Consider the following 72,089-nt stretch of genomic DNA (forward strand, 5'->3'; position numbering starts at 1 on the left):
CAAATTTCACGCGTTTTGGTTTATGATAAGGCCCCCAAAAAGGCAATTCATTTGCCGGGAGAAATTAATTTTGACAAATTTACAGCAAATTGAAGATGGCCGACTTCCTGTTGGGTTTAGGGCGTGGCTGTGATTGACTTTTTGGTGTGCAGGTGGCGCTATAGAGCCATTTTGCCACACACATGTGCAACTCCCATAAAATATCAAATTTTTCGCCAGTCCTGATGTGCACGCCAAATTTCACGCGTTTTGGAATATGATAAGGCCGCCAAAAAGGCAATTCATTTCTCGAGGAGCGATTAAGTTTGAAAAATTTACAGCAAATTGAAGATGGCCGACTTCCTGTTGGGTTTAGGGCGTGGCTGTAATTGACTTTATGGTGTGTCCTGATGTTCTGCATATGCCCACCAAATATTGTAGCTGTACATGAAACATTGTGGCAGTTGGCCTAATGACTACTTTTTCAAGTTTGCAGGTGGTGCTATAGAGCCATTTTGCCACGCACATGCGCAACTCCCATAAAATATCAAATTTTTCGCCAGTCCTGATGTGCATGCCAAATTTCACGCGTTTTGGAGTATGATAAGGCCGCCAAAAAGCCAATTTACTTTACGGGAGAAAAAAAATAAATAAATAAAAATAAACCCTAGGGTTTCAATAGGGTCCTTGGCACCGCTGGTGCCTTGGACAGTCGGTGCCCTTGCACCACCTGTCCTTCGCACCCTCGGTGCTCGGACCCTAATAAACCCTCGGGTTTCAATAGGGTCCTAGGCACCGCTGGTGCCTTGGACAGTCGGTGCCCTTGCACCGCCTGTCCTTCGCACCCTCGGTGCTCGGACCCTAATAATAATAATAATAATAATAATAATAAACCCTCGGGTTTCAATAGGGTCCTAGGCACCGCTGGTGCCTTGGACAGTCGGTGCCCTTGCACCGCCTGTCCTGCGCACCCTCGGTGCTCGGACCCTAATAATAAACCCTAGGGTTTCAATAGGGTCCTTGGCACCGCTGGTGCCTTGGACAGTCGGTGCCCTTGCACCGCCTGTCCTGGGCACCCTCGGTGCTCGGACATTAATAATTAAAGCTGCAAGCAGCGATGGATGGGTCCTCGCATCCACGCTGGTCGGCGAATCCACGCACGTCCACCAGGTGGTATTGTGACTGAGAGTGTATGTCAGCCTCTGAATGGCATCTGGACCAGAGTCTGATCACACATGTAACATTTCAGCCAGATTGAAGCATGTTCAGAGCAGTTATAGAGCATTTCCTGTCCATCCACCAGGTGGCGCTGCAACCGAGAGTGTATTTCAAACGGTGGATGTGATGAGGGTTGGACTCTGGGGTGACCATATTCTGTTTCTCTGAAAAGAGGACACACTTCCAGCTCGCGCACAAAAAATTTTCAGCCCACACTGAACATGGACAACAGAAAGCGAAGGAGAGAATTGTCCCAGGACATCCGAAAAAAAATTATAGACAAACATCTTAAAGGTAAAGGCTATAAGACCATCTCTAAACAGCTTGAAGTTCCTGTGACAACAGTGGCTCATATTATTCAGAAGTTCAAGACCCACGGGACAGTAGCCAACCTCCCTGGACGTGGCCGCAAGAGGAAAATTGATGACAAATTGAAGAGACGCATCGTTGGAATTGTATCCAAAGAGCCCAGAGCAACCTCCAAAGAAATTAAAGGTGAACTCCAAGGCCAAGGTACATCAGTGTCAGATTGCACCATTCGTCGTTGTTTGAGCCAAAGTGGACTTCATGGGAGACGACCAAGGAGGACACCACTGCTGAAAAAAACTCATAAAAAAGCGAGACTGGAATTTGCAAAAATGCATGTTGACAAGCCACAAAGCTTCTGGGAGAATGTCCTTTGGACAGATGAGACCAAACTGGAACTTTTTGGTAAGGCACATCAACTCTATGTTCATAGACTCAAAAACCAAGCATACGAAGAAAAGAACACTGTCCCTACGGTGAAACATGGAGGAGGCTCAGTAATGTTTTGGGGCTGCTTTGCTGCATCTGGCACAGGGTGTCTTGAAAGTGTGCAAGGTACGATGAAATCTGAAGACTATCAAGGCATTCTGGAGAGAAATGTGCTGCCTAGTGTCAGAAAGCTTGGTCTCAGTCGCAGGTCATGGGTCTTCTAACAGGACAACGATCCAAAACACACAGCCAAAAACACCCAAGAATGGCTGAGAGAAAAGCGTTGGACTATTCTAAAGTGGCCTTCTATGAGCCCAGATCTGAATCCCATTGAACATATGTGGAAGGAGCTGAAACATGCCATTTGGAGAAGACACCCATCAAACCTGAGACAACTGGAGCTGTTTGCTCATGAGGAGTGGGCCAAAATACCTGTTGACAGCTGCAGAACGCTCACTGACAAATACAGAAATCGTTTAATTGCAGCGATTGCCTCAAAAGGTTGTGCAACAAAATATTAAGTTATGGGTACCATCATTTTTGTCCAGCCCTATTTCATTAGTTTGTTTTTTTAAATAATTATGTTAATCAACAATTCAAAAGTGATGGCTGATTTTGATTATTTAATTTTCAATAAATTTTTATATATTGTTACTTTTGTGAGTTTCAAGTGATTTCAGTGAGAATTGTGGGTTTTTCCTTCTTTAACTGAGGGGTACCAACAATTTTGTCCACGTGTGTATATATATACACGTCATTGAGCCACACCGTCCAGCTGTGTTAATGCGCGTTTTAATTCAACTGTCGCCAACTGCCGCCCCAACCTCCCTCACTGCCGTAAAACTGCAGTGCACAATGTACAGAGTCCAACAGGACATTATAACCACATCAATGAACATTTCAAGCATAACAGGAGGTAAATGAAATGGAATAAGAACCCGTAGAATGGGATAAATATTTTAGGAAATTGCACGAAAGCAGCAAAAAGTGACATTGTGCATTCAGGTAGATAGGTGTTCATAGGAGTTCAGGACTCTGATGGGCCATTAGTAGAAACTGTTCCTAAGCCTGTATTTTGAGGATCTCAGTCTCTTCCCTGGGAACCTATTAAACTGCTGTTACACTTACAGCAGAAAACTCTCTCACCTGGGTGTTTGAGGTCGACGAGGTATAAACCAGCATGAAGTGGATAATGTCAACCTCTTCATGCTTCACCGTGCCCATTTTTTAATCAACGTTTGTTGCACTTCTGCTTTTCACCTGCAAATGATTTAACTGAAATTTCCCACCCACAAAACAGACAGATTTAGTCTGTAGTGACAAGCACCAAGAAATGTTTGGTCACACACAAAGTCCCTCAGGGGATAATACACTGGTATTACAGTCTTTTTATTTTTTAATGTTGCTTATTAGTATATTGCTTTAAGAATCATTCTCAACCTTGAAGCCAGCAATTGATAAAAATCTAACTACAAATTACATTTAACAGCTTTTTTTCAAATAATGCTTGTAAATGTTAAATGTATTTCATAACAAATTGTTCTCTAAGTGATTTATTGCAAATGTTGCTGGAAAATAAAATGTTTTGCCAAAATTCAAAATGTTTATACTTCAACATTTTTCACACTTTGCCTTAGTTTGGTCAGTGTACAGTTAACCTTCTTAGGGGTATTAACATGCCAATTTGAACTCCCATATGAAAAGCTTGATTGCAAGCTCATCTAAGACAAACTACTCTGTTCTACACAATGTCAAGTTGTAATATCAGAGTAACGCTTGAACCACAAACCAGTTCTGTAAAAGAATAATGGTACAGAAAGCTTCACACTGAGTCTGCATGCGATGACTATTCCCTACTTGTTTAACCCTTTAAGCTTCAGTCAATTCCAGCCGTTTTCAGTACAAAAAATCACTAATATTCTATTTTTAAATAAAAAAAATGACGAAAAATACAGGAAATATTGAACGCACATCACGAGGTGCATTTCCTTGAAAACGACCGATTCGTGGATTTTATACCGACTTCAGGACATGTTTTGGACAAAATAGTTTACTGGCTTGTGTTGTCTGGATGTAAAAGGTTGGATTATGGCCGTTTTTTGTGGAATCTTTTTTTCTGTGTGTAATAATGAACCCGGAAATGTGAGTCGCGCTGTGTGCTCAGCCGTGTATAGAGAACGGATGGATGAATATTCGTTTTTGTCGGACAAATGTGTTTTTCTCACCCGCTGTGGTAATCACATCTGAAAGTGGTTTATACCGGCGGATTCATGAGAATCTAAGCTTTCCATCAGCGTATAGTGTTTGTATAATCGTGTTTGCAGCCGTCGGACATTCTTGAAATTCCTATACAAATTAGTAGGTGTACCGCCGGCGGTACACCTACGACGCACTGAAGCGTAAAGGGTTAACTGATCCTGCATACTGTAGCTTTAATGAGGATTGGTTATGATTAACTGCAGAAATGTTACAAATACTAATTTACTTATTTACTGAGAAAAAGTACAATTTTGATATGATTCTATTTTATGACTCTTCATATGCTGCATTTCATAGGCACAAATAATTTTTATCTTTAGTTATGTGATGATTGTTATTGGTTTGCCTGTCTGTTTGCAACATTACTCAAAATTGGATTTGGATGAAGTTTTCAAGGGAAGGTCAAAAATGACACAAGGACCAAGCGATTAGATTTTGGCAGTGATGCAGCTTATAGTCTGGATGCATGGATTTGTTAAAAATTTCTGTGTCATTGCGAGATAGCACAGTGTCACTGTAAGTATAACAACAAGTGTACACTACGTCAACTGCCAGTTGATGATCACATGATTGCGATCCTACTACAAATCCACTGCTGTGGACCACGAATTGTTGAAAGATTTAATCCATCGGAAATCATACAATGACTGAGCAGCCTTGGTGGAGTACTGCGCTCTGAGTGCTTTTCTTCTTATTTTTCTCCTTCCTTCTGTCAAATTACCTATAAAGAAGCTGACTTGAAAAGGAAATGAAGGTTCATTTACCAATGACTGTTGCAACACTCAGGGCATGGCACACACAAAGAAAGGGCAATAATGTTTAGATTTTGGATTTATTAGCTATGCGATTGCTGTTACGGGGAGAGGTAGAAGAACCCAAGCGCAGACAAAACAGACAGGCAACTGATGTGACTGATGCAGAAAGTACGCACAGTCTCATTCCATTGTGGAGCATTATGCATTCAAATTGGAAAGCTGCTGACAATTCCAACATAGAACAACTTGCAGCAGAGAGCGAGTAGGCCTGCGAGCTAGAAAGAGAGCAAATAAACTGTGTCTTCAGGATATGACTGTAAACAGAAAACCAGCTTAGTGGATTTAAATTTGGTTTGGTTTTAATTCATGGCATTGGACTAAAATGTAAATGTGAGTGGACACACATCAGAGTGTAGTAATAACAGTAAACATGTGTAATGCATGAACTCATTTGTCTGGTGTACTCTCTCTCTCAGTCACAGTATTGTATTAGTGGTGTACCTGTCACCTTGTATCAACAAGGAATTTTCAATACAGCAAAATCTGTGATGTGTGGAGAGGAATCAGTACCATCTCTGGACACAACAATAAAAAGACAAGGGAACCAATAGTGGGTGATGTGGAAAGAGCTGACAAACTCAACCTGTTCTTCAACAAATTTGATACCGTGGACACACTTACTTCTACTGCTGCTCCCCCTTCTTCTCCTCAACATATGGAAATCCCTACTACAGCTCCTCCTTCTCCCTCCCTGTCTCCTACACATGTCTCCACAGCTACAGCCACTTCCCTTCTAGCACCTCTACCCTTCTCTGTCATAGAGACAGGGGTGATGTTGTAGCTTGAGAGACTTTGCTCTGGGAATGCCCAGATGGTGTATGTCCAAGGCTGCTTAAAGACTGTGCTGCACAACCTCTCCACAGGATCTTCAACCTGAGTCTACAGCTGGGGCAGGTGCCTGCTCCATGCAAAACATCCTGTATTGTACTGGTACTAAAAAACGAATGTCCGGCTGAACTAAATGACTGCAGACCTATCGCCCTTACCTCACAAATCATGCAAACTCTGGAGTGGCTGATTTTACACCTACTGAGGCTTGAGGTCAAAGACAAACTCGATTCCCTACAGTTTGCATATAAAGAACACAGTGGAGTGGATGATACCATCCTCTTCATGCTTCACTGTGCCCTGTCTCATCTGGAGGAACCTGGAGTTTATGTGAGAATCATATTCTTTGATTTTTCAAATGCATTCAACTCCATCCAACTGACCATCCTCAAAGACAAGCTCACAGAGATGGGAGTGGATCTTTCCTGTGTTTCTTGGATCATAGATTACCTGACAGGAAGGCCACAGTTTGTCAGGCTGGGGAACTGTATTTCTGGGACATTAATGAGCAGAACTGGGGCTCCACAAGGAACAGTCCTGGCTCCATTCCTGTTCACACTGTATTACATTTGACTTCAAATACAGCACTGACTCCTGCCATATTCAGAAATAACCTGATGATACTGCTATCGTGGCATGTATCAGAAATGGACATGAAGCCGAATACAGGAATCTGATAAATGCCTTCAGTGACTGGAGTCAGTAAAACTGCCTGCTACTCAGCACCTCAAAGACAAAGGAAGTGATCTTAGATTTCTGCAGATCCAAACCCCCTTTTCAGCCAGTGAACACTTGTGGCGTGGACATCGAGGTGGTGACATCGTATAAATATTTAGGTGTCCACCTTGATAATAAGTTGGACTGGTCAAAAAAAATAGACTTCATCTACAAAAAGGTCCAGAACCAACTGTTTTGCCTCAGAAGACTTCGATCATTAGACATCTGCAGTAAGATGCTGCAGATATTTTATCAGTCCGTGGTAGCAAGTGTCTTGTTTTATGCTGCAGTCTGCTGGGGAGGCAGTATAAAAAGCAAAGATGCAAGGCATCTGAACAAACTGATTAAAAAAGCTGGCTCTGTGGTTGGAATCAGATTGAGCACATTGGAGAGGTGGAGAGACGTGCACTGAGCAAGATGGAGGCCATTCTGACAAACATGGATCATCCACTATGAAGTGGATGATCCATGTTTGCCTCAATGAACAACAAAACATTGGTGGTGGACGGCTCCTATCCCTGCGCTGCAGGACAGAAAGAAGTGTGACTGTGTGTGACAGCTCAACTGTGTGATGTGTAGATAAGGATTCAATGTGACCAGCTGTAAGATCCTGACCAGGACAGATTTTTTTTTCTTACTGTCAAGGATAACTGTAAAGGATAACATCAAATTAAAAATATTTATTAACTGGTGTCCATGGGAGCAAATATCACCACATCACTGCATTATCTTACATGCTCTGTGCTGCGCTTTATAACCAGTTTGATTTATCAGTTGAAATAGGTTTAAAGGACTAATTCAGTTCATACAATGCAGTTTTCTGCTTACCCCTACATTGTAATTGAAATGTTTCTAGAGCATCAAAAACAAGATGATTGCAAAAGAAATAATTTCTTTATTATATTACGCTGTTTGTCTTTTTTGTTAGGATAATAGAGATACTCAGCACATACAGCCGAAACTATCCGAATTATAATATTGCATGTAAGTTGTAAATTGGAATTTTTGATCACAGTTATTTGGTTAAAAGGAATTTCCCAAAGACATATCTTTGCTTTCACAATAAATATAAAGTTAATAGACAATCATTAGCGTTTTTTAGACTATCACTTTTTGGCACATCTGGTTACATTCATTATTGCTGTGATTAATAGCATTATTCTAAGCTGTTGGTCACTTTATTTTCATGCAAATTTCAGTTTGTAGCTTAATAGATGTAAAATTGAAGTGCAGAGTGATGATTAGTTCACATTCTATAGTTCAATGCTGTACTGCCACTGCGTTCATCTTGCTGTGTGTAGGTGTAGTTCTGTATATGACCAGCAGGGAAAACATAGCGCTGTATATTTAACTCAACACTGCACATGCGCAGAGAGCCGCTCAAGGTGCACCCACAACGTCACTTCCGCCCTGGTTTTATAATGTTTGTGTTTTAACGCTTTGAGGGAAGCTTTACTCTGTAAACAGACGTTTAGTAGCATCGAAAGACACACGAGCCTTCGTGAACTAGTATCGATATGAACTAATTGCTTGTTTGTGACAAAGTAAGCCTTCATTTCGTTCAGTTTCGCGGTGGTTCATACGAGTTTACTAGTTTGCTATTGCTAGATAACGTTAGCTGTCCATAAATCAGCAGTTATTAAGACTGAGAGTGAGAACCGATACTTCTGGCAGTTAGTCAGCTGTGTTAGTCTCTGAGTGCTGCTTTACTATCTGTAGTGTGTCATAAACACAATGTTATCGTACTCCATCAAGCACTCTAGTATCTGGGGTGAATGTCACGTTAAATATAGAATTATAGACCTTATTGTTTGTTTGATGTATTTTATTAGTTTGGTAGTTAAGGTCATGTTGGAATATGATAGTACAACAGCATAAATAAATCAACGTAGTGCTGTAAGACTATAAGAAACTACTACTAATCTACTTTAATGATAAAAGAATCTATTTCTATTCAGTTAAACCTGAAGTTAGTTCTGAGAATCCGTTTGCCCCAATTGGTAGGACAATAAGCAGCATATATATGTATGTATGTATGTATGTATGTATGTATGTATGTATGTATGTGTGTGTGTGTGTGTGTGTATGAAGAGTTTATTTGCAAAAACAGATAACTCCGTTTTGATAAATTTTCAGAAAACTTTTTTTAATTGTTTACTTGAGATAATATCAATCAAACTGAAGTTGAGTGGATTTGACTCAGTAGAAAAATACATGACAAAATAGAAAAAAAATTGTTAGCCTTATTATTTTATCTCAAGTAAACAATAAAAAATGAGTTTTCTGAAAATTTATACAACGGAGTTACCTGTTTTTGCAAATGAACTCTTCATATATATATGTGTATATATATATATGTATAGAGAGAGAGAGAGAGAGAGAGAGAGAGAGAGAGATAGAAAATTGATTAGTAATTTTTCAAGCCAAAAAAATAATGATTTGCTGCCTTGTCATATAGGAGAAAACCTTTCTGAAACAGTGATCACCTTGTTTTTAATGTTTCATATACCAAATTTTAATAGGTAAAATGAAAAAAGTGTTTACATTAATCAGTCATTGTGGTGCTTTATATATTTACTCATTTGACATACTACCCACTCATTGTACTTTTCATTAGTGACACTACTGTGTTACTTATTGAGTAACCCTTGAAATTGTCACTTTTTTGGGCCTCTTAAGTTAGGGATGCAGCAGACAGTCATTTTTAATTCTCTATTTAAATGAGTAGCCATTTTGTCTATAAAATGTATAAAAACTGTTGAAATGCCTAGCATATTTCATGAAGTCCTAAGATGATGTCTTCACATTGCTTGTGTTGTATGATCAGCAGTTCATAATCCAAAAACATGGAACTTACAATTTAAAACTGTGAATCTCAGATCCTCTTATTTGAGAAGCTAGAGCAAAGAAATGTTTGGCTCTTTAGACTTGTAGATAATTATTCTACTGTCAGAGCAGTGGGCATTTACTTTCAGTTCATCAATTTCTTAAGCAATTTCCATAGAATCATCTCATAGATAACTTCATTTTATTTAAATTGTCAAACTATTAACAGATGTTTTTATGTTACTTCCTTGCAGAATGGAGAATTCAGAGACAAGTCCATCACTGAGGCCCTTGGCAGTGTCAGACAGAGGCACGGTGCAATCCTCGGGCTCCACTTGTCAGCTGTCAGAATCAACCAGGTCCTCAAAGCACAGGGAGCACCCGTCCAAGTCACCAAGGAGACGGCGGGAGGGGAAGAGGTCGCAGCGACGGGGGGATGGTCATGAACAGCTGCTGTGGGAGATGGAGCGGCGGAGGTTGCCAGGCCAACACGAGCACTTGGAGCCCTCTGGTTCGGCAAGCGACACAGCGGAAAGTTCTCCTAAGAGGTTTGCGCTACAGGTTGTCAGCTGGTCTGCAATGACAGTGGCTCTGCTGCTTGGGACATGAGGTGATATTGTCTTGACTCCTCTTTTTTGCTCCTCACAGAAGAGCCCACTTTCTACATGGGCCGTATCCAGCCACTCACTTCGGACCCAAAGCCTGTATTCTTCCCAACCCAACTTCAGTCATGTAAGCATGAGGGTGCTGAATGATTCGAACTTCGTGTGTGCAAAGTTTTTGTCAGGACATTGACACAGAATAGTTTGTGTAACTGTTTGAGGTAAGATAAAGTGAGGATGTTGTGGTTGGATGTTACATGAGATGGGAAGGCTTACAGAGTAGCCTACAGTGCTTATTGTTACTTGGTTTCACACTGTCTCCTTGGACTGAAGCTGAAAACATACATCGCCAAAATTATCAGCCCAATACCTGTCGTCCGCCACGCAAAGGAGAGAGGCAAATGGTAAAGAAAGAATGATAATTGTTCAGCTTGGTGTTTTTTGGAATTTGACCCTCAGCCATAGAACGTTACTTCAAAGTGTCATTTCAGTTAATGAATGACTTGGCTGTTTGCAGAACGTCAAATAATCTTCATTTCATTCAAAAGACATGGGATCAGTGAGGGATTTGACTTCATGTGAAGTGTGTGAAAGATCCAAAGGAAACAAAACGAAACTCCCGAGGACTGTACTACGAAGCGATAATAGTGGGTCAGCGAGGTATGTTGGGCCTAAAGTCAGAGGTTTCAGTGCAAGGATGGTGGCTTGCAGGTTCTGTTCAGAGCTTCCGATTTAAATCGGCTAAAAGAAGCGTCTCCCTTTAACCAAAGTGTTAACTGATGATTATTTATAGGCGATACAGATTCTCAACTGACGGAATGTATTGTAACTGCAAACATGTTGGTCTGTGCGTTACGAATGAATTAAACCGTAGAGTTACAGTATCGCGCACTGTATGTATCGTGTTGTCATTGGAACCCAGCATGCATTGAGTTGGTGATGGAGAAATCGCATAAATATGTTTTTTTATATATAGAACATAATTAGAGCATTGATTCGTTTATTAGTATTTATTACGGAGAATATTCAATCAGTAACATTAGTTTCACTTTGATTTGGTCACAAATTAAAGTGATATCCTTCATTATGAGGCAGTGTCGAACCTAAATGCAATTCACTACAATATCGTGTTTAAATATGTGAAGTTAAAAATGTAATAACTTATCGTGCAGCTGTCAGTTATCAATAATCATCTAAATTGACTGGTAAAATAAATACATTAACGCACATTTAACAGTTTTCGACCAGCATTCCTGCTTTACATAATTTCCAGTCGTATCGCATTTTACTGTCATAAATTTTTATGTTCGCCATTGTTCTCTATTAAAACAAGCTGCTGACTGATGCAGGTGAACACGATCGGTTCATTTTGTGCAGAAGAAGTTAAGTGATGCGTTAAATGCCTACTTTTGTGTGAACACGGACGGAGTTTAAAGCAAAAAGCCTGAATTGTAAAAGAAAGTTGATAACCTTCTTCGTAATACCTGTCAACTCTGAGAAGAGTTTTAGTTTTTGTCGAGCCGACTTACCTATATCAAACTGGCCTCGTAGTTCAGCCCTCAGGTACCATGTGATTAGCTAACAGATAGCTCTTTTCGGTCTGTTGTGTGTTTTATAGTTTTCTATGGACAGGCAGAGTTGTTTCAAGCTGATACATCTATGTACAGTGCCTTGTGAAAGTATTCGGCCCCCTTGAACTTCTCAAACTTTCGCCACATTTCAGGCTTCAAACATAAAGATATAAAATTGTAATTTTTTGTCAAGAATCAACAAGTGGGACACAATCGTGAAGTGGAACGAAATTTATTGGATATTTTAAACTTTTTTAACAAATAAAAAACTGAAAAGTGGGGCGTGCAATATTATTCGCCCCCCTTGCATTAATACTTCGTAGCGCCACCTTTTGCTGCAATTACAGCTGCAAGTCGCTTGGGGTATGTCTCTATCAGTTTTGCACATCGAGAGACTGAAATTCTTGCCCATTCTTCCTTGCAAAACAGCTCGAGCTCAATGAGGTTGGATGGAAAGCGTTTGTGAACAGCAGTCTTCAGCTCTGCCCACAGATTCTTGATTGGATTCAGGTCTGGACTTTGACTTGGCCATTCTAACACCTGGATACGTTTATTTGTGAACCATTCCATTGTAGATTTGGCTTTATGTTTTGGATAATTGTCCTGTTGGAAGATAAATCTCCGTCCCAGTCTCAGGTCTTTTGCAGACTCCAACAGGTTTTCTTCCAGAATGGTCCTGTATTTGGCTCCATTCATCTTACCATCAGTTTTAACCATCTTCCCTGTCCCTGCTGAAGAAAAGCAGGCCCAAACCATGAGGCTGCCACCACCATGTTTGACAGTGGGGATGGTGTGTTCAGGGTGATGAGCTGTGTTGCTTTTACGCCAAACATATTGTTTTGCATTGTGGCCAAAAAGTTCCATTTTGGTTTCATCTGACCAGAGCACCTTCTTCCACATGTTTGGTGTGTCTCCCAGGTGGCTTGTGGCAAACTTTAAACGAGACTTTTTATGGATATCTTTGAGAGATGGCTTTCTCCTTGCTACTCTTCCATAAAGGCTAGATTTGTGCAGTGTACGACTGATTGTTGTCCTATGGACAGACTCTCCCACCTCAGCTGTAGATCTCTGCAGTTCATCCAGAGTGATCATGGGCCTCTTGGCTGCATCTCTGATCAGTCTTCTCCTTGTTGGAGGTGAAAGTTTAGAGGGACAGCCGGGTCTTGGTAGATTTGCAGTGGTCTGATACTCCTTCCATTTCAATATGATTGCTTGCACAGTGCTCCTTGAGATGTTTAAAGCTTGGGAAATCTTTTTGTATCCAAATCCAGCTTTAAACTTCTCCACAACAGTATCTGGGTGTGCCTGGTGTGTTCCTTGGTCTTCATGATGCTCTCTGCACTTTAAACAGAACCCTGAGAATATCACAGAGCAGGTGCATTTATACGGAGACTTGAATACACACAGGTGGATTCTATTTATCATCATCAGTCATTTAGGACAACATTGGATCATTCAGAGATCCTCACTGAACTTCTGGAGTGAGTTTGCTGCACTGAAAGTAAAGGGGCCGAATAATATTGCACACCCCACTTTTCAGTTTTTTATTTGTTAAAAAAGTATAAAATATCCAATAAATTTCATTCCACTTCACGATTGTGTCCCAATTGTTGTTGATTCGTGACAAAAAATTAAAATTTTAAATCTTTATGTTTGAAGCCTGAAATGTGGCGAAAGGTTGAAAAGTTCAAGGGGGCCGAATACTTTCGCAAGGCACTGTATATTTAGTAGACCCTCCAGAAAAACGCGGGCAAAAATCCTTGATTCCGCGGGCTAAAATCCTTGATTACGCGAACAAATATGCTGGGTTTTTATGCCATTTTATGTGGGGAAATTGTGGAAAGTTGTAAAGTATGTGAATAGTTGTGAAATATGCAAAAAGATGCGAAATATGTAAGAATTTGGAAAAAAAGGTGATTCTTCTCCTACATCCTGTTACTAGGACACACACATCCCTTCCTGAGGTTAAAACAGTTTCCTATTCATTTTTTAAGAAATTGTAATTGGCGTTTAACCACACACACGCATGCACACCCCGGTGCGCTCCTTCACTCACATACACCCACTCACACAGCGCACTCACACAGCACACTCCCTGGAGAAGTCGTGGAGAAGTGCTGTAACACGGTTGACTTTCTTCGGTGCTCCAGAATGATGTTGCACAGGATGCAAAAACGTTTCCCCCCACTTTTGTGCAGTAAATCTGGGTACTGTTTTCCCCGGTCTCTGGCTGAAATATTCGTAGGTAAATGTGATCTTTGAGCATTCGCCATTCTTGTTTTTCGTCTCTGAGCGCCGCGCTCCCCATCAGCTCGTGATTCTAGTGTGTGTGTGAATGCGCGAACTGATGATGTCAGGCTGGGCATCACATAAAAACTCACTCACAACTCCATTTATATTGGTTATATTTTTCTCATTTTATGCAGGAATTGTGAAATCAAGCGGGACCCGCATATTTCTCTTTTTTTCGTGGAAATGTGAGATTCTTGCTGGAATTATGCGCTGTTTTGCGGGGAATATGCGGCCTTTTGGAAAAAAATTGACCCCCGCATAATCAGCGCCATTTGCTGATTAATGCGGGAATTCATGCGATCGCATAATCGCGTTTTTCTGGAGGGTCTAATTTAGGTCTTAGACTGTTTTTTTTAAAAATTGTATAATTGTGTCTATATCTGTGTCTCAGGCACATCCAGGACCCAGCCAGCCAGAGGCTCACTTGGAATAAACCTCCAGTCAATGTGCTCATCATTAGGAAAATCAGAGATGAAAGCCTGGTTGAACCTTTCAAAGAGCTCTGCAGATTTCTAGTAGAGGTACAGGACACAGCAATTGATGGATTGTATTGTTGAGCACGTATGTTTTATAGTATCACCGTATTATGATACTAACCTGTGATTAACAAGGCAAATTTTGACAATACAAACACAGATCCACTGTTTGAAACTGATGTATCACAGATACAACTGATGTTGTACATCACAAGACATTGCTTGTAAGTAGGGCTGCAACTAACAACGCGTTGACGAGTTGTCTGAGCGCGATACGTCGTCAAAAGCGGAAGTGAGCGCGCAATGCAACAGAAATCACCTTCCCACCGGAGCGCGGAACACGGACGGACGTCGGCGCTGCATCGTGCATGTTTTATGTATGCACGATGCAGCGCGGACGTCTGCGTTTAGATACAGCTGTATAGTAAACGCTGACATCCATGTTTACGATATAACGTGGACATCCACGCTGCATCGTGCATACATAATACATGCACGATGCAGTGCCGACGTCCGCCTGTGTTCCGCGCTCTGGTCGGAAGGTGGTTTCTGTTGCATTGCGCGCTCACTTCCGCTTTTGATGACGTATCGCGCTCAGACAACTCGTCGACGCGTCGTTAGTTGCAGCCCTAATTGTAAGAGGCCTGTGCAGTTGCATTTATGTTTATGTGCTTCTGACACTGTAAACACAAAAGGTCTAGTTCATCTGCTCTTTATGACATAAACAAAATGTCAGCCACCTTAGGTTTACAGGTTTATGGCTTTTTAGGTGTCCGCACCTTAAGGAACAGAAACAGACTGCGGTTTCGGAAAGAAGATTTTTGGATGTAAATTTTGCGTACTCTTATACCCAATGATTTAGAAATTTCTTTTGATATACAGGGAAAAATTGAGTGTGAGTTTTCTGTTTTATTGAGCTGCTACAGTATAGACTGTCCATTGGTTGTTAGGACTTGTTGACAAATCAGTGTAGTGCAGATATAAGTAACGGACATTTAGTTGTGATCTGATATCTAACGAATCTGCACACTACTTGCATGGCTCGCCTGAGATCTCGTGTGTGAAGTCATGCAGAAGTCTATGTGTACTTGTGCTTGTACTTGTACTTCAGCTTATTTTATGAACCACCACTTACAATGTTTTGCTTCATTTGCAATATAAATATGGTTTTTAAATACAGTGCTTAACACATTTATAATACAACATGTCATAAAAATGAGAAAACACAAATATTTTTGAAATCTGTCAAAAATTAGTTTCAAAATAAAACTGTATTGTTACTTATTAGGCAAATAACAAACTGGAAAAACTAAATAGTTATTCACATATATTAACCAAAAATGTTAATATTTTTATGACTTCCTTTGGCCCTGATAACAGTTTGCGTTCTTGCTGCCATTGTTTTTATGTACTTTTCCACAATCTCTTTTGTTATTGAGTTTCAGATAATTTCTAGCTGTTCCCAGAGGCTTGCTTTGCATGAAACTTTTTTGTGATCTATTTTTGAATTCAATAAATCCCAGATCTGTTCAATAGGATTCAAGTATGGACATGGCCAGTTCATCAGTTTCATTACTCTATACTCATTTTTTGTGCTTTACTACTTTTTTCTGCTTTTTTGTATATTTGTTAAGCACTCTACATATTTGCGTTTAAAATATAGATTGAGCATCCTGATTTTCTGTTTCTCTGTCTTAATGAAAGATGTACGCATGTTTTACTTACAGGTTTAAAGATATTCCTGATGTATAGAAGCTTTTCGAAGCATAAGAAAATTTTAGCATCAGAGAGGAATCTTTTCTTTGCATGCAGAGAACATTTTCCATCTTGAATAAACCACCACTCCAAGATGGATGATTTCAGTTCCGATTTTGTCTTTGGTGGATAGTAAACAAACCCATGATCCTGCTACAAAATATGTCAAGGTACTGAGCATATACTGAAAAATATGTGGTACTGAGGAGCAACAAATCTTAACAAAACAGTTCCAAGAAATCCGTCAGACGTGGGGGAAAGCTGTAGTCTGGTTTCAAGCTATTATGACACCTTTTTCCCACATGTTTCCTAAACAAGCTGTACTTTGGGAAGTCAGACTTTCAGAAATGGCCAACAGACCCACATATTTGTGGTCCGTACACACAATCCTGTCATATATACTTTTTAATTCACGTTTTTACAAGTTATTCAGATTTTTTTTGTTTGGCAGATGAGCAACTTTATTTTGAAAAACATACTTTTGAGGTATCTGTGTACATTTTTCCTATTGTCAGTAAAGCCTGTGTTTGTGTATCAGGAAAAACAGATGATGGTGTACGTGGAGCGCAGGGTTGCAGATGATGCTACGCTGTCAAAGGATGAGGCCTTCGGCTCCATCCGCAATCAGCTCTGCACCTTCAGAGAGGGTGAGACTCTAGCTTGCTCTACATTAAGAATATAAACCTTAATGCTGACACAAAGATGTATTTCAGGAAAAATGAAGAAGTTTCACCAGTAAAGTACAAATATTAAAGATACCAAATGTTTTAATTTTTATATGTATTGTTAATTTCTAAACGATATTTTAATGCTGTGTGTTTCTGCTGTTACATAGCTTAAACATGTCTATATAAAATAGTGGTGTGCAGTGCTCCTCCTGATGAAATGATGATGAAATGATGATTATGAAATTAAGCATAGGATTCAGTGGCTTGTTATGGTAGCATTTCATGACTTCCCTCTTTAGAGGGTGTGCTTTGGTTTTTACCATTTTATGGCCATTACAGTATTGGCAAAGAAGACTCTACAAGTTTAAAATATTGATAGAGAAAGAAAATGTTCATTTTACCCTGTTCAGAATTTAAAAAAAATTTATCCACATTGTTATTTATGTGTATTTATTTCCAACATTTTGGTTGATTAGGGGGCTGCTCAGCGGCGTAGTGGTTAGCACTTTCGCCTTGCAGCAAGAAGATCCCTGGTTCGAATCCCGGGGTGGGCCTGGGATCTTTCTGCAGGGAGTTTGCATGTTCTCCCTGAGCATGCGTGGGTTTTCTCCGGGCACTCCGGCTTCCTCCCACAGTCCAAAAATATGCTGAGGTTAATTGAGTACTCTAAATTGCCCGTAGGTGTGAATGCGAGTGTGATTGTTTGTCTGTATATGTAGCCCTGTGACAGACTGGCGACCTGTCCAGGGTGTCCCCTGCCTTCGCCCGAGTCAGCTGGGATAGGCTCCAGCACCCCCCGCAACCCTAATGAGGATAAAGCGGTGTATAGAGGATGGATGGTTGATTAGGATGGAAGCATTGCAGTTTTCACGTATTTGTAAATAAATAAGCTGAACTTTGAAATCATTTATTCTTTGTGTTATGGGTTCCATTCAAGTACATTAGAAAAGGTGACAGTAATGAGGATATTATTTTCTTGTCCCCAATTCTCAAAGTAAAGTCGAAATAGTGTAGTTCTGTATTTGAACTAAGTTGCCCAGGAAGATATGGTAAATGGTTGTATTTATATAGCGCTTTTATCCAAAGCGCTTTACATGATACGTCACATTCACCCATTCACACACTGATGGCGGAAGCTGCCATGCAAGGCGCTAACCACAACCCACCAGGAGCAATTAGGGGTTTGGTGTCTTGTCAGGGACACCTCGACCTGAGCTCGATGGGCCGAGGATCGAACCGGCAACCTTCCAGTTACAAGACAGCCACTCTACCCACTGAGCCATGCCGCCCTTGGAAGAAAGAAATGGTATCAGAAACAGTATTTTGAGTTAAAATGTACTTAAGAGCCGCATAAATTTACTCAAAACTTCAATTCACATTAAAATATCATAGTATTTTCTTATCGTGTATCATTGACCTTTAAGATAAGCACATGTATTCAGTGTAAAGCTGCTTTTGAAGAACAGATTAAACAACTGGGTGGCTGTCTGAGAAAAGACATGACATATCTGTGCCAATATTGTGTTTTGGAGTGAATGAATCACTGACCACATGTGGGTGACTGCTTCCTCAAAAATGTCAAAAGTTGGCCAAGCCATCCTTTGCTCCCACGAACAGCTTTTATGAAATTTTACTCATTTTGTTTCAGTAATACAGGAAAAAAAAAATTGCTCTGATGTAACAGCGTGAAAGTAGCAATATGGTAAATTAAGCTGTGATTTTGTGACTTCAGGCTATGATGATATTTCTGACTGCATCGACCTCATCATCTGTCTGGGCGGGGATGGAACTTTGCTGTACGCCTCCTCTCTGTTCCAGGTATTGTCATTTATTTATTTATTTTTGGATCATTTAAGTTATTGAACTTCATGACTACAGTATATAGTAGATTAGTAGTTGAGCTGCATTATATTACAGTAGTTATTTTTTATTAGATTAAATAAAATTCACTCCTCAAATCTTTCTTCTTGGATACTAACAGTGTCAGATTCGTACTAATGTATCTGAACAAATTAGAACAACATTCGAGTTAAAAAAATTATTTAAAAAGGTGAACTTTCATATATTTTGCATTCATTACATGTAAAGTGAAATATTTCAAACTTTTTTGTTTCAATTTTGGTGACTATGGCCTGTACGTCATATCGATACTGCAGCCTTGAGGATCGGCCGATACCGATCCGATACTGATCCGATACCAATATGATTCTTTTTGTCATTCTAAAAGTTGTTAATAATACATGGATGTAATTAGTATGATACTGACATCTAAAAACACCACGTTCATTGTACAACACCTGTTCTGGTCCCCTAAAGAAAGAAGGAAAACGTGACAAGTTATGTGTAACTGCTGTGGCTTTATTAAAACTAAAAGCTCACATTGCTTTTTTTTCATCAATATCTTTATTGAGTTTTCAAAATGTAGAGAACAAGATAAAAAAAAGTCAACAAAGTGACAAATGAGACAATGTGTAGACTCACAGGTCCTTGTTGAATGGGGACATTCGATGAAACAGAAATACACTGCTCAAAAAAATTAAAGGAACACTTTTTAATCTAAGTATTGCATCAAATCAGTCAAACATGTGGGATACTGATCTGGTCAAGTAAGTAACAGAGGAGGTTTTTAGTCAGTTTCAGCTGCTTTGGTGTTCATGAAATTAACAACAGGTGCACTAGAGGGGTAACAATGAGACAACCCCCAAAACAGGATTGGTTTTACACATGCAGGTCACTGACATTTTATTCCCTTCTTGTGCTTTCTGACAGTTTTTCAATAGTTTTGCATTTGGCTAGGGTCACTGTCACTACTGATAGCATGAGGCGATACCTGGACCCTACAGAGGTTAGAGAGGCAGCCTAACTCCTCCACAATGGCACATCAATACGTGCAATGGTGATTTTAGGGGGTGGCCTGGGGTGGCCGGGGCCACCCCTGAAATCTCATTGGCCACCCCTGCGGCCACCCCAGATCTGATAGGTAGTTGGTCACATGGGCGTAACGGACGCGGGGTACGCATGGGACATGTCCCCCGCACTTTCCACATCTGCCCCCTCTGTCCCCCGCACTTTTTTCAGCCGTTACAACAGCTAAACCCGTTATGAGCATCCAGTAACGTGTTTTCCCGAGCCGTCTTTGAATGCACCATGAGCGCATGCTAACGCAGGTGTTCCACAGGAGACGTGCTGCTGTGCTGAGCAGTGCTGAACGTGCGTCTGGAGTAATGTTTAGCAAACCAGCCAGAGCCAGCAAGAAGCAAAAAACTTTACACAGTTCTTTCCAAACAAACCGTGTAAGTTGTGTGACCTTGTTGGATGTAAACAATGTTAGACTTGTTAGCTAAATGATGACAAGGTAAAACGTGGCAATATATCAATATGTTAAGCTAGTTAACAATAATTTAAATGCTGTTGCCTCCGTTACATTACTGCTAATTAATTTATTCTTGGAATAAACCCAGTCCTCTTTCATTTCTGGGCAGAAGATGTGCTCACAATTGCTCTCCATGTATTTAAGTCTTTTGGTCCCAAAAGAGGAGAGTCAGGGAGGAGAAAAAAAGAATAGGCTATCTATGGTATAAAAGTGGTTAAATTTACAACTATTTTTACTGCTTCTCTTTCAAATTCTATCTCAGAATTTTGATTTTCAGATTTTTTAAATGATTATTTCCATAACAAAGAGCAGAGTCAGGCAGGAGATGGACCAGAGGCGGCGGCCAGCAGTAATATTGACCATGCAGGGTCTGCAGAGGTGAAAAAATATATAAGTGGCTGAGAAAAAAATATGTATCTATGGGTTAAAGTGATTTTGAGGTTAAATTCTACTGCCATTTTTACTCTTCCTAATGCTATTTCAGAATTTTTCTTACCACATTTTTAATGTTTATTGCCATAACCGAAAGAGCAGAGTCAGGGAGGAGATGGATCAGAGGCCAGCAGCAGGGACAAGGATGTAGGGTCTTTACAGGTAAGGAGAGATTATAACTTCCTGAAAATATGATATCTATTGCAGGGAGAAACCAGGCAGTACTGATCATTTCATGTTCAGTGTTTGGCACCTTTGGCTACTCGTCCAGTAGATGTTCAAGGGACATTGTTGTCAACTCAACTAGAGTTTGGCCACTAAAACTTTAGATTTTATAGTTTAAAGTTTTATACTTTATAGTTTAAAGAACTAGCCTAGTTGGTCCCCTGGTATTGTACTGTGGCTGTTAGGGATTATGTGGTTCTTTAGCCACTAAGGACGGTGCAATTAAATGTAAGAGAATGATAAATCGCTCTGAAAAATTTGTCCCCCTCACTTCTGAGATGGTGGTTACGCCCATGGTTGGTCAAGTTCGTCAACACGAATAACAGATATTCTGTCAATCAATGATAGAAACATCACACGTGTAGCTACTATGCAAGGTGCTCGGATATTTTTTTACAATGCTGGTTTTGCCACTCAACCCTTAGATGCCGGACTTCTGTTCAGCCTATGGATGCTCTAATGAGCGCTGTAAGGAAACAAGAGCTCGTGGGGTTACTTTTCACATGTAAGATGTATGTAAGGAATAATATATTGTTAGCAGGTTGTCATAGCTAGAGTGAAATAAACGCCGAGAAGATGGATAGAACCCCATCAGCTCCGTGTCTGGCTTCTACCCATGATCTAACCAGCTCTCTACATCATCCTGTGTATTACACAGCTGCTTACCGGTGAAATAACTAATCTGAGACAATTTTTTGTTTAAAATTCGATGTTATGAATCTAGCGTTCCTAGCAACTTACTGCAGTAATTGGTACAAGATGACGCTTCAGTTAGTAAAGCAACAATACAGGTGACACAGTTGATGAGCTGATGACTGATAATGTTATTCTACAGGATGAGTTGAGAGCAGTTGAATTTTGCTAATCTAATCTAATTTGTGAAGAGATGAGGACTTTAATCCAAGGAAATGGCTCTTAGAAAATTTGTACCCTATCCTGAACATATTTTACTGATTTAGAGTAGTTAAAATAACCAGATATAATTGAGGACTGTAATAATGGGAAATGGAATTTAAAAATAAACCAGAATAGACACCTTTATTCAACACTTATGAGACAAGAAATCATGGGAGAAAGAGGGGATGTCACATGCAGCAAAGTACTGGGGTTTGAACTGTGGTCGGCTGCGTACATGGCATTAAACTCCGCTATGCCATAGCCACCCCACACTAGCTTTGTGTCCCATCAAGGCCACCCCGGTAAAAAAGTCCTGGATACGCCACTGAATACGTGCCATTACTAGAAGGTTTTCTGTGTTGCCCAGCACAGTCTCAAGAGCATGGAGGAGATTCCAGGAGACAGGCAGTTACTCGAGGAGAGCTGGACAGGGATGCAGAAGGTCCTCAACCCATCAGTAGGACAGCTATCTGCTCCTTTGTGCATGGAGGACCAGGGTGAGCACTGCTATAGCCCTACAAAATGACCTCCAGCAGGCTACTGGTGTGAATGTCTCTGACCAAACAATCAGAAACAGACTTCATGAGGAAGGTCTGAGGGTCCAATATCCTCTAGTGGGTCCTGTGCTCACTGCCTGACACCGTGGAGCTTGATTAGCATTTGCCATAGAACACAGGAAATGGCAGGTCTGCCAATGGTGCCCTTTGCTTTTCACAGATGAGAGCAGGTTCATTGTGAGCACGTCACAGACATGGAAAGGTCTGGAGAAGCCGTGGAGAACGTTATGCTGCCTGTAACATTGTTCAGCATGACTGGTTTGGTGGTGGGTCAGTGATGGTCTGAGGAGGCATATCCATGGAGGGACGCACAGACCTCTACAGGCTGGACAACGGCATTCTGACTGCCATTAGGTATTAGGATGAAATCCTTTGACCCATTGTCAGACCCTACACTGGTGCAATGGTCCTGAGTTCCTTGTGGTGCACGACAATGCCTGGCCTCATGTGGCAAGAGGATGCAGGCACTTCCTGAAGGATGAAGGAATTGACAGCATTGACTGGCCCCAATACTCACCTGACCTAAATCCAATAGAACGCCTTTGGAACATTATGTTTTGTTCCATCCGACACCATCAGGTTGCTCCTCAGACTGTCAAGGAGCTCAGTGATGCCCTGGTTCAGATCTGGGAGGAGATACCCCAGGACACCATCTGTCGTCTCATTCAGAGCTTGTCCCGGCATCGTTAGTCATGCATACAAGCACATGGAGGCCATACAAACTACTGAATACCATTTTGAGTTGCTGCCAACGACTTTCAGAAAATGGACCAGTCTGCCACATCAATTTTTCACTTTGATTTTGGAATGTCTTGAATTTAGCCCTCCTGGGGGTTGATAATTTTCATTTCCATCAAAAAATGTGGCATCTTTTCATTCCTAACACATTATCCAGTCCATATCAATGTAAATATCCAGTTTGTTTTTTCCCCGTATTGAAATATGATGTATTTTCAAAGTGTTCCTTTAATTTTTTTGAGCAGTGTATTAAAACCCTGTATTAGGTTTTCCCCTTTACTCACATTTGGTCACTCTAACAAGTCAGACAAAACTGAATCGAAAACAAACAAAACATGGCGACTAACAGAGTGCTTTCGTAAAGATATAAGTTCATGAGACCATTCAATTTTCCTTGCTGTACCATCAAGCGATTCTCGAATAAAGGAACAGAGTTTAGCAGAGGGTGTAATTATTCTGCTCCACATTCGTTCAACAAATGAGATAGATCTTTGTTTTTAGTATAGTGGATAAATCGACCCCATATTTTTTTTTCTTCCTTTTTGTCTGCATTTATTCTCATTGTTTAACTCCATGGAAGGCGTGTCAACACTTTATGAGATTAATGCATATTTTAGTCTTGCAGCCAAATATCTTATTATTTAGTGCATGCGTGTGACCATCACCAGCCCTCCCTGAAAGCTAAGCTGACACTCTTTATTACATTTCCCTGTTTAACCCTTTGCGCTTCAGTGCGTAGTAGGTGTACCGCCGGCGGTACACTTACTAATTTGCATAGGAATTTCAAGAATGTCCGATGGCTGCAAACGCGATTATACAGTTGGTATAAAATCCACGAATCGGTCGTTTTCAAGGAAATGCACCTCGCGATGCGCGTCCAATATTCCCTGTATTTTTCGTCATTTTTTTAATTTAAAAATAGAATATTAGCGATTTTTTGTACTGAAAACAGCTGGAATTGACTGCAGCTTAAAGGGTTAAGAGCCAGGGAGGGCAGTGCTCCACCTCAGTGGTGATGTGAGGGGAAACAAAGGGTGGACAGGACGAGAGGGGACGGACAGGGACAGGGACTAGCAAGCGGTGCTACTACATCTGAAGAATATCAGGTGTTGTGTTATTCCCAACTAATAATTACCCTTCAATAAGACAAACAAGCAAACACATACACAAGAGAACAGAAAACCAAACAAACAAACAATAAATAAATAAATGAATAATTTGCCAGACAGTACTGAACACCATAGTTGTGGGTGTCATGTTAGTATAGAGTGGAATAGGCCAGAAGATACCAGAGGAAGATACTAGAGAAAAGGAGAGAGGGTTTAGTGTGAGATTAGACTCTGGAGAGAGTCTCAGCACATTCCGGCGGGTCCCATCACTGCTTAACAGCGGAACTCAACAGGAGCTGGTGGGACCTGAGCAAACATGCACATGCAAGTGTGAAAGACCCCGAAGCCCAGAACAGCCATCACAGCAATGCAGTGCCAAGCCGACAGGGCACCCCCCCCACAGGCCGAGGAGCCACGGGGCAGCGCCCCCAGAGAGCAACCGGGGCCACCGTGTACCACACGAACCCCGAAGACAAGAGGGCGCAGCTACCGACACCCCCAGCATGCCAGAACCGACCCAGGCAGCCCGGGGCAAGAGGACCCACCCGCCACCCAAACCCCAACCCCGCCCACCCCAACCCCACCAAACCCCCGCACCCCACCACCCCACCCGCCCACACCCCACCCCCAGGGGGGCCGACGGCCCCAAGCAGCCAGGAAGCCAGACACAGGGGGCAGAGCGCCCCACCGAAGGGACGGCAACCAGCCCATCACCGGGCAGGCCGCCACAGGAGGCCGGCCAGAGGGAACCAGAGCCGGGACCCAATGCGACTCCAGAGGGCAAAAATGGACAGAGCGGTGGGGCCCGGCAACGCCAATGGGGGGGCACCCCGCATACCCACCCGCACCAGCCCCCGGGCGAGCACAGCACACCCAAGGCCCCCACATCCCGCGACGCGAACCAACCCCCCCACCAGGACAGAGCCACCACACACCACCAGCCTGCGCCACAGCCACAGCACCCACCGGGACAGCCAATCCAGAACCCGCAGCCCAGCAAGAGCCACCACACCAGCCGGGACCAGTCGGACACGCAGGAGAACCCCCACAGGCCACGGCCCCCCGGCCCCGGGGACCCCCAGCCACAGCAACACGGATGATGGTGCACCCCGCCGCTCCATAGCCGTATGGGGGGCCAGATCCCACCAGTGAGGCCATAACTGTGAAACCCACCCATTACTCTCCTATTAATACGTCTCCCGATCCCTAACGGGAAACATTATCCCAGCACCGTGATAGTGTAACCCTGAGTGTCATGTGGTGCATTAAAAGTGGGGAGGCTGGGGGGGCATCAGCCAACCCAGACCTACCCCCAAGGTGAGTGTGTGTGGTGCATTAAAAAAAAAGATTGGAGAGCAGGGGAGGCAGGCAAAAGGGTGATGATGGGGAGACAGGGCCGTATAGCCCTGAAACCTGAATAAAGCAAAGTTTTATGGTTAATACAGTGAAAACCTCGATAATGTCATGGCATTCCGACGTCAAAAAGTGGCAATGTTGAGCTGTGGAAGCAAAATGAATCTGAAAGGCAATGAGCCATGAGTTTCCTAACTTTTGATTTAAACCAGCTAGAAAAACGGGAGTTGGTTCAAGATGCATGTTGACATCTCACTATATCTTTTGTAAACACAGAATAACAAAATACATTTCTGAGACATGAGTTTTAGAAGTTCTGTGACTGGGCAAAGGAGAAAGTCTCTGCCAGCCTCTGCAGAGGTGAGGAGCAGGTCATTAGAATATTTATGACCCTGCTTATCTTGATGGCAGACAGGGATAGGAGCAGAAATCCAGCTGAGAGGACCCTTAGTTCATCAAAGCACTTTTCAGAGTTGCAAACAACAGTTCAGTTCCTTAAGAAGGTGTGAAAGTTCTGTTGGTGTGGACCACAAACATTTAAATGGTAATTAAATTTAAAGGTGTTAACAGTTCTCTGCAAAAAGGTCTGTATGTGAAGTTAGAAATACAGGAAAACATACAAATACAACAATACATGTGAGAGTCTGCAAAAGGGGGTTTTCTGGCCAGGTCACAGGTCCCCGTAAATGAATTTTACGAGGCTTTTGGTGGAAGTTACAGATGTCTCTGAAGCCATAAAAATCCACTTTGGCTCTTAGTCTGTTTGTTTAAGCTTTCTGAGAGGAGAGAATTTGTTTTTTCTGTGAGATGATGTTCCTGTGGAATGTTTTGGTCACTTAAACCTGGAGGTCTCACTACACCCCATATTTTTTGAAATGTCTTCTGTTTATTCTTGAGAATGTAAGAAATTTTCTTCAGTGGGAGGCAGGAAGACAGTTCTCTAAACCACATTGCAATACCCGGCTTACTTGTACTTTTCCATGTTAAGGCTATTGTCCTCTTTGCTTTTAAAAAACATATTTAAAAACATTCTTTCATGATGTTTCACATTATGCACAACTGGGTAAAGACCAAGTAGGAAGAGTTTGGGATCTCGCTGTAATCTGATTGAAATGATGTCTTGCACATTTAATCTAACCTCTTCCCAAAACTCCCTCACTCGTGGACACTGCCATAGGCAGTGAAAGATTGTGCCCTTATTTATACCACATCTATTGCAAGTGTCTGGAATGTTCACATTAAATTTGTTAATTTTTTCTGGAGTGGTATACACCCTCATCAGCCAGTTGTACTGTAGGAGTTTTAAGCGAGTATTACTTGTCCCTGTCTGAGCTGCCTTACATGCACTATGCATGTTAAGTCCTCCTGTAAATCAGATTTCCATGCATTAAACTTAGAGTCAGAAGACTCAGTTGAGGAGGCTTTCAATAAGTCAGAAAATTCAGAGATGATGTCCTTTCCAAAAGGATTTTTATAAGAGTTGTCTCCAATAGGGTCAGGGAAGGGCACAACCTGTATTGATTTTGATTTGCTCTAATGAAGCTCCTTAATTGGAGATATTTGAAAAAATGTTTACGAGGGATATTGTAGTTCCTAATCAGCTCTTTGAATGTTAAAATATTCCTATTATTACCATAAATGTCTTTTATTTGTTTCACCCCTCTGTCTGCCCACAGTATAAAACCTACATCCAATTTTCCTGGGGTGAAAAAATGATTACCCCAGATTGGGCTGAAACAGGAAAGGGGGGGCGAATCCTTTAGATATTTCCTCTACTTCCTGCCAGACCCTTATCATGTTTTGGACTATGGGGTTATCGGAGAACTTTGAGTTTTTTTAGGTTCATCTGAGTACAGATAAGTGGGGAGTGGAAGCAGTGTTTTCCGAGAGCGACCGCAGCCCGCGGAATCGCGGATTACCGCTCATCTGTCCGCAGGTTGCTGCCGAAGTCTAATCACTTGGTCCTTGTGTCATTTCTGACCGACCCTGAAAACTTAATTCAAATCCCTGAGTCCGTTTTGAGTGATGTGGGTAACAAGGAAATGATTCACACACGCTGATCGTCAAATAACTCCGCCGTGGCTCTCAGCAGCAAGACCGACACGCCCCGTCTCCCCCAGTTGTCCAACCACGGAGCGTGTTGCCCGGGGTCTCGTCCCGCTCAGGCGGTGGTCGACCCTCCGGACAACACGGACATTTCTCTCTACTCTTTGGTGGAATAATTAATCTAATTTGCCTCATTCTTTCAATACTCTAACGGATCTGGATGCAACAGTTTCCATCATGCTGATTTGTCTGGTCATTTCAGCCGTTCGGTAGCACTTTATAATAACTATACACTATTAAGCATTAGTTAAGCATTGGTTAAGCATAATTTCAGCATTAGTTAATCCTTAAATCCTCATGAACTCATCATGAATTCACCATTAGTAATGCATTACAAAGCATTAGTAAAGACAGTTTTAAATGTTCAACCAACACATTATTAAGCATTAGTTAAACATTAGTAAAGTGCTTAATTCATCGTTAACTCATCATTTGTAACTAATTAGTTATACGTGCATAATTAATCATGAATTCATGATCTGTATGACATTTATTATGCATTACTAAGCACTTAATAAATCCGGTTAAAAATGTTTTGTTGCTCATTGATAATCTCAGATGTTAATACTTTATAAAGGGTTAGCAACTGTGTTAGTATATGATTTACAAACACATATTCATCCTCAATGAATAACTTATTAATGCGGTTACTACTCATTAGTTAAGTATATTCCGTGAGCCCATCTAAAGTGAGGACTATCTATGCTTTATAAAGCATTTATAAAGGACACAGAAGCAAAGATATACAAAGTGTCAGTTTTATTGGTCCCAAACAATACAAGCTCTTTTAGTAAAACAAATATACTGTTTTCAAATATTGCAAGATAACACTAGATAATTTCTGCAACCTGTTTGCCTCTACGATCAGCTGCCATCTCTCCAGCGTGATATGGCTCTCTCTCCGACTTCCGCATTTCAGAAAAATTAAAAAAAACCCGCGCGGTCTCACTCTCCAGAACCGTGGAGGAGGCTGGGACTTGTAGGACTCTGGGACTCTGGGATTTTGGAGCATGCGCACTAGCATTTTTGACGGTAAGAGCATGCGCAGTAGCGTCCTACACGTCCCAGATTCCTACAAGTCCCAGCCTCCTCCGCGGTTCTGGAGAGCGAGACCGCGCGTTTTTTTTTTAAATTTTTCTGAAATGCGGAAGTCGGAGAGAGAGCCATATCACGCTGGGGAGATGGCAGCTGATCGTAGAGGCAAACAGGTTGCAGAAATTATCTAGTGTTATCTTGCAATATTTGAAAACGGTATATTTGTTTTACTGTAAAGCACTTTGTGCACTTCAAGGGCACACCATTGAAATGCACTGGCGGAATCCCAGAATCAGGCAGCCACTTACCTCTGGTGTGTGTGTGCCCTGAAGAGATAGTTCACCAGTTTACTTGAAATGTTAAGGATTGCAAAGTGTGTATTTAAAAGAGCTTGTATTTTATTTTTCTATTTTATACGATCACAGACTGTTGTTATTTGAAGATGTTTGTCAAGTTTACTTGAAATTTTATAGATTGTATTTGTTTAAAGTGTGTATTTAAAAGAGCTTGTATTGTTTGGGACCAATAAAACTGACACTTTGTATATCTTTGCTTCTGTGTCCTTTATAAATGCTTTATAAAGCATAGATAGTCCTCACTTTAGATGGGCTCACGGAATATACTTAACTAATGAGTAGTAACCGCATTAATAAGTTATTCATTGAGGATGAATATGTGTTTGTAAATCATATACTAACACAGTTCCTAACCCTTTATAAAGTATTAACATCTGAGATTATCAATGAGCAACAAAACATTTTTAACCGGATTTATTAAGTGCTTAGTAATGCATAATAAATGTCATACAGATCATGAATTCATGATTAATTATGCACGTATAACTAATTAGTTACAAATGATGAGTTAACGATAAATTAAGCACTTTACTAATGTTTAACTAATGCTTAATAATGTGTTGGTTGAACATTTAAAACTGTCTTTACTAATGCTTTGTAATGCATTACTAATGGTGAATTCATGATGAGTTCATGAGGATTTAAGGATTAACTAATGCTGAAATTATGCTTAACCAATGCTTAACTAATGCTTAATAGTGTATAGTTATTATAAAGTGCTACCAGCCGTTCTAATATGTTTCGTGATTCTTTTTTTAAAAATTGTGTATCAATCGATGATTTTCTTTTTCTTTTTTGTATTCCACCACAATATTGCACGGTTGTAAAACAGTTTAGCTCCGCTTTGGTGAAGAACATCAGTGAATTAATTGTTTATCATGGTCTTCAGCAGTAATTTTTATTGGTAAATGAGAGACATTAGTATCGCACGTCTGCATCTTCAAACCATACACAGGAAGTGAATTCGGTGATGTATGTGCATTACGTTTTCGCTGGGAGCTGCTATGATTGGTGGAACTCACGGGAGGCGGGCCAAAATTGCGGGAAAGTTGAGGTGATTGGACAAAATTGCAAGACCGCGCAAAATTCGCGGAGATTGGTTGATTTTGCACGATTGCAACATTTCTGGAGGGAATTGTTTGGGGATTGTTTGATTCATGAATGAGAATGTCCTCAGAGAGGAAGCAGGAGATTGGCAAGGGCCAGAAGACCATGTTGGGCTTCCTAAAAAACAGAGAACAGGTGTTTACCACTTTTTTTTGCTTGCGAACTATGATTTGACATTACTAAAATTTACTGAAACAAATCCCATGAATGTAAACATTTCATAGATTTGTTCAATTACCTTTTATGAATGAATGAAATGACAGAATACAGGAGAAATGCTGCCCAATTTTTTTTGCATGTCTGGACTTGGAAAATATTCTGGGTGCTACCCATATGGATCTAATTTAGCCTTTTTCATTAATGCTCTAAATGATTGTAAATATTTTGTAAGATGAGTGAAATGATAAAATACAGGGGAAGTCCTGGCCAATTTTTTTTAACATCTGGACTTATAAAAATATTCTGGACATTTTGAATTTTGAATTTATGTTCTGATCTGCTGTATAATAATCAATGACTTTTTGTTTTCAGAGCTAGCAGTCACTCAGCCACCAGCAGTCTGAGTGAATAAACAAAACACGATTTACTTACCATATGTTGATGTTAGTTTGTTTCATTCCCAGAGCTGCTTGGAGTGCCTAGGTTCCCATAAGTCCCGTAGTTAAGGTCTCACACATAGTCATTAAATTAGGTTAATTAATATTTTCCCAAAACCAAACATACAGAAAGATGCACAACATCTATGCTAAACATGCAGTTATGTTACAAGCCAGACAGCATACTACAGAGGTTTACTAAGAGACCAGACACACATACTACTGGTGAAAGTGCAGTTTGCATGAAAATTGTGTACTTAAAACTCACATTTTGATGAAATGTACTTAAATACACAAATCACATGACAAAACCAAGTGCTAGAAAAATGTTAAATTACACAAATAAAATGCACCAGAGGCCACCAAATAGCACTAAAAAATCAAAATTTTCTTGGGGGGGCATGCCCCCAAACCCCCCTAGATTGTGCACACCTCCGTTATGCAAGAGTGGTGCAGGCTACTTTATTTCTAGTGCAGGCTACTAATACTTCTTGGGAAAACTCTGATCTCCATAAAGCTTGTCAGCAGATGGAACCATGAAGTGCTCTAAGAAGGCTGTGCTGACTTGAGAAAACACAGTGGACAAACACCAGAAGTTAGACATCCCAAATCATCACATACTAAAAACTTCACACTGGATTTCAATCACCTTGGTTCTGTGCTACTCACTCTTCTTCTACACTCTCAGGCTTTAAAATTAAAGAAAACGCTAAATTTACTTTCATCTGAACCTTGATCTTGAAGTAAAATTTAAAATGTGCTTTTATTTGAGAAGAGAACTTTGGACCACTGAGCAACAGTTGAGTTTTTTTCTTCTTCTTAGTCCTGGTAAGGCACTTTTTGATGTTATCTCTGTTTCAAGAGTAGCTTAATATTAGGAATGCAAAAGTTGTAGTGTCTTTCCTGAAAACGTCTTTATGGTGGTTCTTGATACACTGACCCCAGCCTCAGTTGTTGTGAAACTTTCCCAAGTTTTGAGTCCTCCAACAGAACCAGGGTCAGGCAAGGCAGCCATCTGCCTTGACCGGTTAGGGTGAGGTAGGGGATAGCAGAAAGAGTTGGGGTGGAGATGGAGAACACACAAACAGTACAAACAAAACAATGAACATTCTGGAGGTTGGTGAGGCCAAATACAGCAGATCAGAGATGTAGCTCCAGAGACACCTGTGGAGAGAACAAGCACAGGAACTTGGGGAGAAACACAGAGTTAGTGACATGTAATGGTGATCTAATAACTGTGTGTTGAGATAGAGAGCCTGCAGTCTAAACCTACAGCACCATAAATAAGGGATTGCTCAGGTGATCCTGAGCAGCTCTAACTATAAGGTTCATCAAATAGAAAAATGCGAAAATGTCTAAAGCGCGAGATAGGAACACCTCGTCGTTGAAAACTAGCTCCGCAGGAAAACAGGCTAATGCTAATCGTAGCATAACCAGCACCACTGCAAACGATCTGCTAGCAGCTATCGAGTCTCTCAAGATTGAGCTGAAACGGGACAATGTCAAAGTGAGAAAAGATATCTCCTCTCTACAGCAGGAGCTCAGCTGTAAATTGGACAGTATGGCTGAAGACATGAGAGGCCTCACAGAGCGCATGGACGATGCTCCAAAATGCAGAAGTCACGCTGGAGAGGTGGCAGCTGATCGTTGAGGCAAATAGGTTGCAGAAATTATCTAGTGTTATCTTGCAATATTTGAAAACGGTATATTTGCAGCGTGACTTCTGCATTTTGGAGCATGCGCACTAGCGTTTTTGAGGGTAAGAGCATGCGCACTAGCATCCTACATGTCCCAGAGTCCTACAAGTCCCAGCCTCCTCCGCGGTTCTGGAGAGCGAGACCGCGGGTTTTTTTTTTTATTTTTCTGAAATGCGGAAGTCGGAGAGAGAACCAACCATATCACGCTGGGGAGATGGCAGCTGACCGTAGAGGCAAACAGGTTGCAGAAATTATCTAGTGTTGTCTTGCAATATTTGAAAACGGTATATTTGTTTTACTGTGAAGCACTTTGTGCACTTCAAGGGCACACCATTGAAATGCACTGGCGGAATCCCAGAATCAGGCAGCCACTTACCTCTGGTGTGTGTGTGCCCTAAAGAGATAGTTCACCAGTTTACTTGAAATGTTAAGGATTGCAAAGTGTGTATTTAAAAGAGCTTGTATTTTATTTTTCTATTTTATACGATCACAGACTGTTGTTATTTGAAGATGTTTGTCAAGTTTACTTGAAATTTTATAGATTGTATTTGTTTAAAGTGTGTATTTAAAAGAGCTTGTATTGTTTGCGACCAATAAAACTGACACTTTGTATATCTTTGCTTCTGTGTCATTTATAAATGCTTTATAAAGCATAGATAGTCCTCACTTTAGATGGGCTCACGGAATATACTTAACTCATGAGTAGTAACCGCATTCATAAGTTATTCATTGAGTATGAATATGTGTTTGTAAATCATATACTAACACAGTTGCTAACCCTTTAGAAAGTATTAACAACTGAGGTTATCAATGAGCAACAAAACATTTTTAACCGGATTTATTAAGTGCTTAGTAATGCATAATAAATGCCATACGATCATGAATTCATGATTAGTTAAGCATGTATAACTAATTAGTTACAAATGATGAGTTAACGATGAATTAAGCACTTTACTAATGTTTAACTAATGCTTAATAATGTGTTAGTTGAACATTTAAAACTGTCTTTACTAATGCTTTGTAATGCATTACTAATGGTGAATTCATGATGAGTTCATGAGGATTTAAGGATTAACTAATTCTTAAATTATGCTTAACTAATGCTTAATAGTGTATAGTTATTATAAAGTGTTACCGACAAGCCTATGTGATGTGTGGAGAGATCTTCATCCACTGGAGAAAGACTATACCCACTATTCAGCAGCTCATAAGGTCCATTCGCGGATTGATTTTTTCTTGATGAATAACGTTGATAGGTATAGGGTCATAGACTGCAGCATAGGAATAGCTGATATCTCTGATCATAATTGTATACATCTCACCATTCACTTAGACAATCCAACTAAAAGATCATTGTGGAGATTGAATGTTGGTATTCTTAATAATGAAAAGGTTGTCAAAGAAATTTAAAAAAAATCCAAGACTGTATTGTTAATAATAAAAATAACAAAAATGACCAAATTGAGCCAATAATTTTATGGGACACTGTTAAAGCAATAATGCGAGGAAACTTGATTTCAAGAACTGCTCATATTAAAAAAATGAAAAAAAATGACTCAAGTTAAATTAGCAGACCAACTGAAGGAACTAGAGAAAAAGCAACACTTAGACAAAAGTGAAGCTTTGATGAGAAGTATAAAAGAAATAAAAAAAACAACTCACAGACTTGGCTACTGAAGAGATCGAGAAGAAATTAAGGTTTGCAAAACAGACTTTTTATGAAGCCGGACCAAAGGCGACTAAAATATTGACAAGGCGTCTAAGAACAGAACAAATGAGAAACTCAATTAATAAAATCAGAGATCTATCTACCAGAGAATTATACTTTGAACCAGGAAAAATTAAAGATATCTTCCAATCTTATTATAAAACCCTGTATGTACAGTCAGCACTAGTAGACGAATAGCAAATCGAGGATTATCTTGCTAAGCTTGGACCTTCCCTCTATAGGGACTACACAGAATGAGATGCTAACTAAGCCAATAACTAAAGAACTTCATAAGGCAATCAGTAGATTAAAAAACAATAAAAGTCCGTGTGGCGATGGTTACCCTAATGAGTGGTATAAAGTTTTTAAAGAAGATCTATCCCCTTTACTGTTGGATTCATTCAATTGGACACTTACACAGGCCAAAAGTCCTCCTTCTTGGAAGGAGGCTATTATGTGTTATACTAAAAGAAGGGAAAAACAAAGAGTATTGTGAATCATATCGCCCAGTATCCATTCTATTTGTTGACTATAAATTATTCACCTCCATAATTGCGAGAAGACTAGAGCTTTTGCTACCAGACTTAATAGACGAGGACCAAACAGGATTTATAAAGGGATGACAAACACAGGACAACATAAGACGTTACAACATTACACATAATTCACGAAGCCCAAAAACAAAAAGTTGCAACAGCCTTAGTAAGCCTAGATGCCGAAAAGGCTTTTGATCGGGTCGGTTGGACCTATCTTTTTGCAGTCATGAAGAGAATGGGGTTTAATAACACTTTAATTCAATGCATAAAAGCCTTGTATAACAAGCCTGAGGCCAGAATTAAGATAAACGGTGATCTTTCTGATAGATTTGAACTTTTCAGAGGGACTAGACAGGACTGCTGTTTAAGCCCTGCCCACTTTGCCTTGTTTATAGAGCCCCTGGCCCAGTACATACGACAAACAACTGGAGTAGCAGTAGGCAAAGACGAACAAAGGATTGGTCTCTTTGCAGATGACATTATAGTATATCTCCAAAAACCTGGTCAGTCATTCCCCAGACTTTTACAAATTTTAAAAGATTTTGGTAGGTTATCTGGATATAAATTAAATATAACAAACTCAAGTACTCTGTATTAATTATTGACCAACTGAGCAAATTAGACATAAATACAAACTCATGTGGGATTCTGAACAGATAACATATCTAGGAGTTTATTTGACTAAAGAACTGAGTACATTATATGAAGTTAATTATGGTAAAATAAATACTGAAATTCAGAGAGACTTGACAAAATGGACAAATTTAATCTTAGATCTCAGCTCAAGAATAGAGGTGATAAAAATGAATGTATTACCCCGATTGTTGTATTTATTCAACTCTTTGCAAGTGAAAATATCAGACACACAGTTCACAAAATGGGACAAACAAGTGAGTAGATTTATTTGGAAAGGTTCAAAACCAAGGGTAAGGTTTAAAACACTTCAGCTTGAGAAAAAGAAAGGAGGTCTTGCTCTTCCAAATTTAAGGGAATACTTCCTAGCAGCCCAGTTGAAATATGTGATTAACTGGTGTGCAATATAATATTATTCCAAATGGAAGGGCATTGAACTTACCTATGATGTATGCCCACCCCAGTCGAGACTTGGTGACAAAGATAGCCTAAAACCTAGAGAAGTGAACCCTATAATTGAAACCACCCTTAAGATTTGGTGGGATATTGTGAATAAATTCAAATTGGAAGGAGACTGTAGATTGTTGGTATGGCCCTCATATTCACACAATTTCAGGATTCGGATTGATAGTACATTTAAAAGATGGGTGACAAAGGGAATCACAGCTGTTTGTACCCTAACTGAAGGGACGGTGTTTAAATCTTTCGAAAAAGTAAAAGTTGAATTTGACTTGGATAACTCAGATCTTTTTAGGTATTTTCAATTAAGACACTTCTTTAATTCAGAAATACAGATACATCTTTCCCAAGAGGGCAGTGAACTAATTGAAATGGTGACAGGGGCATATAAAAAATTGCCACCAAAAATTGTATCTAAATTATACAAATGTTTACATAACTACAATAGAACTAATTCTCTATATGTAAAACAAAAGTGGGGAACTGAATTACAACTTCAATTGTCAGAGGATGATTGGCATTCTATTTGTCTTTTACAGCATGCTTCAACCAGCTCCAGACAATGGAGAGAATATGGCTGGAAAAACATAAGATATTTTATAACTCCACACATCAAAAGTAAGCAGCTGAAAACTTTACAACCATGCTGGAGATTATGCGGTAACATAGATGCCAATCATTCTCATATATTTTGGACCTGTTCAAACATTAGACCTTTTTGGGAGAATATAGCAAAGATAATTGAAGAAATCTTGGGCTACAAAATATCAAATGATCCGCAGACTTCGTACTTGGGATTACGACCTAATGGGGAGATACGTTCGGAAGATGTCTACCTCTACAAAGTGATCTTGCTGGCCTGCAAGAAAACTATTACCAGAAACTGGCTGAAAAGTGGCGTTATAGCTGTGACACAGTGAAGAGAAATTATGGACAAAATCTACATAATGGAAAGAATGACTCATTACTTAAGACTGACAGTAAACAAATTTGAGAGGAGATGGGAGAAATGGATCCACTATATTACCCACAGGGTTTCTGCAGGGAATTGAAGTGCACTGGGGATCGTTGGATTGGTTGTGCCAAAATTAAGGCCATGAGGCTCATTGAAAAGCATTGGGTTAAACCAACATTTCTTTTGACTTATTTACCCAATAAGTTTAGTGGAAAAATTCTAAATTTGCGATCCAACACACCTTCCAATTGCACTTTTTGCCATCATTTACTTTTTCTTATCCGTATTATCACAATAATATGGATAATATAATATGGATAAATATGATGCCCAAATTGGTAGCCGAACTTAAAGTTAGCATTATAAAATACAATTCTGGCTTTGGAATGGCATTGGAGTGCATTGGTTTTGAATTGCTGCTCCATGTAGAGACCCTGTACTCTGTTGTAACTTAATTTTTGTTACAAAAGTAGTGCCCCACTACACATTGTTCTTGTGTTTTGTTTTGGTTTTGTTTACTATAAAACACATAAGGAGTTATAAAAAAATAATAACACAAAATCACTCCACGCGGAAGGCACAGGGAATTAAACAGAACGGGGAAACTAAACTGAACTAACAGCGACGGTTTTGCAGTCGTGGTGGGGGCTAAACTGAACTAAACGGGGAGAGGTGACTCACGTTAGCAGTCCGGGGGGAGATTAGGAGACGAGGCGGGGACGGGACGGATGGAAACCGGTGGCCGAGCTGTGGCAGGAGGGGAGGAGCAGGCAGAATCCAGGCAGACGGAGGGAGTGCAGAGCGGAGGAGGGAAGACGAGTAGTTCCTGAGTTAGGGGAGGAAGATGGAGCAGGCGAGGAAGTCCGATGGCCGGGGAGAGAGAGACAGAGCGTGGGCAGAGGTGTACATTTGTCGGGGAACCGCAGGTAATGACCCAGCGTCGGAGCTGTGGGGAGAGCCAGACTTTATCCTGTGGCTGATTACTGATTGCGGCCAGCTGCGCTCCACCACAGCCGTCCTCAATCAGGCTGAGAGCCGAGCAGGAGAGGGAGGGACCGTGACAGGGAGACAATGAAGAGAAGCTGATATGGGAGAAATATAATCTTCTCTTTTATTGGTTTCTGTCAGAACTCTTGATTTAGCATTTTATACCAGCTGGAGGTTTTTAAGAGAATTATTGGGACATTCTGACAATAGGGAACTACTATAGTCCAACCTAGAAGTTATAAATGTATGGACAAGTTTCTCAGCATCACTCTAAGGAGGGAGGAGCTGCAGGCTATGACCTTTGGTGGCGCCAGCACCCGGAGACACCCCACCCCCCCACCCCCCACCTCCCCGCCAATATCTATGGGAAGCCCCACAATCAGCCGGGCCAAAGGGGACCTGCGAACAGCGCCCCCAGCAGCAGACCTGATACAGTCCCCAGTGTGGAGGACCCCCCTGGGGAAACACTGGGGTTAAAAAAAAAACTAAAACTTTAAAATATAACATTAAAGGCCTGTAAGATAAGATAAATAAAGTGTACAGTTACAACAATGAAAATGCATAAGTTAATAAGTAATGATAAGAACATAAGAAGATCAGATCAGATAAATATGAAGGCGCAAGGCCAGTAAGAATTTTAAATACTTACTGTAATTATATTTGCACTAGTTAAAATAAAGCGGCACCACCGCAGTTTACTTGAGGAAAATTATCAATTTTTTTTTTTTTAATATTTTATTTATAGTTTGTTTTCAGTTTAGTAACACACAAAACAACATACAAACAGAACACCCAACAGCTGCCAGTTCAGTAGAAAGAAAAAGTAATAATAGTAATAATAAATAAGATAAAAGTAAGTCTTCACATATAAACATATATAAACACACATGTGGAAATATAAAAAGGGATACAAAGGTTAGTCAGTCCAGGCTATAATCAGGGAAAGCTGGGGTCAGCCAGGAGGCCGGGAGACCCATGTGACTGTAGAGCGAGAGAGGCGTGGGAGGATCATGTCCACGTAAATCAAAGATAAATAGTCAATTCCTGATATGTTCCATGAAAGGGCCCCAGATCTTGTAGAACATAGGCTGGGCTCCAGCCAAGTTGTAACGTACTTCCTCAAGGTAGATGCATGAAACCATGTCATTTAACCACCTTATAAAACAAGGGGGTGAGGGTGACTTCCACTCCCGCAATATGACACGTTTTGCAACAACCAGACCAAACGCGAGTGCCTTTTGGAATACTTTTGGAAGAGACAAGGTATGTTCAGAACAGTTAAGAATCACCAATAAACCATCAGAGAGCAGTTGTCTGTTATATACAACACTATAAAAATTAAAAATACTATCCCAAAAAGTCCTAAGCACAGGGCAGGCCCAAAAAAGATGACCAAGGGTCCCATTGGCGGATTTGCATCTATCACAGGTGGGAGATACAGTGGGAAATATGCTATTCAGTTTGGTCTTAGAAAAATGAAGGCGATGAATGACTTTAAATTGGATGAGTTGAAGTCGAGCATTGATGGAGCAATTCTTCACCCTGCTTAAGGCAGCCGACCACAGCTCGTCCGAGATGTCTTCACCGATGTCATTAATCCAAGCCTCTTTAGTATGAGAGGAGGGGGCTTCAGGACGAAAAAGGTCAACAAAATGGGAGATTAAATGTTTTGAAGTTGGGGATTTAGTCAGGAGTACATAGAAGTTATGTTGGCTGGGCATAGATTCAAGTTGATGGAAGGATTGTTTAACATAATCTCTAATTTGGAAGTACCGGAATAAATGGCTGGGTGGGAGATCAAATTTGGCTTGTAGTTGAGTAAATGAAGCAAATTGATTATCAACATAAAGATCTGCAATGATGGATAAGCCCTTATCCGACCAGCATGTAAACACTCCGTCCAGCAAGCCAGGTTTGAAACACAAATTCCAACATATTGGAGCATAGATGGAAAGATCCTTGAGACCCAGCACACACCTAATTTGTTTAAGGATTCTGTATGAGTTACGCAAAACAAAATTATCTTTAAACAGTCTGGTAGACAGATTTAGATTCGAGAATAAAATGGCTGACAAGGAGGCTCCAGTAAGAGACAGGACGGCGCGGGATTCGATCTCAGGCCAGCGGGGACAGAGGGAACTCCCCTGGGAGGACGATGCCACTGTATAATTCCAGAAGACCCAAGCTCTGGCGTTACAGGCCCAGTAATAATGACGAAAGTTTGGTAGGCCGAGGCCGCCATCGGACGTGGGTTTCTGCAAATGCAATTTGGAAATACGAGGTGGCTTGTTGTCCCAGATAAAGGGGATAATGATAGAATCTATCAGCTTAAAAAAAGCAGCTGTAAGAAATATGGGAACATTTTGGAATATATGGAGAAACTTAGGGAGTACTACCATCTTAATAACATTAACGCGACCAATTAGAGAAATGGGGAGGAGTTTCCATTTATCTATCATTATCTTAAGCTTGTCGATCATGACAGTATAATTTAGTTTAAACAGAAGCTTAGGATTCCTAGGAATATTAATCCCCAAATATTTAAAGTGGTCAGTGGTGGTTTTAAAAGGCAAACTGTCAAGAAAACTGGAGTCGAGACCATCGGAGAGGGGCATAAGTATACTTTTATCCCAATTAATAGTAAACCCAGAGAGCCGGCCAAATTTTTGAATGAGGTCCAGAAAAGAGGGGAGGGACGACCTTACATCCGACAAAGTCAGTATCACGTCATCTGCGTACAGGCCAACAGTGCATTCAGTTATGCCACACTTTATTCCAGCAATTAAGGGACTGGCTCTGATGGAAATAGCCAGAGGCTCAAGGGCCAGGGCGAAAAGCATAGGGGAGAGGCAGCATCCCTGTCTAGTACCGCGTTGCAACAGAAAAGGGGCAGAGCGATCATGATTGGTCAATACCGAAGATTTAGGAGAGGCATAAAGCATTTTTAGAAGTGACATAAATTTAGGGCCAAAGCCAAATTTTGCGAGAGTAGCAAACATATATCTCCACTCGATCTGGTCGAATGCCTGTTGTGCATCCAAAGAAATAACAACAGAGTTAGGTGGGTTGGTTGTGGACATAATGTTTAGTAAACGCCGGGTGTTGGAGAAAGAGAATCTATCTGGGATAAAACCCGTTTGATCGGGATGAATCAGTGAGCCAATGTGTTTGTTAAGTCGATTTGTGAGAACTTTTGCGATGATCTTTTGATCACAATTTAGCAAGCTTAAGGGACGATAAGATGAAACGTCAGTGCTATCTCTATCCTTTTTCAAAAGAAGACAGATATGAGCGTCATAAAGGGTATTTGGGAAGATGCCGGATTTTATTGAATGGGTTAACATACGGTATAGAAGAGGGGCAACAGTGTTTATATGGGCTTTGTAGAATTCTATAGCAAACCCATCGGGGCCACAAGCCTTACAGTTAGGGAAGGAGCGAATAGCGATTTTAATTTCCTCTAGTGTGATGTCAGAATCCAGATCACGCCTAGCTGGTTCACTAAGAGATGGAATTTCAAAGCATGGAGGAAATCTTCGATAGCTGCATCAGTGGCTGTACATTTAGAGGTATACAATTGACTGTAAAATTCAAGGAATCTATCGTTTATTCGTTTGGGCTCGATAATTAGTGCCCCAGTTGTGGCAGTAATTTTATGTATTGCTCTGTCCGCTTGAACACCTTTCAGCTGCCTTGCGAGTAATCTATCCGGTTTGTCACCCAGCTCGAAATGTTTTTGCTTGAGCTTGCGGATGTAGTTCCCAACCTGCTCTCCAAGATTACGATTGTACTCCAATCTAATTGACAGCATCTCATTGAGAGTTTCCCCAGAATTGTCTGCACGGTAGGATTCCTCCAACTGAGACAACTTAGCCTCTACATTAGCCAAACGCGTCTTCCTGGCCCTTTTAGCTGATGCCTGGAAGGAAATAATGTGGCCCCTAAGTACGGCCTTAAAGGACTCCCAAAGGACCGAATCTGAGACAGCACCGTTATCATTAAAAAGAAGGAAATCTTCTATTTTCAATGATATGTACTGACTAAAGGAGTTATCTGAGTTTAGAGAAGGGTTGAATTTCCAATTGTAATGTGGTGGGTTTAAATTAAAATTGATATCAATTGTTAGGGGGGCATGATCCGATATTAAAATACTATGGTATGTTGAGGTAACTGTTTTAGAGATCAATCTGGAGTCAATTAGGAAATAATCAATCCTGGAAAAGGTACCATGCACAGGGGAGAAAAAGGAGTACTGTCTATCGTGAGGGTGCTGGAGCCTCCAAACGTCAGCCAGATTCAGCGAATTTACGAGGTTGTTAAGGACTGGAACAGATTTGAAGGATGGGGCGGTTTTAAGGGAGGACCTGTCCAGCTGAGGATCGAGACAGCAATTAAAATCCCCACCAACTATGATGTTGTAATTGTTGTAATCAGCAAGCAGATCAAGAACTTTGCGGAAAAAATCTGGACAGTCAAAATTAGGGGCATAAATATTAAGTAGGGCAAGTGGTGTTGAATTAATGGATCCAGTGACCAATAAGTATCTCCCACCTGGGTCCGTGACCACAGAGTTAAACAGAAACGGAACAGTTTTGCGGATGAGGATAGCGACCCCTCTGGCTTTTGAGGTAAAGGTAGACTGATACACCTGAGAAACCCATACAGATCTTAAACGTCTCTGTTCAATTGGCTGGATGTGGGTCTCCTGCAAAAAAACAACATCAGATGACAAAGACTTTAGATGAGAAAATACTTTACCCCTTTTGAGGGCCTTCCCAAGACCTCTACAGTTCCAAGTGGCAAACGTAATGTGGCTCATCCCTGATCACAGCAAAATAGAATTCTGTATTCATGCAACTTGCACATAGAGAGTAAGGACTGACATAGGACTGGTAATGAACTGGCAGCAAACACACAGAAACAATAAAACATCCCCCCCAAAAAAACACGCCGCAAAAAAAGAACAATGCGGCAAATCCTCAATGCTAGCATGGAGGCTGCTGGGTAACAGAGCCTGCAAACTACAGACTAGAGAAAAAAAAACTACTAGTCCATCAGCCCCGTCTGCACCTCCAAAATGCAAAGGTTGTACAAAATTACAAAGTTACAAAAATAACTGCACCAAAATGTGCTTAAGCACGCAAGCACGAGTCTCAAATAGAGAATGAAGTGGTGTATGTAACCAAACAAGGGATAAGGTGGTCTATAGGATAAACAGAAACAAGGCACTCAAATGATAAGGGTTACTGATCCATATTAACTAAACTGAGGCAAAACCACCTGCTTGCGTGCCCTACTTACACTCAAAAATGATAAAAAGTCAAATATTAACAAATTAAGTTCACTTTGAGTGCATGTGATCGTATACAATGTAAACACACGAAGTATTATAAACGTGCTTCTACAGTGTGAAGACTAATGCCACACTCCGATAAATATCAAGAGTCACCTGGTCTCAGTCAGTGTATCAGCAAACCGTTCGGCTTCAGCAGGAGAAGTGAAAGTGCTCATTTTGTTGTTATGTGTTACTTGGAGCTTAGCTGGAAACCGTAGGGAACACTTGGCACCGGCGTCGATCAGACGCTTCCTCACGGTATTAAAAGACTGCCGTTGGGCCACGACCTCGGCGGTGTAGTCGGGAAATATGTAGACTCTCTCTCCGTGGTAGCTTAGTGGAGCCATTTGCCTGCTGAGTCGGAAGATGCTGGTGTGGATGCTGTCGTTGTGGACTCTGGCGATGATGACCCGTGGCCGCTCATTAGCGAGTGGTTTGGACCTCAGGCTGCGGTGGGCTCGATCAATCTTGACGGGTTTTGAGAAGTTGTCATGGCCAAGCAGTTCAGGAATCAAACGTGAGACAAACTCGCTGGGACTAGAGCCCTCCAACCCCTCTTTAACGCCCACGATACGGATGTTAAGCCTGCGAGAGCGGCCCTCCAGGTCGTTCACCTTAGCTTTCAGTAGACTGTTAGCATCCTGCAGCTCCTTGCATGTAGCCTCCAGCGTTGTGATGCGGTTGTCGGCTGACGATAGGGCCCCGTCCACATCATTCAGTCGTTGCTCAGTCTCACGGTGTCCCTTTTGAAGAGCAGAGAGACACGACTCAATAGAGTCGAAGCGTCCCTCCATTGACTTCTTTAAGTCCTCCACAAGCGAGGTAACTTTAGACACCTCGAGGCCCTGTTTTGCAATGGCGGCTAGTATAGCATCGTTGCCCGCGGCTTCCTTGCATGATGGGGAAGGCGTCTTAGATGCTTCGTCTTTCCGTGGCATAATGTAAAACTATAATCGACAGCTTACCAAGCAGCTTACACGTCCAAGAAACAGAAAAAACGTGGACTGATGCAGTAATAAAATGATAAAATGGAGGTAACAGCACGGAGCTACGGCGAAACACTTCTACTCCATTACAACTCACGAGCGCCCCTCGAAAATTATCAATTTAAGTAAGAATCTCAAGGAGACTCAAATTGAGATATAATTAGTCAGTCTGATGTCTGAAAGTCTAGAATTCTCGGTTGAAATTGACTTCAGTTCTCACACACAGAAAACGCACAAGACCATGGTCTGGAAATGAAAATATTTATTAACTATTCTACCAAAAGAGAACTGGTGAGCCACTGTATATGCAGTGAAAAATGCAACATGTGTGTACGTGTGTGTGTGTATGTATGTATGTATGGATGTGTGCATGTGAGATTGTGTATGTAGGTGCGTGTGTGTGAGAATCAGATTCAAATCAGCATATTAAAAGATGAGGATTATGGTGACAGAAAGCCAGATATCGGATGACCTAACTCAGTGAAAGGGTAATTTGGACTCCGATCGATACGCAAAAAGAAAACAAAGTGGTTGGATTTAAATAATCAAGTGGTTAGTGACATCAACCCAGATCAGGAACAGAGAAAGCTCAGCGGACCTTACTGTTAGCAGCTGTCAATCAGAAGAGTTTCCGTAGGCTGGGATGAACATAGACATATATGTATATGTCCCCATAGACCAGGGGTCGGCAACCTTTAACACTCAAAGAGCCATTTCGACCCGTTTCCCACAGAAAAGAAAACACCAGGAGCCGCAAAATCCTTTTGGCATTTAAAATGAAGACAACACTGCATATATCACTTTTTTACCTCTATGCCCTTATTAATCAGTCGTGATTAATTAATTACAAAGCCTCTAATTAGATTCATTTTTTTAAATTGTGTCCTACCACTAATATTTATCTTACTTGATTAATGTCATTTTTGCTCCTGGACCTCATATGTTGCGTAATGTTAGCTGGAAATCAATAATTTGCAAATGTCTATTTAACTTGTAAGCTAATAAATTTTCTCCGGTAAGTCGCTGCCCTATTTTCCAAGATGACACTCCTCTGACTCTCTGACCTGCTGCCTGCATGCTGGATGTGACATCGAGCCGTGCTCTTGCGAGTAACATCGTATTAACCTGACATATCAAAGAGTAGATACTGAGCAAGACAATTATCCGTAGTTTACCTTAGTACTCACGAGTACCCGACACAATGCAGGACTCTGCTGTGAAGGCGGAGACGTGCGGCAGTGGTGTATTTGCGACAATAAAAAAAAAAAGAAATTTGAAGGAGCGACGGCTAGGATTTAGGAATAGTGGCCCGCTGCTGCTGAATGAACGTAAAGCAAACACTGGGATCTGAAGATCAACAGGACTCCAAATGAATACCCGCAGGCTGGTGAGTGTCGGAGATTGACGGCTGGGATGCATATTTTGACAGACAAAAAATTAAGACGTTATATTTTGATGTTACAAAATCACCATACTCTTCAAATTTAGTATAAAATTTTTAAAAATTAACAATCTAAAATAAAAGAAATTTTAATTAAATAGTCTGCTGATTATTTATTTTCCAAAGTTACAGGGAGCCGCAACAGAGGGATGAAAGAGCCGCATGTGGCTCCGGAGCCACGGGTTGCCGACCCCTGCCATAGACATATATGAACCTTAAAACCTTAAAATCGATCCGCCCATTTTTTTTTAATGGATTGTACTGGTTTATTATCTTGTCATTTTGATAGATGTTTCTCTCTCTGGCCTTCAGGACCTGTAGCTAAAACCTCAGTTTGTTCTGGTTGAGCTGTAGGAAGTTTGCTGCCATCCATGACTTGATGTTTTGAAATACAGTTTAAAAGTGTACCTATTGGCCCTGTGTCATCAGGAGACATGGCAGTGTACACCTGTGCATCGTCAGCAGGTCCAGGTCTTTGTATCCTTTCCAGATGACTGGAGTTTTTCCAACTGATTGGTTTCATTTGACTTTATAGATAAATACAGCTGGGTGTCATATAGATAATGGGAATTTGAGCAATATTTTCATTTTCTAAAAATGTAATAAACCCAAAGGGGAGCATGTACAAAGTAAATAATATTTGGTCCTAACACAAAACCTTGTGGAACTCCATAACTAACTCTGGTGTGGGTGGAAGAATCATTAACATGAACAAACTGGAATCTGTCTAAGAAATCTGATTTAAACCAGTTTAGTGCAGTTCCTTTAATCCCAGTTGCATGTTCTAATCTGTGTAATAAGATGCTATGATCAACTCTATCAAATGCAGCATTGAAATCTGGTAGAAAAAGTATAGAAACTAGTCCACTGTCTGAAGCTCTTAGAATATCATTGGTGACCCTCACCAGTGCTGTCTCTGTACTATAGATACAGATAGCCACATAATTGGGTTAGAACAACATTTTTAAAAATGTTTGAAATTAAAGGAGGTTGGTTTTAGTTGACTAAAACACCTGGAACTAGAGTAGACTTTTTGAGAAGTGGCTTTATTATAGCAACATTAAAGGCCTGCGGTATGTAGCCTGTTTGTAAAGAAAAGTTGATGGTATTTAATACTGTAGTGTTAAAGGAAAGATATTTTAAATAATTTATTATGGATGGGGTCTAACAAACATGTTGCTGGTTCAGAGGAATTTACTGTCGACATGAGCTCTGAGAGATTTACAGCAGAGAAGCAGTCCAAGGATAAATCTGGTCCTGTGAATGGTTCCAGAGCCTGAAATGTTCAGGATTTTTTGTCTAATATTCAAAACTATATTTGTGAAGAAGGTCATGAAGTCATCACTACTGCGAGCTAGAAGAACAGAAGTCGCCACAGAGCTGCGACTCTTTGTCAGCTTGGTTACAGAGCTGAAGAGAGACCTGGGATTGTTCTTGTTATCATCAATTCAAGATGAATAGTAGACAGTTCTTGTCCTACGAATAGCTTTTTTATATGTGAGAAATTTTTCCAGGCTAGATGAAATTCTACTGAATTTGTAGAGCGCCACTGCCTTTCCAGTCTTCTTGAATTCTGCTTTAAGATGTGTAGTTGTTCACTATACCATGAGACAATTTTATTATAATTTATGCCTTCTTTTTTAGAGAAGCAACAGTGTCAAGTCAAGAACTACTCTCAGACTAATTTGAATATTTTCACATTACCCTATGACTGTTGTGGCTTAATGCCAGAATGACAAAACATTTCACATAAAACACTTTTGACTTATGATATTTCAGAAAAAAAAGTTCATTTAAAAAAAGTGTTTTTAGACACTAGTGTATAGTAGAATCAGAATTGGATTATGGCTATCATCCTGAGATGGTTGATGATTTCAGCAGACCAAGATTTTTTTATGACTGTTGTTCCTCTTTTCTGCAGTGCAGCGTTCCCCAGTTATGGCATTCCACCTTGGCTCTCTAGGTTTTCTGACACCTTTCAAGTTTGAGTCATACAAGACTGAAGTAGCTAAAGTGTTTGAAGGTAAAGTGAAGGATTTGTGAAATAGTATTCCATTTTGTTCTAGTCTGGTCTTTGACATCTGGATCACCCCCACTTTTATGTTAATGTACGTCTGCCTCATGGCTTTCAGGCAATGCCGCCATCACTCTGAGGAGTCGTTAAAGAGTGAAGGTGGTGAAGGAACATGCTTCAAGAGAACAGGACAGCAGTCGTACAGCAGAGAGCAACAGCAGGAGCAAAATGGACTCCTTCCTCATGGACACACCAACAGTGAGACCGGCAAGGTCACCTTGCAAGCTGCAGGTGAGGACAAGGATGTCAAAGGGGAATCAATCAGCAACAGGGACTGTTTACCTTGATAAGAATAGGCTTGTCTGCTTAGATTTCTGAGTTTAAAAAAGAGCTAAATGTGACTGCAGTCAGTCTCATTATTGTATTTCTGTAAACCATTGTGCAGGCTGATGTCTTGTGATGTCTTTTGTGTTGTTTGCTTTCACTGTGAGGGTGTGTGCGCAAATAGATACATCTCTATGGCTCAGCAAGGGAGCATCAGCTGGGTTGCCATGGTGACAGTCATAATAAAGTTGCTTGGCGAAGATATCGGAGAGAAAGTTGGATGTTGTTAAGTTCTGTTGAGCCAGTTGCCATGGAGACTGTGTGGATTCTGCACCGAATGGATATTTAATGATTCTGACGCTCTCATTCTGACAATCCGTGGAGTCACTCACACACCACAGGCACAACACCATGCTCTCCACACGCCCTGATTATTATTTTCTTTGTCTCTTCAGTAAGAGATTACGGTGGATTGTTCAGGTCTCTAAAACCCAGTTAAAACCTTACATTACACCGTGTCCAGCAAGATTTTGCGCCGTGCTCTGCTGATGTCAGTATATCTGCCAGACATCACAGCTCAGTGCTGCAGTATCCCTGTGTGACTGACTGAAGTGTGAACATGATTTGTATGCTGCTGGTCTGCTTGTAGTTTCCGGTGTAATGTGGAACTGTAATGCATTGTGACTCTGCGCCTGCTGTTTGAAGATTTAATGTTTTTTCATTGACTGCATTGATTAGCTTTTACTGGCCTGTGAGAGGAAATTCCATACTTCAGCCTCAGAGAACATGGAGATAAGCATCAGAATGTAGTTATTCAGTGTTTGAAGGGTTGTAGAGTTATCTGCATCATCTATATCAAAGACACTTTGTTTTGAAATTGATTTACATGTTTGTTTCTTAGTTTTAGGAGATGAAGTTTTGGGCCTCAAAGACACTGAAAATTGGGGATAATTTAGAAAAGGGGCCAAGAACATACTGATTAGTTTTGGTGTGAGTAGTTCCACCATGGAACTACTCATATGGGTATTAATGCCAGCTCCGCCCCCGGAGGGGCTCGTAGATCCAATTCCGCCCCCAGAGGGGCCTCTGTCGCTGGATGCTGTTCCACCTCCGGTCCCGTGGGGTGTTGACACCCCGTCCTGTCCAGTCCCCGGACCATCCTCTGGAGCAGTCCGCCCTGGCTTGTACCGCCCCCGGGGCCGTCCTCCTGAGCAGTCCAGCCTGTCTGTCCAGTTCCTGGGCCACCCTCCAATACAACCCATCTCCGCTCGGCCTGTCCGGCCCCCCAGGCCGTCCCCCGGGGTGGCCCTTCCGGCTTTGTCCAGCTTCGGCCGGCCCCGTCTCCAGGCCGCCCTCTGAAGCGGACCCTCAGGCTGGTCCGGCCCCGACCTGTCCGGCCTCCGGGCCGTCCCCCGGAACAGGCCCTCCGCCCTGTCCAGTCTCGACCTGTCCCGCCTTCAGGCCGTCCCCCGAAGCGGACCCTTGGCCATCCGGCCTCGGCCTGTACGCACCTCCGGGCGCAACCCCCTTTGGCCCTCCGGTCCCCCTTGTCTGTCAAGTTCCCCTGTTCTCCGGCATGTCCCTGGCTGCCCCTTGGTCGCCGCGGGTTCTCGCCCCGGCTGACCTCGTAGGGCGCCAGGAGGCGCCCATTGGGGGGGGGGGTACTGTCAGGGCTCCCTCCTCACCCCCGTCCTTCCCACCTAACGTCCCAAAATACCCCTTTTCCCATCTGTTTCCTGTCTTCCTCTCCCTCTCATGCTCCTCTCTCCCTCTTCTGCTCCTCTCCCACCATGCTCCCCCTCTCTCTCTCTGTCCCTCGTTTTCGTCTCTGTGTCTCCCTTCAGTCTCCATTCGCTCCTCTACCCATCTCTCTCTCTGTCTCCCATCCGCTCCTCTACCCCTACAGCTTGGCGCCTGAGTGGAGTTCGGCTTCCCAGCTAGTCAGCTGGGAAGCCGAACTCAGGCAATCAACCACCTCCACGGCTCCCGGACAGCTGACGGACATCTCGCTAATTACCATCCCTGCAATAAGTACCGGCTCAGCCTTCCACTCCCTGCTGGATTGGTTGAAACAAGACTGCACAGTCAGTTCTCTCTCTAGCCTCCTGAACCCCGTTGAGTTTTGTCATTTTTTAACCTCATCTCTCCTCTACTTCTACCTAGCCTCAGCTGTCCGGGATCCCCTCCGCCCAGAACCCTCGTCTGTTCCTTCCGAACCATTCGGGCACCAGTATTTCCCTCCTGGACTCCCCATTCTGCCCGGACCCCCTCCCTGGAACCCCGACCAGCTCCCCTCAACCCCACCCGGAACCCGCAGCAGCAAGCCGGCTGCTCTTCGCCTCTCGGCACCATCCCGGAAACCCCCCGCCTGGACATCAGTCACCACCTGGCCCACAGAACACCTCGGTCCAAACCCCACTCCACCACCCGCTTCCCCTGCAACCCGGCTCCTCTCACCCTCCGCCATAACCCACATCCCCAACAATAAAACTCATTCTCATTTCACCCAGCCTTGGTAGTGTGGCTCTCTGCTCAGGTCCGCCTAGCCTGAACTCGTGACAGTTAAATACACATGTCATATTAGGCAGAGTCTTATATATTTTCAATAAACTTTCTTCTGGGGTTTGTATTGGTTCCAGGATCAGCATTTTAAATAAGCCTTATTGACCCTTTCTTCAATATTTTTTTGGGTCATTTCATTTTCCCATTAAAAGCTGCTAATCTAACATTTATAGCACACACTCTGAAGTATGAGAGCATTTGCAGCATTTGGCCTATAGATGGCACTACAATAACTTTAAATTCATATAGTCTGGTGGGCTGCACAGTGGCCTAGTGGTTACAACTTTTGCCTTGCAGCAAGATGATCCCCGGTTCAAATCCCGACTTGGGCCTGGGATCTGTCTGCATGGAGTTTGCATGTTCTCCCTGTGCATGCGTGGGTTTTCTCCGGGCACTCTCCGGCTTCCTCCCACAGTCCAAAAATATGCTGCGGTTAATTGGTCACTCTAAATTGCCTGTAGGTGTGAATGTGAGTGTGATTGTTCATCTGTATATGTAGCCCTGTGACAGACTGGCGACCTGTCCAGGGTGTCCCTGCCTTCGCCCGAGTCAGTTGGGATAGGCTCCAGCACCCCCCGCGACCCTAGTGAGGATAAAGCGGTGTATAGAGAATGGATGGATGGATGGTTTTGCCTGTGCAAAGTCTTAGTATTCTGAAAGAGGATTTAGGTTTTACTCCAAAATCCACATTATCAGATATCACCATTTAACATTATGTAGCCTTTATGGAGGGATGTGCACTCTCCATCTAATCTGAACTATGGTGTGTGTGTATGTGTAGGTGCTGAATGAGGTGGTGGTGGATCGAGGCCCGTCCTCCTACCTGTCCAATGTGGACTTGTATCTTGACGGACGTCTCATCACCTCAGTGCAGGGAGATGGTAAACAGATTGAGCTGTATAATAATGTGACATTGCTTTTTCATACACATTTTCACAGTGGAGATCTATATGCAAATAAAGTCAGTTCGGAAAAACTCTGAATATCCTCCCTCTTTCTCTCTGTCTTTCAGGTGTTATTGTGTCCACACCTACAGGCAGCACAGCGTATGCAGCCGCAGCAGGAGCCTCAATGATTCACCCCAACGTTCCTGCGATCATGGTCACTCCCATCTGCCCACACTCGCTCTCCTTCAGGCCAATTGTGGTCCCTGCTGGAGTGGAGTTAATGGTAAAAACAGAGACGAAAACATACAACTTGGTATATGTTAAGTGTTCCTCCATTGCTATTGCTAATCTCTCAAGCTTTGATCTTAGTGCTGTCTGAACTGCCTCCATTTTCTTCCTCACAGCACTCTAAAAGGTTTAGTTTTATTTTGCCACTGTACAAAGGTACTTCAGAAAGTTCATGCACAGGAGAAAGATTGTTCTTTTGTTATTTATCAACATAGTCTCTTTTTAACTTCATTGCACTTGGTCCAACGATGTTCAAGCTTCTGTCCCTTCGCTAAAGAAGGTCACAACTTAATTCTCCTCAACAGCATGGATGACTTCATCATCTCTGTGAAAGTGGCGACCACCGAGTTGTATGTTAGTGTGGGAAAGAGAAGTCAGATGCTGCAGGTCGGATGAGTAAGATTCAGAAACCAACTGTTTAAAGCCACATTTGGATAAGTCTTCCTGGAGCAACATCAGCCAGCTTCAAGCTTTCCTCTCCTTTGTTTTTTGATTGCTTCAAGCATTTGAGTTTTTGGGGACAGTAATACAAGGCTTTATAGTATACAGTTCTACCCCAAAACAGGAGTTCTGCTCTTTGCTTGCATGTAAGACTGAAAACTTTTTGAAGTACCCTCCTCTGGTGACCTATAGATGCCTTTGATACTGTAAATGAAGGCACTTTTAAATACATTATTTACAAGGTTAGGTCATCATTTCTATATCATGGTGGTTATATGAAGTTTCCCTGAATACATGCAAATTTTTATCACCCCACAGGTTGTGTTTTGGAGACACAGCTGTATGTGACTACTGATACTGAGACTATGTGCTATTCAGGCTTTGCTCACTTTTAAGTTCATTTTCCACTGCAGGAACTTGTTGGCCATTTTAGAGCAGCGTGAACCTTTGCGCATGTTCCAGTTGCAAGAATCACCCTCTAGAACCTTTTTCAGGTTTGTTTTGAGTTTAGAAAGAAGTATCTACTCTAGGGTAGGTACTTCTGAGCAGCCCTATGCAGGTCTCAACACTTTTTGCTTAAACTCAAAAGGTAAATGCAATCTTTTCTTTGTCATCACAACCTTAATATAAAATGTACCTTATAGGCTAACATTACAAACTCTCCATTTTTTTGCTTTATGTCCAACAACTATTATTTGTAGTTGTTTTGGTGGACTTGCGGTTAAAGCTGTCATGCAATGTGAACAGGAAGACTGAAAGGGTTAATTAGGGGGTTGTTCCTGTAAACATTTGTGCCACCTCATGCCTGCTTTAAGTTCCTGCAGTGGAAAGCCACCTATCGGTGGTTGCATTCTGTACCTGAGCCAGAATCAGTGCAGGAGCATGCATGGCTTCAGGGATGGCTGTGTTTGTCAGTCAATTGATCCACACTTGAATATCTGTCAGCAACTGTCAAAAGGATTTCCAGAGATGTTTTTACACACAGCCATGGTCCCCAGAGAGGGAATATTGATAATTTTGTTAATGATTTTTGCTTTAACCCTAACCAGGTTAGAAATTTTGTATGAAATGTTTCAAGAATTATTAAATAGGTTGCCACAAAATCTGGTGCAGTTGTCTGAATGTGTTGCATTTGTACTTTTGGTTTTCCCCATCATTCACAGCAGTACTTTTAGTGCTATTTAGCAAAAAAAAAAGCAAAAAGCAACAGGATCAAGCTGGTAAAGGTAATAGATGGATGTTGGTATTGTCATAGTTAACATATTGTCACTGTATTTAGCTCAAAGTACAGCCTTACCTCACTGGCAAGGCAATAGACTCTTAACATTGTTTTGACTTCTGCATTTTGGAAACTGACACTGTCGTCATCTCCCCTGAAACAGATCACCCTGTCTCCTGATGCCCGGAACACCGCCTGGGTGTCGTTTGACGGCAGGAAGAGACAGGAGATCCAGCATGGAGACTGGTAAAGATCATTCATTAACCGTTTTTATGTGCTGCGGTTAGAGTGCATAGATCCTTCCTTGAACTTTAATTTTCTGAAATTTCTTAATTTTCCATTTGTTTTTCTACCAACAGTATTAAGATCACTACGTCTTGTTACCCGGTGCCGTCTATCTGTTGTCATGACCTGGTGTATGACTGGTTTGAGAGTCTGGCTCAGTGTTTGCACTGGAACGTACGCAAGAGGCAAAACCGACTCGCTGACATCTCGGACTCATCTGACACAGAAAACTGAAGTTTTGGGTGTGTTTTCTGCCAAAAGACGAATCCAATGCTCTCCACAGTAGTGGAGTGAGAATGAAGGGATTAGGTTTACACACGTGGACAAAATTGTTGGTACCCCTCAGTTAAAGAAGGAAAAACCCACAATTCTCACTGAAATCACTTGAAACTCACAAAAGTAACAATAAATAAAAATTTATTGAAAATTAAATAATCAAAAACAGCCATTGCTTTTGAATTGTTGATTAACATAATTATTTAAAAAAACAAACTAATGAAACAGGCCTGGACAAAATTGATGGTACCTCTATAAAAGATTGAAAACTATTTGACCAGAGTGACATGATTAACTCAGGTGTGTCATTTAATTGACATCACAGGTGTTTCCAAACTCATAATCAGTCAGTCTGCCTATTTAAAGGGAGACAAGTAGTCACCCTGCTGTTTGGTGAAAAGGTGTGTACCACACTGAACATGGACAACAGAAAGCGAAGGAGAGAATTGTCCCAGGACATCCGAAAAAAAATGATAGACAAACATCTTAAAGGTAAAGGCTATAAGACCATCTCTAAACAGCTTGAAGTTCCTGTGACAACAGTGGCTCATATTATTCAGAAGTTCAAGACCCACGGGACAGTAGCCAACCTCCCTGGACGTGGCCGCAAGAGGAAAATTGATGACAAATTGAAGAGACGGATCGTTGGAATTGTATCCAAAGAGCCCAGAGCAACCTCCAAAGAAATTAAAGATGAACTCCAAGGCCAAGGTACATCAGTGTCAGATCGCACCATTCGTCGTTGTTTGAGCCAAAGTGGACTTCATGGGAGACGACCAAGGAGGACACCACTGCATGTATTATTACTTAGCCAACCAACTTCAGTATATCACCAAATGGATTCATCCACATGTAGAATATAACTCCTGGCTGGAACTAGAACAGTTAGATTGTAACCAGATCAAAATCTCTGACCTGCCCTTTATCACTTCCGCCCTTAAACATCACTCCTGCTTCAAGAACCCAATGATTGCCTCCACCTTGTCTGCCTGGTGGAAAACATTGGAGGTCACAGGCTCCCAATTAAAACCCAGCATACTGTCCCCAATCTGGCACAACCCTGATTTTGCAAACAATAAAATAGCTCTTTATTTCAGGACGTGGGCAGAGAGAGGAGTCACCCACCTCCACCACCTTTTTGATGATAACATATTTAGGACATATACAAACTTATTCCAAACATTCGAAATAAGAAATGGAAACTTCCTCCACTACCTACAGGTAAAGAAGACGCTTACAAGTAGAATTCCATCGCTTCAGTCTAATCCACAGCCAACTGATTTACAGCCACCTGAATTTGTCAAATATATTGCGAAACTGTCTCCAAGAAACAAAAAGAACCTCTCAAAAATTTATAGTTTACTCTCAAAGACAGATTCTATTCACCTACCAACTCACAAATGGGAAGAAGACTTGTCCAAATCCTTTGACTCTGATTTTTGGACCCAGATCTGTGAAAACACATTTAAAATGACAAAAAATACCAACTTACAACTGATCCAATTTAAGGTTCTTCATAGAACGCATATAACCCAATATAAATTATATAAAATGGGCTTCTCAAACTCAGACACATGTACTCAATGCACTCAAAACATGGCTGACACATATTTTCACGCCTTTGGCTATGTACACCTGTCTATCAATTCTGGGCACTAATCACACAGAAACTCTCCGATATTTTGGGCTGTGGGATTCCACATTCCCCGAACATTTGCCTAATTGGTGACCTAACGCTAACAGCCTTACCGGTTATCCACATCCAACCCACACTTGCAGCTATCGCCATTGCCAAAAAAACTATTTTAGTCAACTGGAAAGATAAGAAAGCCCTCAACATCATCCATTGGCTAAACCTCCTCACAGAACACATTTCACTGGAGAGAATGTCTGCTACCCGGAAAAAACAATTGGACTCATTTAAAGAAAAATGGTCTCCATTTATTAATTCATTAAATATTAACTTATAGCTCCTGCTTGTATGTGGGCGTATGCCACTGCCTCCATTATTTAAAAAAAAAAAAAAAAAAAATCTGTAATACCTGTTCTGTCTGTGCATATGGTCTAACTTTCCTCTGTTTTATTTCAGTTTATTAACACTACAACTCTCAAAGATTGATAGCACCATGGACTTCAAGACCGTATGCATGCACTGGTGGTGACCTTCCTCTAGGGTTCCCGGGGTTGCTCTCTGGCTCTGCGGGGTCGGGGTGGCTTGTGCCCCTCTCCCTGGTGTTGGATGTCTCGGGTGTCTCCCCCATTGAGCTCTAGGTCTGCTGGGTCTGCACGCTCTCCCTGGACCTTGGGGTGTCGGCGGCTGATCTCTCCTGGGCGCCTGGCTGGTCCGGGGGCTTCGGGTGAGTCGGCCCCTCCGTTGCTCCCCTGTCCCTTCCTGCTCCGCTACCCTCCTCCTCCCTCCTCTCCTGCCTGCCCGCCCCTCCTCGCCCCTCTCCCTCTCCCGTGGGGGGCCGGTGGCCCTCTGCGGGCGGGTGGTCTGGCGCGGGGGCTGGGTGTTCTCTCTGGGGGGGTGGCTCTGGCCCACCTGGGCACAGGCCTTCATCCTGGCCTGTGCCCCCACTGGAGTCCAGTTTCTGCTGGCTGGGGGCCTCCGTCCGGGCCTGGTGCTGTCCTGGGGTGTGGTGGGTGGGGTGGGGCTGCGGGTGGGCGCCCTGCGTCCTTGTCGTGCCGGCTCCTGGGTGGGTGTGGCGGCTTGTGGCCCTCGCTTCCTTGTGGCGCGGCCTGGTCCCCCCTTCGGGGTGGGGTGCCGCATGTGGCTGACCTGTGTTGGGGCTACGGTGCCTGCCGGGGCGCTGCTCTGATCTGCAGCTCCCGGGGGGTTCTTGTGCCGGCTGGGCCAGTTGGTTCGTGTGGGCCCTCCCCGGTTGCCTCTTGGCTCTGGGGGCCCTCTGCGTCAGTACCGGTGGTCTTGCTACCTGCCTCCCCCACTGCTTTGTCCTCTTGGGCCAGATCCACACCAGAATGCCTCTGATTGTGCACCTCACATTTTTCACACCTCACTGTAAATAGCAACCTTTAGGCACATATAGGGACACAACATTTAGGGCCCCGAGGGCAGGTGGGGGTGGGAACGATGGGCACTGTGGTGGGGCGGGTGGCAGGGCTATACGGCCCTGTCTCCCCCTCATCACCCTCTTGCCTGCCTCCCCTGCTCTCCAATCTTTTTTTTTAATGCACCACACACACTCACCTTGGGGCTAGGTCTGGGTTGGCTAACGCCCCCCAGCCTTCCCACTTTTAATGCACCACATGACACCAGGGTTACACTACCACGGTGCTGGGATAATGTTTCCCGTTAGGGATCGGGAGACATATTAATAGGAGAATAACGGGTGGGTTTCACCGTTATGGCCTCTCTGGTGGGATCTGGCCCCCATATGGCTTTACGGCTATGGGGCGGCGGGGTGCACCATCATCCGTGTCGCTGTGGCTGGGGGTCCCCGGGGCCGGGGGTCCGGGCCTGTGGGGGTTCTCCTGCGTGTCCTGCTGGTCCCGGCTGGTGCGGTGGCCTTGTTGGGCTGCGGGATCTGGATGGCTGTCCTGGTGGGTGCTGTGGCTTTGGCGCGGGCTGGTTGTGTGTGGTGCCTCTATCCTGGTGGGGGGTTGGTTCGTGTCGCGGGATGTGGGGGCCTTGGGTGTGCTGTGCTCGCCCGGGGGCTGGTGCGGGTGGGTATGCGGGGTGCCCCCCCATTGGCGTTGCCGGGCCCCACTGCTCTGTCCATTTTTGCCCTCTGGACTCGCATTGGGTCCCGGCTCCGGTTCCCTCCGGCCGGCCTCCGGTGGCGGCCTGCCCCGGTGTTGGGCTGGTTGCCGTCCCTTCGGCGGGGCGCTCTGCCCCTGTGTCTGGCTTCCCGGCTGCTTGGGGCCGTCGGCCCCCCTGGGGGTGGGGGTGGGTGGGGTGTGGGTGGGTGGGGTGGTGGGGTGTGGGGGTTTGGTGGGGGCTGGGGCGGGCGGGGTTGGGGTTTGGGTGGCGGGTGGGTCCGCTTGCCCCGGGCTGCCTGGGCCGGTTCCGGCGTGCTGGGGGTGTTGGTAGCTTCGCCCTCTTGTCTTCGGGGTCCGTGTGGTACATGGTGGCCCCGGTTGCTCTCTGGGGGCGCTGCCCCGTGGCTCCTCGGCCTGTGGGGGGGTGCCCTGTCGGCTTGGCACTGCACTGCTGTGATGGCTGTTCTGGGCTTCGGGGTCTTTCACACTTGCATGTGCATGTTTGCTCAGGTCCCACCAGCTCCTGTCGAGTTCCGCTGTTGAGCAGTGATGGGACCCGCCGGAATGTGCTGAGACTCTCTCCAGAGTCTAATCTCAAACTAAACCCTCTCTCCTTTTCTCTAGTATCTTCCTCTAGTATCATCTGGCCTATTCCACTCTATACTAACATGACACCCACAACTATGGTGTTTAGTACTGTCTGGCTAATTATTCTTTCATTTATTTATTTATTTATTGTTTGTTTGGTTTTCTGTTCTCTTGTGTATGTGTTTGCTTTTTGTCTTATTGATGGGTAATTATTAGTTGGGAATAGCACAACACCTGATATTCTTCAGATGTAATAGCATTGCTTGCTAGACCCTGTCCCTGTCCATCCCCTCTCGTCCTGTCCACCCCTTTGTTTCCCCTCACATCACCACTGAGGTGTAGCACTGCCCTCCCTGGCTCTTAAACAGGGTAATGTAATAAAAAGTGTCAGCTTAGCTTTCAGGGAGGGCTGGTGATGGTCACACGCATGCACCAAATAATAAGATATTTGGCTGCAAGACTAAAATATGCATTAATCTCATAAAGTGTTGACACCCCTTTCATGGAGTTAAACAATGAGAATAAATGCAGACAAAAAAAAGAAAAAAAAAAAGAAAAAAACTCATAAAAAAGCGAGACTGGAATTTGCAAAAATGCATGTTGACAAGCCACAAAGCTTCTGGGAGAATGTCCTTTGGACAGATGAGACCAAACTGGAGCTTTTTGGTAAGGCACATCAACTAACTCTATGCTCATAGACTCAAAAACCAAGCATACGAAGAAAAGAACACTGTCCCTACGGTGAAACATGGAGGAGGCTCAGTAATGTTTTGGGGCTGCTTTGCTGCATCTGGCACAGGGTGTCTTGAAAGTGTGCAAGGTACGATGAAATCTGAAGACTATCAAGGCATTCTGGAGAGAAATGTGCTGCCTAGTGTCAGAAAGCTTGGTCTCAGTCGCAGGTCATGGGTCTTCCAACAGGACAACGATCCAAAACACACAGCCAAAAACACCCAAGAATGGCTGAGAGAAAAGCGTTGGACTATTCTAAAGTGGCCTTCTATGAGCCCAGATCTGAATCCCATTGAACATATGTGGAAGGAGCTGAAACATGCCATTTGGAGAAGACACCCATCAAACCTGAGACAACTGGAGCTGTTTGCTCATGAGGAGTGGGCCAAAATACCTGTTGACAGCTGCAGAACGCTCATTGACAAATACAGAAATCGTTTAATTGCAGTGATTGCCTCAAAAGGTTGTGCAACAAAATATTAAGTTATGGGTACCATCATTTTTGTCCAGCCCTATTTCATTAGTTTGTTTTTTTAAATAATTATGTTAATCAACAATTCAAAAGTGATGGGTGATTTTGATTATTTAATTTTCAATAAATTTTTATTTATTGTTACTTTTGTGAGTTTCAAGTGATTTCAGTGAGAATTGTGGGTTTTTCCTTCTTTAACTGAGGGGTACCAACAATTTTGTCCCACGTGTGTATGTCCATAGCCTAATCTGTGTGACACTGGTCCTTTGAACAGAATGATCATACTGTGTATACAGTATTTTTGCACAGAGAGTCATCATGTCATTGCATTCCAGTGCACACACTTTAATTTCATCTGTAGCTTCTAGGAAGAAAGCATGTTTCTCCTCTAGAGGAGAAGAAATTATCTACATGATTTAATGCAATGTGAATTATGATGACCACCTAAAAGCTTCTCATGAGTATTTCTTGTAAACTGTTTTACTTTGAACACTTAATCATGAATGCAACGTTAAATGTTAGAGGTGTACAAGGTACTGGCAGCAATTCATTAGAAAAACATGAAAAAAGCTGTCCACAATCAACCTGTAAATTTGTACATATAGAGTTTTCGTATGAATGTATTTAATGTCATATGAATGTCATATTTATATATTTTCAAAACAGGAGTTTGGAATAGTTAAAAAAATAACCAATTTAAAACTTGTCAAGTCAACCACATACAACTGTACGTGACTGTTTTCTGTCGACAATCCAGAGCCTACATTCTCTATGTGCACTTGCGTACAATCTGTCAGTTGCCTTCAAAACTTTTCTGCCTGAGTTTAAATACTAATCAGATTGCATGTAGTAGGACTGAGATGAAGAATCATAAACTAGCTGTAATTTTCATGATTTCATGAACTATCAAATTGTCAAAGGATGTGGCAGAAGGTGGTAAAATAAAGCTTAAAACTGTCCAACATTTTTGTTTTGTGCATCTTTTTTGTGAGGATGTTAGCAAAATATTTAGGCCTAAGATTTTTTTAACTACACTGACAGTCAATAGAAACTTTGAGACCATATTTTTCAACATAATTTTTATTTTGAAGCCCGAAACTGGATTTTCTTCATATGAATCATTTGTTTAGCATATTGGCATACAGAAACAAAAATCTAAAGTTTCAAGAATGATTTCAAATGAAGAATTTCACAAAGAAAACGGCACCTTCCAAACACAAGGTCACAACAGTCAATACCGAGTATGGCCTCCATTTGCTTCGATGCAGGCAGCAATCCGTCGGCACATACTTTGGACCAGGCTTCTGATTGTGGGTTGGGAACAGCCCATACGCCTGGCTACATCACTGTAGCTCAAACCGGCCTCCGCCATACCCCGTGCCTGGAGACGTTGTTCATGTGATAGACGCGGCATGATGCTGTTCACCATTGTTAAATGGTGGCCTTTTTTGGGCCTTTACATAGGCCTTCAAAACCCTTTCTCAAATTGTGCAGATACTCACTGAGTATTGCTTGGTGTGTATTTGGTTCACTTTTGCAAAGTGACCAACCCATGTGCAATGAATCATGACAAAATGACAACTCATCATTATCTCAACTACCAGGGCACTAGATCATCAGTAAATCCACAATGAATAATTACAAACCCTCCTACAAGTAGAATTCTGCGTACATTTCTACCTCAAAGTTTCTATTGACTGTCAGTATAGAAACTATATTTTTTTGGATGTGAGATCATTCAAGATATATGGAAGTCTCTCCATGATTTCATATCGTCCAGCTCCAGCAACATAGATTTCTGGTCCTTTCAAAATATTCAAGTTGGTGTAATTCTTAAGAATAAATTATAATAATGAACTTTTAGTAAATAATTTGATCATTCTTACAGAATATTATATTCAAAAGTGTCGCTACGCTAAGACCACCCCTTCACAGACTGCTCTTAAAAATATAATCTCCTTATTTCAACAGTGTCTAAAACACATAAATACTGCCCTTGCAGTCAAGCTGTATACTCTGATTACAACTGTTAATTTATCCTGAACCCCTTGTATTTGTTAATATAATCTCCCTTCCTTATTCATTATTATTTATTTATTCTTTTTTCATTCATTTATTTATCCCTCATTCATTATAAGTATTTTTTATTTTTATTTTTTTCCTCTATGCAATCTCAATTTAATAGGAGGTGTGATTGTTAACTAAATTTGATGTACTTCTGAATACATTTGAGTATGTCATGGTCTTGTTAAATGAAGTTATAAAAAACAAAGAACTTCGACAAACAAATATGAAACAATAAAAGTTTTTAAAAAATATTTTTTGTTGTTGTAGTCCTCTTTGTTTGTTGTTTTTGTTTTTCCTGGCATTTGGGTAATGGCAGACTCTCTGGCTGCTTTGAGGTGGATTATATTCCCTCCCTAACAACCCCCCCCCCCACACACACACACACACACACAAACAAACACGAAATCAAGAAAGCTGCACTAATGTACACTTGCTGTTTTCAAATAAATTTCTTCTTCAAAATGACTTGAAATGTGTTTAAGGTAAATGGTGTTTAAGTTGTTCTGCTTTGAAGGAATTGCAGGGACAACATATTTGAGCAAAATGTGTATTTCAGTATTTGAAGCATATAGAAAATCACAAAGGCTGCATTAACGTGAAGTTCATGTCGACACACAAATTTCTTCTTCAGAATGACTGGAAATGTGATAAATATGAAGGCGCTTTCAATATTGGAGGTGCTGGTCTGCTCCTCTTTTTCTGATTCTTCTGGGACTCTCTCCCTTCTGGTTTAAAGGAATTTGCATGGACAGCATATTTGACCAAACCGTGCATTTCAGCTCAGGAACAGCTTTTGAAGTGCAGAAAAATTATGAAGGCTGCATTAATGTGAAGTTCATGTTGACACACAAATTTCTTCTTCAGAATGATTCGAGAAGTGATAAATATGATGTTTAATGATGTTTAACGTGCTCCGGCTTGAAGGAATGACATGGACAGCATATTTGACCAAACTGTGCATTTCAGCTCAGGAACAGCATTTGAAGCGTATGGAAATCATTAAGGCTGCACGATTCTACACTTTATGTTTTCAAACAAATTTCTTCTTCAAGATGATTTGAGAAGTGAAACAAGTGATGTTTGAGTTGGTTTGGTTTGAAGGGATTCGATGGACAGCATATTTGACCAAACTCTGCATTTCAGCTCAGGAACAGCATTTTAAGAGCAGATAAATCATGACGTCTATATTAACGTGAAGTTGATGTTCACACACAAATTTCTTCTTCAGAATGATTCGAGAAGTGATAAATATGATGTTTAATGATGTTTAACGTGCTACGGCTTGAAGGAATTGCATGGACAGCATATTTGACCAAATTGTGCATTTCAGCTCCGGACCAGCATTTTAAGAGCAGAAAAATCATGACAGCTGTATTAACATGAACATAATGTTGACACACAAATTTCTTCTTCAGAATGATTTGAGAAGTGATAAATATGACTGCCAATGATGTTTAACGTGCTTGGGCGTGAATGAATGACATGGACAGCATATTTGCACAAACTGTGCACTTCGGCTCTTGAACAGCATTTGAAGCGTATAGAAATCATTACGGCTGCACGATTCTACACTTTATGTTTTCAAACAAATTTCTTCTTCAAACTGATTTGAGAAGTGATAAATATGAAGGCCAATGATGTTTAAGGTGTTCTGGAATGAAGGAATTGCACGGCCAGCATATTTGACCAAACTGTGCATTTCAGCTCTGGAACAGCATTTGAAGCGTATGGAAATCATTAAGGCTGCACGATTCTACACTTTATGTTTTCAAACAAATTTCTTCTTCAAAATTATTTGAGAAGTGAAACAAGTGATGTTTGAGTTGGTTTGGTTTGAAGGGATTCGATGGAAAGCATATTTGTCCAAACTGTGCATTTCAGCTCAGGAACAGCATTTTAAGACCAGATAAATCATGACGTCTGTATTAACGTGAAGTTGATGTTCACACACAAATTTCTTCTTCAAAATGATTTGAGAAGTGATAAATATGAAGGCCAATGATGTTTAAGGTGGTCTGGATTGAAGGAATTGCACGGACAGCATATTTGACCAAATTGTGCATTTGAGCTGCCGACCAGCATTTTAAGAGCAGAAAAATAATGACAGCTGCAATAATATGAACATAATGTTGACACACAAATTTCTTCTTCAGAATGATTAGAGAAGTGATAAATATGACGGCCAATGATGTTTTACGTGCTCGGGCGTGAATGAATGACATGGACAGCATATTTTACCAAACTGTGCATTGCAGCTCTGGAACAGCGTTTGAAGCGTATAGAAATCATTAAGGCTGCACGATTCTACACTTTATGTTTTCAAACAAATTTCTTCTTCAAAATGATTTGAGAAGTGATAAACATGAAGGCCAATGATATTTAAGGTGTTCTGGTTTTAAGGAAATGCATGGACAGCATATTTGACCAAACTGTGCACTTCTGCTCTGGAACAGCATTTGAAGCGTATGGAAATCATTACGGCTGCACGATTCTACACTTTATGTTTTCAAACAAATTTCTTCTTCAAACTGATTTGAGAAGTGATAAATATGAAGGCCAATGATGTTTAAGGTGTTCTGGATTGAATGAATGACATGGACAGCATATTTGACCAAATTGTGCATTTCAGCTGCGGACCAGCATTTTAAGAGCAGAAAAATCATGACAGCTCATCAATATGAACATAATGTTGACACACAAATTTCTTCTTCAGAATGATTTGAGAAGTGATAAATATGACGGCCAATGACGTTTAACGTGCTTGGGCGTGAATGAATGACATGGACAGCATATTTGCACAAACTGTGCACTTCAGCTCTGGAACAGCATTTGAAGCGTATAGAAATCATTAAGGCTGCACGATTCTACACTTTATGTTTTCAAACAAATTTCTTCTTCAAACTTATTTGAGAAGTGATGAATATGAAGGCCAATGATGTTTAAGGTTCTCTGGATTGAAGGAATTGCACGGACAGCATATTTGACCAAACTGTGCATTTCAGCTCTGGAACAGCATTTGAAGCGTAAGGAAATCATTAAGGCTGCACGATTCTACACTTTATGCTTTCAAACAAATTTCTTCTTCAAAATTATTTGAGAAGTGAAACAAGTGATGTTTGAGTTGGTTTGGTTTGAAGGGATTCAATGGAAAGCATATTTGTCCAAACTGTGCATTTCGGCTCAGGAACAGCATTTTAAGACCAGATAAATCATGACAGCTGTATTAACATGAACATAATGTTGACACACAAATGTCTTCTTCAGAATGATTTGAGAAGTGATAAATATGAAGGCCAATGATGTTTAGCGTGCTCGGGCGTGAATGAACGACATGGACAGCATATTTGACAAAACTGTGCATTTCAGCTTAGGAAAAGCATTTTAAGAGCAGAAAATTGATGACAGCTGCATTAATATGAACATAATGTTGACACACAAATTTCTTCTTCAGAATGATTTAAGAAGTGATAAATATGACTGCCAATGATGTTTCACGTGGTTGTTCGTGAATGAATGACATGGACAGCATATTTGCACAAACTGTGCACTTCAGCTCTGGAACAGCATTTGAAGCGTATAGAAATCATTAAGGCTGCACGATTCTACACTTTATGTTTTCAAACAAATTCCTTCTTCAAAATTATTTGAGAAGTGATAAATATGAAGGCCAATGATGTTTAAGGTGTTCTGGATTGAAGGAATGGCACGGACAGCATATTTGACCAAACTGTGCATTTCAGCTCTGGAACAGCATTTGAAGTGTATGGAAATCATTAAGGCTGCACGATTCTACACTTTATGTTTTCAAACAAATTCCTTCTTCAAAATTATTTGAGAAGTGATAAATATGAAGGCCAATGATGTTTAAGGTGTTCTGGATTGAAGGAATTACACGGACAGCATATTTGACCTAACTGTGCATTTCAGGTCAGTGCCAGCATTTGAAGCGTATAGAAATCATTAAGGCTGCACGATTCTACACTTTATGTTATCAAACAAATTTCTTCTTCAAACTGATTTGAGAAGTGATAAATATGAAGGCCAATGATATTTAAGGTGTTCTGGATTGAAGGAATTGCACGGACAGCATATTTGACCAAACTGTGCATTTCAGCTGCCGACCAGCATTTTAAGAGCAGAAAAATAATGACAGCTGCAATAATATGAACATAATGTTGACACACAAATTTCTTCTTCAGAATGATTTCAGAAGTGATAAATATGACGGCCAATGATGTTTAAAGTGCTCTGCCGTGAATGAATGACATGGACAGCATATTTGCACAAATTGTGCATTGCAGCTCTGGAACAGCGTTTGAAGCGTATAGAAATCATTACGGCTGCACGATTCTACACTTTATGTTTTCAAACAAATTTCTTCTTCAAACTGATTTGAGAAGTGATAAATATGAAGGCCAATGATGTTTAAGGGGTTCTGGAATGAAGGAATTGCATGGACAGCATATCTGACCAAACTGTGCATTTCAGCTCTGGAACAGCATTTGAAGCGTATGGAAATCATTAAGGCTGCACGATTCTACACTTTATGTTTTCAAACAAATTTCTTCTTCAAAATGATTTGAGAAGTCATAAACATGAAGGCCAATGATGTTTAAGGTGTTCTGGTTTGAAGGAATTGCATGGACAGTGTAGTATATTGAGAATACACTAGTCGTCCTCTGCCCTCTAGTGGTCATGTTGAAAAACTGCCTGTTCTATTCATGTGAGTTGTCTGGTGGTTGGCTGTTCAGTAAAGGAGTCCCAGTCTGTAAGCTGAGTCCAGTGTCCGTCTTCCTTATTAACCCACATCAATATATTACAGTTTGGCGACAAGGATGGGATAGCTTAAAGAAAGAAAAGCATCCCGGAAGACGAGAAACATTAAAGTGTAACCGGCAGATCACCAAAAAAGGAAATTGTGGCACCAATGTGAGTGGCTAGCAAACGAGCTAACAAGCTAATGTGACTGCAAGTTATTAGCAAAGTAACGGACTACAGCATGGCCCTAATCGGCAGCATATCGGAATACAAAGAGGGTAAGGAAAACTTTGAATCTTACCTGGAGAGACTGGAACAGTGGATGGATGCGAATTCAGTGGAGGATGAAAAGAAAGTCAGTGTTTTCCTGGCGTTAATTGGACCGGAGGCCTACAAGCTTTTGAAAAGTTTACTCCTGCCAGATAAGCCAAGTACAAAAAGTTATGCGCAACTCACCAAAGCACTCAGCGACCATTACAAGCCCAAGCCACTGGTTATTATGGAGAGGTTTCGATTTCAGAAAAGAAATCAACAAGAGAATGAATCAGTGAGTGAATTTATAGTAGCCTTGAAACAACTGTCTACAAACTGTGATTTTGGTACTCACTTGGATGATGCCCTCCGAGATAGGTTTGTGAGTGGACTGAGATCAGAAGCGATACAGAGGAAATTACTGGCAGAGACAAATGTAACTTTTAAAAGTGCATGTGACACAGCACTGTCCATGGAGATGGCTTCACGCAACACATTGGAATTCTCTGGGAAAATAAAAGAAAGTGCAACAATTCATGGAGTGTACAACCAAAATAAAAAGAGAGATGACAAGCGGAAATTCAGCAACACAAGCTATGGTAAGAGTACAACCTGGCAAAAGAGCAGCGTGGATGACAAGCAGCAGCAACCACACCAGCCCTGCTACAGATGTGGCGGTAAGCATCCAGCTACTGTGTGTAGATTTAAACAAGAAAGATGTCACCATTGCACAAAAGTGGGACATATAGCACGCATGTGTCGAAATAAAAAGACACCACAGAAAACCCATTATGTCGAACAAGAGGCTGAGACGAGCTTGGCAGATGGGGATAACGAAAATTCGTTTGGACTGTACACCATATACACTGCTTCAAATGGCAAGGATGGCTATGTGGTTGACATGAACATTGAAGGTCAGAACATGCAGATGCAGTTGGACACAGGAGCCTGCGTGTCCCTTGTGTCAGAGATCATCTACAAGAAATCACTCACTCACTTGCCACTTTGCCCATGGAAAATAACGCTGTCTACTTTTTCTGGAGAACCAATCCCAGTGTTAGGAAAGGTGACTGTAAATGTAAAATATGAACAACAAGAAGCCAAACTACCATTGGTAATTGTGGAAGGCGACCGACCAGCACTACTGGGGAGAAATTGGTTAAAGAACTTTAGATTGAATTGGAAAGAAATATTCCAAGTCAAGGCAACAGGAGATGTTGCTGATCCAGATGTGGCAGAAATTCTGCAGAGACACGAGAGGGTGTTTGAGGAAGGTCCCAGCACCATCCATGAGTTTAAGGCCTCAATCAAGATGCGGCCAGAGGCACAGCCAATATTTAAGAAAGCAAATCCAGTGCCATATGCGCTAAAAGAGGCTGTGGAAAAAGAACTGGACAGACTTGAGACTATGGGAATCATATCAAAAACAGATAAAAGTGAATGGGCTGCACCTATAGTGACTGTGCCAAAGGCAGACAAATCAATACGGATTTGTGGAAATTACAAAGTGAACATAAATCAGTGTGTGGAAGAGGAAACTTATCCATTGCCCAATACTGAAGATCTTTTTGCAACCTTGGCTGGAGGAAAGTTGTTCACTAAACTGGACTTATCGCATGCTTATCAGCAGTTGGAGTTGGATAAGGACTCAGAAAAGTACCTCACAGTGAACACACACCGAGGGCTTTACACTTACCATCGGCTGTCATATGGAGTCTCAAGTGCCCCGTCTATCTTTCAGGCAGTCATGGATCAAATCCTACAAGGAATAGAAAATGTGACCTGTTTCCTCGATGACATCTTGGTCACGGCAGGTTCAGGAGAGGAACACCTGTGTGGACTGGAGGAAGTGTTGAGTCGTCTGGAGGGGTGCAATGTGGGAGTCAGGAAATCCAGATGTAGGTTCATGACCAGCAAAGTGGAATGTTTGGGACGCATGGTGGATGGTGGGGGGCTTCATCCCACAGGAGAGAGAGTGGAAGCCATTGTAAACGCGCCAAGTCCCACCAATGTCACAGAGTTACGTTCCTTTTTGGGGCTACTGAACTACTATGGCAGGTTTATGAAAAATCTATCCATGCAGCTGCGGCCTTTGCATGAGCTGTTGAAACGAGAAAGCATTTGGAAGTGGACATCTGAATGTGAAGCTGCGTTCAGAAGTGCTAAAGATCATCTATTACAGAGCACCTTAGTGGTTCATTACGACACCAGAAAGCCATTGAAATTGGCCTGTGACGCTTCACCTTATGGGGTTGGGGCGGTGATCTCCCATGTGATGGAAAATGGAGAAGAAAAACCCATAGCTTTTGCATCTCGTACATTAACTGAGGCAGAGAGCAAATATGCTCAAATTGAAAAAGAAGCATTGTCTATCATCTTTGGGGTGAAGAAATTTCACAAGTATCTCTATGGGAGAAAGTTTACTCTCATTACTGACCACAAACCCCTTTTGGCTATCCTGGGTCCGAAGTCAGCCATTCCTACACTAGCTGCTTTGAGAATGCAACGGTGGGCGCTCATACTGATGGCCTATAACTATGAAATCGAGTATCGCCAATCTGCAGATCATGCCAATGCGGACGCACTATCAAGGTTGCCAAGTAAAGTCGGAGATGGCACTGCAGAAGAAGGAAAAATCTTCTATTTTTCTATTACAGAGGATTTACCTGTGAAAGCAAATGACATTGCTCATGGCACAAACAAAGATCTGCTGCTTAGCCGAGTCAAGGAGCTCACTCCTGTGCCAAGTCATGTAAGGGAGGAGACACTCAAGCCATTCTTTACAAGAAAAACTGAACTCTCGGTGGAACAAGGATGCGTTCTCTGGGGAATGAGAGTTATAGTCCCTCCAGCTTTCAGACAAAAGCTGTTGCATGACCTTCACCAGGGTCATCCTGGAATGTGCCGCATGAAAGCGTTGGCAAGAAGCTACATGTGGTGGCCCTGTTTGGATAAGGACATTGAAAAAACTGTACAAGAGTGCAGCGCATGTCAAACCGTGAGACAACTGCCAGCAGAGGCCCCATTGCATTGTTGGAAATGGCCAACTCGAGTGTGGCAACGGATACACATAGACTTTTGTGAAAAAGATAAGCAGGACTTTTTAGTTCTGGTTGACAGTCACTCAAAATGGATGGAGGTGGTTCCCATGACAACCACAACATCAGCTAAGACTATTGAAGTCCTGCGCAGTATTTTTGCAGCTTATGGACTACCTGAAGAAGTGGTTTCAGACAACGGACCGCAATTCACATCCAGTGAATTCAAACAGTTCTTAAGAGGAAATGGCATCAAACAAACCTTGGTTCCTGCTTATCACCCAGCGTCCAATGGGGCAGCTGAAAGGTCGGTACAGACAGTCAAATCTGCACTGATGAAGCAAGTGTTGGCAGATGAGAGGTCTGCTACATTACAGCATAGACTGGCAAATTTCTTGCTGATGTATAGAAGCACACCACACACAGTGACAGGTGTTTCGCCAGCTGAGCTGTTTCTTAAGCGTCAAGTGAGGACCAGGTTTAGTCTTCTGAAGCCGAGTCTCACGGAAAATGTTGAGAGAAAGCAACAAAGGCAGAAGAAATACCATGACAATAGACAAAACAAGTTGAGAGTGTTGTCTCAGGGTGATCAGGTGCGTGTGAGAAACTTTCGTGAGGGAAAGGATAAATGGATCAGAGGAACAGTTGTAAAGCGACTCGGACCTGTTTCTTATCTGATACATGATGGTGTGAGGGAGCGCACAGTTCACATAGATCACCTGTTACTATCGCATGAAGGAATTGTGGATTGCAGCAACACAAGTGATGCTCAAGTGACACCAGATCTGGATTCAAACCAACCCAGCAGCATCCAGGAGGCAGAAGAGAGGATTGCTACCCCAGTCCCTGCCCGCTCTGTGGCGAAGTCAGTAACCCCGGTGAGACTCAACCCTGCTTACCGTCCACCCTCTCCACTTCAGGGGGATATTCCTGTCAAACCTGCAGAGCCAGTGACTGTTTCAGCTGCTACACAACAACCTGGACGTCGCTATCCAGATCGCTTACGAGTTCCGCCAAAGAGACTGGACCTTTAACCTGTTGGTCAAATGTTCTGATTATTCTTTGCTCTGAACAGTTGATTATTAGTTACCAGTGAAAGCTGATCGTTTTTGTGTTACAATACACTGTGAAAAAAAAAATATAACATTTCTTCTTTTGAAGTTATGCAAAGTCAATTATTTGTTTTTTTGCTTACAGTGGTTATATACAGAGCTGTATATATCATTTTGGGGGTTATAGTTTAAAGGGGAGGAGTGTAGTATATTGAGAATACACTAGTCGTCCTCTGCCCTCTAGTGGTCATGTTGAAAAACTGCCTGTTCTATTCATGTGAGTTGTCTGGTGGTTGGCTGTTCAGTAAAGGAGTCCCAGTCTGTAAGCTGAGTCCAGTGTCCGTCTTCCTTATTAACCCACATCAATATATTACAGACAGCATATTTGTCCAAACTGTGCACTTCTGCTCTGGAACAGCATTTGAAGCGTGTAGAAATCATTATGGCTGCACGATTCTACACTTTATGTTTTCAAACAAATTTCTTCTTCAAACTGATTTGAGAAGTGATAAATATGAAGGCCAATGATGTTTAAGGGGTTCTGGAATGAAGGAATTGCATGGACAGCATATCTGACCAAACTGTGCATTTCAGCTCTGGAACAGCATTTGAAGCGTATGGAAATCATTAAGGCTGCACGATTCTACACTTTATGTTTTCAAACAAATTTCTTCTTCAAAATTATTTGAGAAGTGAAACAAGTGATGTTTGAGATGGTTTGGTTTGAAGGGATTCGATGGAAAGCATATTTGTTCAAACTGTGCATTTCAGCTCAGGAACAGCATTTTAAGAGCAGATAAATTATGACAGCTGTATTAACATGAACATAATGTTCACACACAAATTTCTTCTTCAGAATGATTCGAGAAGTGATAAATATGATGTTTAATGATGTTTAACGTGCAACGGCTTGAAGGAATTGCATGCATAACATATTTGACCAAATTGTGTATTTCAGCTCCGGACCAGCATTTTCAGAGCAGAAAGATCATGACAGCTGTTTTGACATGAACATAATGTTGACACACAAATTTCTGCTCCAGAATGATTTGAGAAGTGATAAATATGACGGCCAATGATGTTGATTGTGTTCTGGATTGAAGAAATTGCACGAACAGCATATTTGACCAAACTGCATTTCAGCTGCGGACAAGCATTTTAAGAGCAGAAAAATCATGACAGCTGCATTAATATGAACATAATGTTGACACACAAATATTTTCTTCAGAATGATTTGAGAAGTGATAAATATGACGGCCAATGATGTTTAACGTGCTCGGGCGTGAATGAATGACATGGACAGCATATTTACACAAACTATACACTGCAACTCTGGAACAGCGTTTGAGGCGTATGGAAATCAATAAGGCTGCACGATTCTACACTTTATGTTTTCAAACAAATTTCTTCTTCAAGATGATTTGAGAAGTGAAACAAGTGATGTTTGAGTTGGTTTGGTTTGAAGGGATTCGATGGACAGAATATTTGACCAAACTGTGCATTTCAGCTCAGGAACAGCATTTTAAGAGCAGATGAATCATGACGTCTGTATTAACGTGACGTTGATGTTCACACACAAATTTCTTCTTCAGAATGATTCGAGAAGTGATAAATATGATGTTTAATGATGTTTAACGTGCTACGGCTTGAAGGAATTGCATGGGCAGCATATTTGACCAAATTGTGCATTTCAGCTCCGGACCAGCATTTTAAGAGCAGAAAAATCATGACAGCTGTATTAACATGAACATA

The 72,089-nt window shown here is 41.8% G+C and overlaps 1 protein-coding gene across 1 annotated transcript; it reads left to right on the forward strand.

Annotated features, from left to right (window-relative positions):
- The first annotated feature begins 7,947 nt into the window (after window positions 1-7,947).
- nadkb (NAD kinase b) lies at window positions 7,948-55,272 on the forward strand. The gene is given in 13 exon segments (XM_051953433.1): window positions 7,948-8,095; window positions 9,632-9,925; window positions 10,026-10,109; window positions 14,234-14,363; window positions 16,612-16,720; window positions 18,474-18,559; window positions 47,289-47,385; window positions 47,495-47,547; window positions 47,550-47,681; window positions 51,044-51,143; window positions 51,275-51,432; window positions 53,261-53,343; window positions 53,457-55,272. Coding segments are annotated over 12 exon segments (1,485 nt in total). The 5' UTR covers window positions 7,948-8,095; window position 9,632; the 3' UTR covers window positions 53,617-55,272.
- The last annotated feature ends 16,817 nt before the right edge of the window (window positions 55,273-72,089 follow it).

Source organism: Acanthochromis polyacanthus, chromosome 9, assembly GCF_021347895.1.
Source record: "Acanthochromis polyacanthus isolate Apoly-LR-REF ecotype Palm Island chromosome 9, KAUST_Apoly_ChrSc, whole genome shotgun sequence".
NCBI lineage: Eukaryota > Metazoa > Chordata > Actinopteri > Pomacentridae > Acanthochromis > Acanthochromis polyacanthus.